This window comes from Rattus norvegicus, chromosome 6, assembly GCF_021556685.1.
Source record: "Rattus norvegicus strain SHRSP/BbbUtx chromosome 6, alternate assembly SHRSP_T2T, whole genome shotgun sequence".
Classification (NCBI taxonomy): domain Eukaryota; kingdom Metazoa; phylum Chordata; class Mammalia; order Rodentia; family Muridae; genus Rattus; species Rattus norvegicus.
In genome coordinates, this window is record NC_141539.1 from 104,057,901 (window position 1) to 104,118,848 (window position 60,948).

At 46.6% G+C, this 60,948-nt stretch overlaps 1 protein-coding gene and 1 long non-coding RNA gene across 3 annotated transcripts; one reads left to right on the forward strand and one right to left on the reverse strand.

Annotated features, from left to right (window-relative positions):
* Positions 1–2,833: 2,833 nt before the first annotated feature.
* Plek2 (pleckstrin 2) lies at positions 2,834–21,099 on the reverse strand. 2 transcript variants are annotated; one of them, XR_015621899.1, is made up of 9 exons: positions 20,998–21,099; positions 14,628–14,792; positions 11,008–11,189; positions 9,514–9,605; positions 9,041–9,228; positions 8,730–8,831; positions 6,399–6,482; positions 4,065–5,383; positions 2,834–3,440 (listed from the first exon to the last, which is right to left on the reverse strand). XR_015621899.1 is itself a non-coding variant. In NM_001114180.1 (9 exons), the coding sequence occupies exons 1-9, from the start codon at positions 21,037–21,039 to the stop codon at positions 3,313–3,315; spliced, it is 1,062 nt and encodes a 353-aa protein (NP_001107652.1). In that variant the 5' UTR covers positions 21,040–21,057; the 3' UTR covers positions 2,840–3,312. The 2 variants fall into 2 exon arrangements, 1 of the variants encoding a protein (NP_001107652.1); NM_001114180.1 differs by having other exon boundaries at positions 2,840–3,440; positions 4,065–4,143; positions 20,998–21,057.
* A 10,372-nt stretch (positions 21,100–31,471) lies between these two features.
* Positions 31,472–60,666, forward strand: LOC102547797 (uncharacterized). Its single transcript, XR_015622476.1, has 3 exons — positions 31,472–31,968; positions 56,664–56,767; positions 60,395–60,666. It is a non-coding gene; the product is annotated as an uncharacterized LOC102547797 (long non-coding RNA).
* The last annotated feature ends 282 nt before the right edge of the window (positions 60,667–60,948 follow it).

Consider the following 60,948-nt stretch of genomic DNA (forward strand, 5'->3'; position numbering starts at 1 on the left):
CAACCATTGCAAGACCCTGATCTCAAAAGGAATGGGAATTAGAATGTTGGGAAATGTTTTATGCTGTTCATGAAAGTTTGTCCTTTTGTTTAACATAGTCTTAGCTTTTTAGTCTAGTGGTCTAATCTCATGTGACCCATTTCCAAGGAACCATGCTTGCCAGTCAGCATACCATGTTACTAGGATTTAGGGAGTCTGAATGTACTCCAGATTGGCTGTCTACAACAGTGGTTCTCAACCATCCTAACACTGCAACCCTTCAATGCATTGTGATGATCCCTAACCATAAAGTTATTGTTTTTGCCACTTCATAACTGTAAGTTTGCTGTTATGAATCATGGTGTAAATATCTGTTTTTTGATGGTCTTGGGCAACCCCTTGTGAAAGGATCATTTGGCCACCTTGGGTTGTGATCCATAGATTAAAAATGCATCAAGAAACAAGTTTAGGGCCAGGTATGCATGCCTTTAATTCCATCATAGAGGTGACAGATGGATCTCTTGAGTTCAAAGCCTACCTGGTCTATATGTCAAGTTACAGGTCACCTAAGACCCTGTGAGACCCTGTCTCAACTAAAATTTTTTTCAAGAACATGAAGGTGTTACCAGAGCTGCAATACTAACTGTAATTCCAGCTAATTCAGAGACAGAATACAGAAATACTCTTCAAAGGAGTAGAAATGTAGCTGAGTTGGCCTGGTACATACCTAGCAAGTCAAGGCCCTGGGATCAATCCCCATTACCACAGAAGAAAAAAAAATGCACTATCAAGTATCAAGTAACCCTTTTCCTAGGGATTGTTTACTGAAAAGTTTTTTGGTTTTTTTTTTTTTTTTTTTTTTTTTTTGGAGCTGGGGACCGAACCCAGGGCCTTGTGCTTCCTAGGTAAGCGCTCTACCACTGAGCTAAATCCCCAGCCCCGAAAAGTTTTATATTTAAAAGAACTCGGGGTTGGGGATTTAGCTCAGTGGTAGAGCGCTTACCTTGGAAGCGCAAGGCCCTGGGTTCGGTCCCCAGCTCCGAAAAAAAGAACCAAAAAAAAAAAAAAAAAAGAACTCTTTAGTCAGGTTGGTGGCATATACCTTTAATTGTAGCTAGCACTTGGGAGGCAGGCAGATCTCTGAGTTCGAGGCTGCAAAGTAAGTTCCAGGGCTGTTAGAGAAACCCTATCTCAAAAAAAAAAAATTTAAGCCAGGCATGGTGGTACACGTCTTTAATCAGAGCAGCCTTAAGACCAAGTCTACAAAGCAAGTTCTAAAACAGGCTACACAGAGAAACCCTGTCTCAAAACAAAAATAGCTCAGGGCTCTGATAATTTTTATTCCATCTGAGCTTTTTTTGCTAGGTTCTACAGTTGTGTAAAATGGTGACTAGCCAGGGAGGTCAGTGCTGCAGTGATACCGTGATGATGAACAAACTCCTCACCCAGCCATGAAATGAGGGCTCAGAGTGTAAACACAACTTACATATCTTGGCTCTCCCACCAAAGCCTTCTCATTAAAAATGCTAACAGTTCTGTTTTCCCTCTTCTGCCTTTGATTACAATCATGGTCGTTAGTCTATACAACAAAGTGAATAATAATTTAAGACTCCCAATATTAGTGAATTGAAACTGCTTGTTTATAATCAGTTTTATAACCAGACAACCAATTCTCACAATATGTTCAAGTTTTGGAGGTTTTAGGGGGGTTTATTTTGGTTGATTGGCTGGGGGTTTTACTGGGGGGGGGGGGCATATTTCAAGATGTTCAAGTTCCTAACCAGAGCTATGGAGATGTGCTGCTCTTTCTGTCACTACTCCAACTGCTGTGCACCAGCCCATTTGCATCCTAGGTAATTTTTTTTTTTTTTTTTTTTTTTTTTTTTTTTTTTTTTTACATCAAGAACAAAGTGAGTAGGCATGAAAAAGAGTTGGGTCTAGTACCTTGCCAGCTTCACTGCTCTGTCTCAAGCCATTGCTCATCTGTTTTAGAACCCTAGAGAATCCTTGTCTCACCCGTAGCTGTCTATGGGAAGCATGGCTCTGGCAATTTGGAAGCAGGAAGCTATCAAGCCAAATGTAGTTTAATTCAGATAAGTAATTCTAGGTACATTAAACCTGGAAAGATGCCAAATGAAAAAACGGTGCTTGAAAAGGCAGTCTCTTACAAAGTAAGGAATAAAGGGAAAAAAAAAAAAAACATGTTCTTGGGATTTCTGACTATTCAGGGTCAGGTATTCCAGACATTAAGAGGATATCTATTTTAAGAGAAGTTTTTACTTAGGCACTTTAGAAATATCCACTCCCCTTAAATGTACGTTATGTATTTTATCTATTAAAGTCCAAGCCATTGTCCTTGGTGAAAATGCTGGCTGTAATGGGGCCAGATCACTGTATACATTTAATAAAAGTATTTATAAAAACACTGTATGATACAGACTTTTCACTTTAACTCCCAACTGGGGAAGTTCTTAACTTCAGCCAATGTTCATTTTTAGACAAAGTTTTATGCCTTAATTTAACTTTTGCCATTTGTATCTTTGTCTTGTAGAGAGCACATGCTCCGTGTCTTTCTAAATGTCCATTTTACATAGAAAAGCTGTATTTCTTAAAAATATGTGACAGATTTTGAGAGTATGACATCTGCAACTTGTGATACTTGCTGTCTTACAGTATAAGACAGACACTATCCCTCTGAACAGTCAGCAGTTTGCCAGCACCCCCACTTTAACGTGAGAAACATTATCCTGGTGACAGATCACCTGAGATTTCTTTCTCCACAACCAGCTTCTGTAATACATAGGGCCTTACAGGTTGGAAACCTGTGGGAACCATAGAACTACAAGAACCATAATAACCAGAGACAGATGTCAATCTTTATTAAGCCCAGAGATACTGAGTTGCTGAAATCAGTTAAGAGAGCTGTCTTGAGACTAGGGTATTTAATATAGCAAAACCAGAGTTAGTGTTCCAATTGAGAGGTGGTACTATGGTCCCCAAGGACGCAGATTTCTGTTCTGAAGAGCAAAGTCAAGATGCTGCTCACCTAAGAGCTGGTCCAGCTTTGAAAGTTGGTCATAAGAAGACAGGAAATCGAATCCCCACTGTCATGTGAGGAGCCAACTTGAGCAGTCTCCAAAGAGGTGCAAATGTACAATGGTAAAGGTTTTTTGGTTTTTTTGTTTTTTTAAACGGTACCAAGAATTGAACCTGGGGCCTCAAGATTGCCAGGCAGGTCCTCTAACACTGAGCCACATCCCCAGCCCCAAAAGTACTCCAGTTCTCCAGGTAGTCTCATCTGTATCCAATGAGGACCCTGGTCTGCTCCTTAGATCATGTTAGCTTCTTGATAGCTTCAATCCATTCTGCTCGCTCAGCCTTGTTGCTGGCCTGGATATAATAGTGTGTGTCATCCTTCGTAATCACTTTGAAGAGGTTTCCTTGGACATTACCTTTAACTCCTACACGGGGGAGGAAAAGTATTAAATATCCATGTCAACTTCCAGCTTGAAGCGAGCTGCTACTAAGACAAGAACACTGGAGTATTTCCACAAGGCCTGCCAGTAGTTATTCTGAAAGTTTGCAGCTTGCTTGCTTGCTTGCTTGCCCCTGTGCTACTCATAGACCTACAGTGTCTCATCAAAGAATCCCCTAAATTTTTGTTTAAAAGAAGCGTGTAATTTGATGTTTACTTTGGGCTGGTTTTGAACCTCAATTTCTATACCCACAAGTCAGAAATGATACTGCCTCCCTACCAGAGCTGCAGGTTGTAAAATCAGTACAGGTAGAAAATGAAAGCATTCTCTAACATGAAAACACTGTGACCCTTCACTGTAATGTAGATGGAAGCTTACAGGTCATCAGCACAGAAACAGAGTAAAGAAAATCAAAAGTAAGGATTATTCTGTTGATTCTTGAAACAGAACATCTACATAACCCTTTACCTTGTTTTTTAAATGGGCTTCAAAAATGACATTATTGTCTCATTGAGAAAAGGCCTGCTCAGGGTTTCCTCCCAGGAGCATCAAAAACATGCAGATGGTGGCCCCAGAGATCTTGAGGCCAGAGCAGAAGTTTTAGCTTACCAGTAGGAACACCATTATCCTCCAGTGCAGACACAAGGGAACCACGAAGAGAAAACCCACCTACTGGCCTGTTATCTTCCTGTGGAGGAAGAGATTAATCAGTAATTTCATGAACATAAAAAAAAAAAAAAGATCCTCTAATAACTGACCTGTAGGCCTTGTTAGGCCCACTTCAAATTATAAAGGAGGCTGAACTTGTGCTTCACTTGCCCAAGTAACTTATACCAGTGAGGCAGTTTGGGCCTCTTCAAGACCAGTAGCAGCAGTGCCATTAAGTTACCAGGCTGATCCAAAATTCTACCAGAAGCATGCACTGGCGTCCTTAACCTTTGTCCATAGGTAATGACAGGTGTTCCTGCACATTTGACATTGCTATGTAAGTCTAGTTATGTGCTTGGTATGAAACAAGACTGGGTTTATGGTATCCGGATGGTTAAAGAGCAACTTTACACACCAGGAGCCTCAGCCCTTGGCCCCTTCTGTTAATAATCAATACTAAATGGTGGCTTCAGCAAATAAAAGCTAAAGCAGTTAAGTAACAATGCAGAGGTGTTGACTTAGATACCAGAGGAGGGAGACAACCCAAAGAAGGGACCCAGCACTGTAGAAATCAAGGGCGGTCTCACGGGGAGACAGAATAGGCCTGGAGAAACACATCCTAGCTACAGGGGTGGATTTAGCCCAGCAGTAGGAAGCATGGGGGCAAATTAATAGCAAAAGGCCCTGGACTCATCAAGGGCACAAAGTAGTTGAGGTTAGACCTAAGATTTAAATGCAAAACCTGGTCTTATACATTGGTTATTTTCCTTGCTTCAAAGGGGACTCGAGTGGCTGGGAATGTAGCTCAGTCGTTAACATGCTTGATTAGCCTACTCAGAAATTTGCATTCAATCCAGGGTGGTGGCACACATCTATAATCCCAGCATTCAATACCATCCTTGGTGACATGACAAATGAGTTTGAGGCTACCCCGGGCTGCATGATATTCTGTCTTTAAAAAAAAATTAAAAAAGGGGTTGGGGATTTGGCTCAGTGGTAGAGTGCTTGCCTAGGAAGCACAAGGTCCTGGGTTCGATCCCCAGCCCCGGAAAAAAAAATTTAAAAAAAAAAAAAAGACAAGACAGCAACACTAGAACTGTTAGAGAGGTCAATAGGGGCCCTTCTGGAGACCCAAGGGTTTGTTTCCACAGTCAGCTCTCCTGCTCTCTCTCTTCTCAGGCCTTCATCTTCCTTGTGCTTGAGGTGTGGTGGTTTCAGTAAACTCAGCTCATGGGAAATTGCACTATTAGGAGGTGTGGTCTTGTTGGAATAGGTGTGGCCTTGTAAAAGAAAGAAAAAAGAAAGAAAAGAAAAGTTGTGGCCTTGTTGGAGGAAGTGTGCCACTGTGTAGACAAGCTTTGAAGTCCTATGCCCAGGCTCTGCTCTGTCTATCTCCTAGCTGCCCATGAGATAGTCTGCTCTTGCCTTCCTTTGCATGAAACTGGAGAACTCTCAGCTCTTCCTGCACCATGCCTGGCTGGATGCTGCCATGGTTCCACCTTGATGATAATGGACTGAACCTATGAGCCAGCCTCTGTTCAATATTGTCCTTTATAAGAGTTGATTTGGTCGGGGGCTGGAGAGATGGCTCAGTGGTTAAGAGCACTCAACTGCTCTTCCAGAGGTCATGAGTTCAATTCCCAGCAACCACATGGTGGCTCACAACCATCTGTAAAGAGATCCAGTGCCCTCTTCTGGTGTATCTGAAGACAGCTACAGTGTACTTATATATAATAAATGAATAAATCTTGTTAAAAAAAAAAGAGTTGCCTTGGTCATGGTGTCTCTTCACAGCAATGGAGACCCTAACTAAGACAGCAGGGATGAGAGGGTTCCTCCATGAGACTAAGAGAAGAGTCATTTTTCTTCCTTTGATTAGAATTAGATTAACTCAATGTGAGGTGGTATTTATCAGCAACTCAGAGCAGCAACTCCTGACACAAAATGTACTGTGTAAATTAAATACATTAAAATGTCTCCAAAGGTGAAAAGAAGCTGAGGGAGGCAGAACTTGTGGGCCAGTTGGATGAAAAGGTTGAAGAGGCTGGAGTCTCATGAGTAGCCCTCCCCTTGTCCACCAAGCAGGTTTTGGGGAAAGTAAAAGGTGCTTTTCCTCAAAATAATGACGGTCCTCTCGTGGGGAGTGGGCACAGAAGGCCAAACACTGGGCAGGCAACCGTATGACCATAGCATGGCCTGCACAGAACCATGCGGGATGTAGGAGAGGACACACACCAGCTCCCAGTCTACTTGGACTCAGAAGCAGTACAGCCCCAAGGAACTCGGGTCACTCACTTTGGAAGGGTCATAGTAATGCAGGAAAGCTGGGTCCTTCCTCAGAACAAATCGGCGTACCTTCCAGTTCTTCCTCTTGTGCCCCTGTAGGAAGAAAAGGGCTCAAGTCTCACCCATGACGGTTCTACATTTCCTTCCCTTTTCCATGCCTCCATCGATCACACAAAACCCCAACAAGCCAGCCTACACTGATGGGACAATGTTCCAGCGAGAGTTTACAATCCACTCAAGGATTACAGTGACACAATCCCCGTTTAGTGGCACCATAGCAAAAGAACCACATTTAGTGTACAGAGAAATAAGAGTTAGCACTAAAAGAAGGGGTGTGTTACTATCCCCACACTCAGGAATAAAAGAAGGACTAAGGGGCTGAGGCTATAGCTGAGCAGTAGGGGTGTGAGGCAAGCAAACACAAGACCCTGGGTTCAATCCCCACCACTGCTCAACAACAACAAAGAAGGTGAGGGGGCTGGAGAGATGGCTCAACAGTTAAGAGCATTTGCTGCTCTTGAAGGAGACTCAGGTTCAGTTCCAGAAGATCCAATTCCCTCTTCTGGTCTCTGTAGGCACCGCACACACATACGTGCAGACAAAACACCCATGAGCATAATTTTTTTTAAATAATAATATTAATGGGGCTGGAGAGATGGTTCAGCAGTTAAGAGCACTGACTATGCTTCGGTAAGTTCTGGGTTCAATTCCCAGTGACCACATGGTGGCTCACAACCATCTGTAATGGAATCTGATGCCCTCTTCTGGTGTGTCTGAAGACAGCTACAGTGTACTCATGTATAAAGTAAATAAATAAATCTTTAAAACAACAATAATAATAATAATAATGAATAATTTTTTATTTTAAAGGAGGAGGAGGACAGAGCAAGCGTCAACTGGACCAGAAGTTCACAGGCCACAGTGCACCCAAGGCCACTAACGTTTTCAGGATCAAGTGGTCCAACAAGAACCCTGTAGCTACAAGTGTATTTGTGCCCTTTCCATGTATACACGGAGGAAATCAATGAAACATTCTATATCAGAGAAAGGATCGATTATAGTCCACAATACAGTGTATGATAAAACGTAAATAGAAGGTATTAATTAATCTGTGTGTGTGACAGAGAGTGCGAAAGAAACTTCCTCTGAACTCACGCCCAAGAGCACAATACTTCCTAAGCACTTAGAGCCTCTCTCGGGCCCTGACCCACTCCTGCGGGGTCTCATGTCTTTCCTCTGTCGGTGTTGCTCTCAGTGGTCCAGCAGCAGCAGGACCTTTGTGGTGGTCCACAGCTTCTGTGGTAAATAATAATCTAAGAGCAGAGGGAAACCTATGCTCGTCAAAATCACATCACAAGGGGGTTGGAGAGATGGCTCAGCGGTTAAGAGCACCAAGTTCTTCCAGAGGTCCTGACTTCAATTCCCAGCAACCACATGGTGGCTCACAACCATCTGTAAAGAGATCCGATGCCCTCTTCTGGTGTATCTGAAGACAGCTACAGTGTACTTATATATATAATAAATGAATAAATCTTTTAAAAAAAATCACATCACAAATGTGAAATCAGACAATAATATAGAAGTTGCTTTTTAATGTGTATGGTGGTTTGAATAGGTATGACCTATTCATGTGCTTGAATGTTTGGCCCATAGGAAGTGGCATTATTAGGGAATGTGACCTTGGAGTGGGTGTGGCCACGTAGGAGGAAGTGTCCCTGTTGGGGCGGGCTTTAAGGTCTCCTGTGCTCAAGTGAGGCCTAGTGTGGCATAAAATCCCCTTCTGCTGCCTGCAGATCGGAATACAGAACCCTCAGCTCCTTCTCCGGCACCATGTCTGCCTGCGTGCTGCCATGCTCCCTGCCATGATGATAACAGACTAAACCTCTGAGACGGTTAAGTCAGTTCCAACCAAATGTTTTCATTTTAAGAGCTGCCATGGTCTGGATCTCTGAGTTGGAGGCCAGCCTCATCTACAGAGTGAGTTCCAGGACAGCCAGGACTACACAGAGAAACCCTGTCTCAAAAGCAAAAGCAAATACAAACAAAAGGAGTTGGTGTGGCCATGGTCATGCTGTCTCTTCCCAGAAACCAAACGCAAACAAAGACAATGTAACAATTACTTGTGTGTGTATTTTTTTTTTCAAAACAATTCTTGGGTCTGGTATATGTGAACATGCAGGTCTTTGGCTTGCTTCTTGTGGCTGAGAAGGGGAGGTCCTGTTTCTGTAGATCCCATTAATAAAGATTACCCCAGCATCCTCAGCCCCTGCCTCCCTGGGGTCCTTCCTGTCTCCTCCAAGTATAATTCATGCATCTCCTCCTGCTCAAAGGCAGTCATACCTGCTTGGATAGGTAGCCTTGTTTGACCACTATGCCACTTAACTCCATGGTGCTGAGACTGATTTCCTCCTTGGAGCTTACCTTCTTCTTGTAGCTTTCAGCCTAGTGGGAAGGGGAAAGCAAGCACTTGTTACAGAAGAACTCCAGACCCAGGACACCGGGTTTGCAAAGGCGGAAAATTTATCAACACAGAAGTCCCTCGTTCCCTCAGGAGAGCTGTTCTGCATACTCTGGGTCTTCCCTATAGCTCCTACTCTTACCACTTCCTCCTCTCTCCCCTAATGGCCAAAGGAACCCAACCATTAACTTACAAAAGTGTACAGGGCTGTGGAGTCATCCAGAAACTGCTCGGCCAGATCCCCAGAGCGAATAGCATCCATGCTCCGGACCCCTACTGGCCTGAGGAAGTTCTCTTCCATAAGCATGGAGGCCAGGGTCACTGCCTCCAGACGGCTGGCTGCAAAGTTGCTGGAGATGAGCCAGTCCACCAGGGAGGAGCCTGTGTGAGCACAAGGACAAACACCCATCCAAACACGGGCTAGCTTTACCCTGGCCTACTCAAGGGCTTACTGACATTGACTTCCCGAGAGACCTCAGGTTCCACCTAAGAGCGGCCAGATGGTTACATCCAATTTCCAGAGCTGTAGCCACACCCACAGGTGGTCCTCACAGGCCAGCCCATTTCCTAGCAGTCAGCTCCGTCCCCATTATAAGCCACTTGGATGAGCTTGGATGAGCTCCACGCCCCAGGCCTCCCACCCGGGCTTGTGACAGGCAGGCTCACCCAGGAAGGTCTTTTTGTAGGTGCTTCCCTGCTCCATGTTGGGGCTCGGCCGGAGTCCGCTGCTGGTGTCATGCATCTTGTCCACAATTCGACTACAGAGAAGGAAGGCAGAGAAAGGGGCCTGGTCACACGGTCAGTTACAGTTCATGATCTAAAGCAAGGGACAAATGGTATGACGCACACCAAGGAGACAGGCTTTTGTTACACGATCAATACCCAATACTCCGCTCTTCTTGGTCATCTAAATGTTCGAATAGTTCACACTAGGCAACTATTACTGTTGACATAAAACAACTGGGACGGTTTAAAGCATAGAGTCTGCAGTAACCTACGTTGTGGCTGCCTATGATTTGCTACATTTTGTCTGGACTCCTTCAGCTCCCCCTCCGTATTGTCCCTTTTGTGATCCGCCATATCAACTGCTCCTACGGGCTCACCCTGGCATAGCAGGGGTGCAGACCCGTAGACAGTGCACAGACGTGACTTCAGAGGCTGAGGTGGAGTTTGGAGTCCAGGAGTAGATTCACATCCCATCTGTGTGGGTCTAACAGTGAGGCTGTCTGCCTGCGAGGTTATATGGCATTTCCATGATGGAAACACCTTTTTTTTTTAATGTCTTGTAATTTTTTTCTTAAGGATTTACTTATTTTATGTATGTGAGTACACTGTAGCTGTCTTCAGACACACCAGAAGAGGGCATAGGATCCCTTTACAAATAGTTGGGAGCCACCATGTGGTTGCTGGGACTTGAACTCAGGACCTCTGGAAGAGCAGTCAGTGCTCTTAACCACTGAGCCATCTCTCCAGCCCAGGAAACAGCTTTCAGACATGTCTGTGGGACCAAATCATCACCTCCACCACTGACTGGCTTCCCTCTCCCTGGTGTGACAGTCGCTGCTGCCAAAGAAACACCTCTATGTATGTCTTGGGGTGCAAGGCCTTGAGACTTTATTCTCCTGTGCCTCTGAGGGGCACATGCCACAGTGCACGGCATCCAGCCAGCGCTCAGTAACTGTCCCTTTCCCCCCCTTTTAAAATTGATACACAATAATTGCACATACTGTAACTGTCCCTTTCCCCCCCTTTTAAAATTGATACACAATAATTGCACATACTGTGAGGGACTCGATGATTTCTTGGACGGTGGAATGAGGGATCCCACCAAACAGGTGACTGTTACCTGACACTAAGCTGTAAAAGAGACATGACAGTTCCAAGCACTCTGCCTAAAGTGGGTAGAACAGTGAGCGGTTTCTACCTCATTCACTTAGGTAGAAGCACTTGGTCCTGAGAAGCTACACAGAAGAGGAGCTACATAGAGCAAGTCCCAGGCAGTCAACACAGCATAACCAGAACAGAGAAAACAGCTCACTCTGAAGCACAACGGTTGGATAGCCAGAGCCGTGGTGTAGCACCAATAAACAGGCAGGAGAGGCAGCAGGGAGCCCAGGCAGAGTCGGGGACAGGCGGGGCGGGGGGGGGGGGGGGACTCACTGCAGGCTGATGTTCGGGGATAACTTGAAGGAGTTCTTTAGTATGTGGAGTTGTTGGATCTTTCCCGGCTGCCCTGCGTGGATAGCCCCTGTTATCTCAAAGGCCCAGGCATCTCTCTCCTCTCGAGAACAGGCCTCCAGGAAGTACTCAGTGGAAGTTCGGGTCTTCAGTTTAATGAGGAGCTGTGAGAAGAGACAACCAGACAGACCAATATTCGGGGAATGCTGACAGCAAGAATGACAGGGCCAGCGAGGACCCAGGAGGATGTGTCCGGGGATGCCTAGTGTCCAGCCCCTGCTCACACTCAGCAAGAGGGGCTGGACACATTGATTTGGGTACATCCAAGACAACGGGCTCATGGCCTCCTAAAGCAACCTTTCCCTTCTACACACATTAATGCAGAGTACATCCCAGCATTACAGCTCTGACTCCTCCTTCCAGAACCACAGCCTCATTTCCGATCACAGTTTAAATATCTCCACGTCTTTCACTCATTCTTCATGTGACATAGCTTCAGCTCCTTCCCAAAAGGTTTGTCCTCTGCTCCATGCTCTGCATCCTCAGAGGATGGATTCCCCACCCAAAATGGAAGATTCTGCCCCAGGACTAGGTTGAGACAGAGGTCCTGCATTGCCAACAACCTAGGAGTGCAAGGGCTGTGAGCCGCTACTGACACTGCGGACTCACGCTTGGTGGAATCGGTAGACAGACTTTGTACGAGGGGCCGCTTTTGTATCCTCTAACTGGACACCTGGGGGCTCTTAAACCAACTGTGGAAGAAGTAGACCAGGCCCACTGCCAGGAGTCTCTCTCAGACATGTCAAGCCTAACTGTGGTCACCAGCGCATTCACAACCAACTTGTTTTGCTTTCAAAGTTAATAGCCTTCATTTAAATTGATACAAAAATGAGGAATAAGGCATGACTGACTCAGTGACCCAAGGGATATTATGAAGACATTTCACTAAGTTAGCATTCGCTTGCCGGTGTCATGGAAGGTTGGTTTGAACTTGTTTCTGTAGAGACTAGAAAGGCCAAGCGAATTTCAAACACCTCAATAGCGCACACACACACACACACACACACGCGTGCATGCACGCACAAGCACATGCACAGTCATGCACGCGCACACACACTCATGCATGCATACGCACACATACACACACATGCACGCACGCACAAGCACACGCACACTCATGCACGCATACACGTGCACACACTTTATGACTTGTTCCTAAAGAAACTGTTGGTTGTGCTCAATCCTTTTCAATCCAGAACAACCAAATACTTCAAAATAATCATACAAGTCACAATTTCACGTAAAATTAACATGAAGAATGTAAGAATGTCCCCCATAGGCTTATAACAGGAAGTGTACAACTCCAGGAATTTAGCCTGTTTCCCATTTAAAATTTAAAACTAAAGTTTTCTCATTTCCACAGTACCCATGTTCCCCATGCACTCTAATAAGTATTAAGGGGCAACAGGTCTAAAACGCAGCCTATGAGTTCAGGCTTTGTTCAGTGACACCCAGAGTACCACTGAAGAAACCAGGATTTCCTCTTCGAAAGCATCTGACACATCTGTCCATCTTTTTCCTTGTTCTCGATTAACTCAACAAACACAAGCTATCTAAATGTGCTCAGATGCTGTATTCAGTCTTTTGGAAGGTGAAGTCCTTTACTTGTTTTTTTTTTTTTTTTAAGATTTATTTATTTATTTTATGTATCTGAGTACACTGTCACTGTCTTCAGACACACCAGAAGAGGGCGTCAGATCTCATTACAGATGGTTGTGAGCCACCATGTAGTTGCTGGGAATTGAACTCAGGACCTCTACAAGAGAAGTCAGTGCTCTTAACTGTTGAGCCATCTCTAGCCCTTGTTTGGATTTTTGAGGTAAGGCCTGTGTAGGTCTGGCCGTCCTAGAACTTGCTTTGTAAACCACACTGGCCTTGATCTGCCTGCCTCTGCCTCCGGAGCACTAGAATTAAAAGTATGCACCACCATGCCTGCTGTGCACGCAGGTTCTAGGGGAAGAGGATGCAAAGTCATCTCAGCACACACCACCCTTCAACGTTCTACTGACGCCTCACAGATCTTCATAAGTGGTGTGGCAGGTTGAATGAGAATGTCCCCCATAGGCTTACACAATCGAATATTCATTCAGTCACCAGGGAGTGGCACTTTTTGAAAGAAAAAGGAGATGTGGTCTTAAAGGAAGTGTGCCACTGGGGGTGGGCTTTGAGGTTTCAGAAGCCCGTGCTATCGTCTCTTTCTTCCTGCTGATGCAGATCCAGATATAGAACCTTCAGCTCGTTCTCCAGCACTATGTCTACCTGCACACTGCCATGCTCCCTACTGAGACGGTAATGGACTAAACTTCTGAAACTGTAATGTTGTCTAGGCTGCCCTTAAATTCCTGAGCTCCTCCTGCCTCAGCCTCCTGAGTGGTAGCATTACAGGTGTGAGGTACTATGCCCGACATCTAAAAGGACTTTCAGCAATCCATTTTCTCACTCAAAACCTTCTGTAGCTCCCCATTAGCTCCATCTGGTCCCAGATGATCTCCCATCACGACTTCAGTGAGCACTCCCTTCTAGCTACATTGGGAGTCCTCACTCCCAGAATCCCTGTTCCTGGGGCTGTACTTGAAGCAGACAACCCGTTGTGATGCCTTGCTCTGCAGCTCATATTCACACCATCATTTGGGGTCTCTCTCTCTCTCTCTCTCTCTCTCTCTCTCTCTCTCTCTCTCTCTCTTGTGTGTGTGTGTGTGTGTGTGTGTGTGTGTGTGTGTGTGTGTGTGTGTGTGTGTGGTGTGTACCACATACTTACAGGTGCTTATATATTTGTAGGGTATCAGATCCCCTGGACCTGGAGCTACAGCAGTTTGAGCTGCCTGATATGAGTGCTGGGAACCAAACTACCACAAGCAGGAAATGCTTTTAATAGCTAAGCTACCTGTTGGCCCCATTGATTTTGTTAAGGGTACACTAGCAGCCCTGGCTAGCCTGGAACTCATTCTATGGACAAGGCTGGTCGTGAACTCACAAGAGCCTGCCTCTCTGTCCTGCAACTGCTGGGATTAAGGGTGTGTGCCACCACACCACACCTGGACCCTGACATATCTTTTTTGATGATAGGGTGAAAGCTGGCCCTCACTTCTGAAACATATGCCCTTCAAGGGTTGTAAGCCATCACACTGACTCCCAAGACAGCACCGTTTCTCACTCTTTATGCCCCCCCCTCCAACTCCTGGTCATAAATCTTGAAGGAAACAGGAACATATAAAGAAAATCTCACCTGTACTTTGCTGCTAAGAGACAGCCATTGTTAACATCCACAGTCTCCTGAGTTTGTTTTGATTTGGCATCTGCCCCCTAGAACACCGGGTATTTTAACAGACCACTTTCTCAATCCCCATCACAACATGTGAAACATCTTCATATAATTATCTTATCACATTTTACAAATGACAGACAAGAGCTGGAAGAGGTTTAACTACTTGCCCTGGTTCACAGGACAGCCAAGATTTGAACCCAGATCATTCAGTGATAACGAAAGGGTGAGGTGGCTGGAACGGGGGACCAAGCATCTGGATGCTCACTCACTCACATACCGGCCGGTTTTCATACTCCAGGCAGGGACAGGTGATGGTGCAGCCATCGAGGACGATCCTCCCCTTGGGCGGGGTCACTCGCCGGCCGCCCTCCAGCTTGTAATACAGGAGTGTGTTCTGCCGGAGGATGAACCATCGTGCCTTCCAGTTGTGGACAATGTGGCCCTATGGATGGACAGACAGGAAATCCCAGCGGTGAGATGATGCAGGGGAGGATACGGCATAGAGAGAGGAAGCCCATGACTAAAGTAAGTGTGGGCTGAGAGTCAATGCACAGTGACGGAGGGAGCAGTAATTGTGTCAGGCTGTTCTGTGCTCGTCTCTTCTCGAGGCAAGAAGCCTTTGACCTTGGCCTTACTTCCTACTGGCTTTTATTCTGTCTATAAATACCCCCCACCCCAGTGATAGGGATCAAATCCAGGCCTCTAGTGTGAGGCAAGCGTTTTACCTCTGAGATATACATCCCAGGACCAAGCCATAAAGCTTGAGAGAAACTGCAAAATACAAAGAATAATCACTCAGCTGTAATTCTATTATACCAGGCAGACGTTAACATGTGGATTTTCCTTCGTGTCTTTTCCCTTTACCATGTCTATCTGTATGTCTGTATACATGTATACATGTATGTATTTAGACAGGGCGTATGTGTATGTATGCATTATGTATATATTAGATATGTATGTATCCAGCATGCATGAATGTGTATTTAGACAGGGTCTTACTATGAAACCCAGGCTAACCTGGAACTCGTGATTCTCCTGCCCTGAGGGAGGTACTATACACCTTTAATTCCTGAAGCAGAAACAGACAGATCTCTGTGAGTTCAAAACTAGTTATATCTACATAGAGGGTTCCAGGCTAGCCAGGTTCCTGTCTCCAAAACTAAATAAATAAGTAAATAACATTTTAAAAGAAAATCTTTGCATGTGAGTGTGTATGTAGCCAGAGACTGAAGCCAAGGCACCATGTATGCAAGGTGAGTACTCTGAACTTATATCCCAGGCCCCTAATATATAATTCTAAAAATATATCCTAAACAATTTTATGTGGGTGTGTGGTGGTAGAAATCGAACCAGGGCCTCAAAAATGCTTGGCAAGCAACTCCACCATTGAATTGAAAGCATTCAAACATTTCTTTTAAACACAGCAGGGTCTTACCCAGGCTGGATTTGAACCTATGACCCTCTGGCCTCAGACTTCTGAGTTCTAGATTTATAGACATAGATTTATAACACCCAGAAAAGAACATGCTGTTTTTATAGTTGTAAAATAAATCTTTTTTTTTTTTTAAAAAAAGATTTATTTATTTTATGTATATGAGTGCTCTGTCTGTATATACGCCAGAAGAGGGCTTTAGATCCTGGGATGGATGGTTGTGAGCCACCACGTGGTTGCTGGGAATTAAACATGATGAGTTATTTAGTCAGACGAGGAAGGCAGGCGAGAGTAGGGTGGGGATGTAGCCTGGTGACAGAGCCCTTGCCTAGTCTTTGTGTGGTCTTAGGTTTGATTCCCCAGTACTGACACCACAACAGTATTTCCTTTTTAGGAGCATCTGCATGGCTCTTCGTGACTTGGCCAGAGTACCATGGGGCAGGGATGGGGAAGTAATGGCTTCCTGGTAGGCAAAGGTTTCCCACTCTGTCACGGTTTGATCTTCATACCTTGAAGGACTCTAAGCAGAAGCAGAACAAGCTTAGGGTCTCAGGTTGGAAAGGCCACTCTGGAGTCGGGGATGTAACCTAGATGGTAGAGTGTTCACCTAACATGCATGATTTGTGTGTTAGATTGTCCTAGATTTGTCCCCAGCACCACATATACATACTGAGCCCGGTAGCACACGCCTGCTCAGGGGATGGAGGAAACCTGATCAGAAGTTAAGAACTGTGTCATTATCCTTAGTTACATTGTAAAAAAGCCAGCCTGGATTAAAATTAATCAATCGGTCGGTCACTCTGGTCAGGCTTAGTGGCCCTCTAATCTGTAATCATACCTGGGACAAGAGGATCACAAATTTGAAGCTATGCAGGGAGACCCCACCTCAACAAAACAATCATTCTGACCACAGTGTGTTGGAACAAGTGAGTGAAACAGTGAGACTGCAGTGGGGACCTCACCAGGAGGCCTGCGGGATACTCTCGTACCACACTCCATAGAGAAGCCACAGTTCACACGGGCAGAGTTAGTCTAGGTCCAGACAAACCCAGCTCCTACTCTACCTAGACACGAGTCCCCGTGCACGGAGAACCCTCCCATGTCAGGCCTCTTATCTGTAAGCCACGGATTGGGGCAGAGGCCAGCTCCTTTATGGGGCAGGAGGGGCCCCATGAGATGAGCTCGCACCCCATGGCTATACTAAAGAAGCATAAAACATTAGCCGGATACACTCTCATCGGAGGATACTCCACTCCTGCTTTAATGATGAGGAAACAGACAGCCAGGGTTTCCTCCAGGATATCCCAGCACTCAGAGACAGGGCAGGTAGACCTCCGTGAGTTCGGGGGCAGCCTGGTCTGTACAGTGAGACCTTGTTTCAAAATAAAGAAGTAAGTAAATAATTAAGACAAAGAAGCAGACCGTTGGTTATACCCTACAACCCCCAAAAGGAGAGCTGGTACTTATTAAGGGGTGGATTGTGTCTCCCAGAAGAAACATTGACATCCTAACTGCTGATACCCATGAATACGATCTTATTTGGAAATAAAGTCCTGTAGATGCTATCAAATTAGGATGAGGTCACATCACACTAAGGAAGGAGCTAATTCCATGTGAAATGTGACTGGTATCCTTACAGAAGCCAGGGGAGCAAGTGAAGGGTCCGCCTGGCAGGCAGGGAGCATAGCCCTACCAGTACCTTGAGTTTTGGACCTCCGGCCTCTAGAACTCCTGGAGTCTTTTTTTCTTTTTGGCATGTGTTTTTTTTTTTTCCACATGTACCTTATGTGATGGTTAACCTGCCTCTTCACCTTGGCTGGATTTGGAATCACCTAGGAGAGTACACATGGGTGTATCTGAAGGTTTTTTTTTTTTTAAGATTTATTATTATTTTTATTTACATGAGTAGAGTGAAGCTGTCCTCACACACACCAGAAGAGGGCATCAGATCCCATTACAGATGGTTGTGAGTCACCATGTGGTTGCTGGGATTTGAACTCGGGACCTCTGGAAGAGCAGTCTTAACTGCTGAGCCATCTCTCCAGCCCCCTGAAGGAGGCTAAACAGAGAAGGAGAGACCCACTCTGAACATGGGCAGCACTGGCCCATGAACTGGGATCCAAGACTGAACAGAAAGGGAAAAGATGCTCAGGCATAGCCGTGCTCCCTGTTTCCTGGTCTACCCGGATGTGAGGAATCCCCAGCTGCAAGCCCATGACCTCTGCCATGCCTTTCCCACCACGATGGACTCCTAAACCAGGAGCCAAGAAAACCTCTTTTTCCCTTAATTTGTTTTCTCTTGGTATTTGATCAACCCAACCAGGAAAGCAACTGCCACACTTCGTGTCTTTTCTCTCTTAAGATCTAACGCCATGAGTATTTTTAACATCTGTCTAACCATTATTTAATTGATCATTTGTTTATCTCAGGAGATATGTAGGTAGCTTCCGGGGTGTTTGGTGGATTGGTTGTGTTATCTGTTTATTTGAGACAGAGTCTCTATGTAGCTGAAGCACCAACTCAGGACCCTCCTCCCTCAGTCTCCCAAGTGAGGCACCAACTCAGGATCCTCCTCCCTCAGTCTCCCAAGTGAGGTCTGAGCCACTATACCAGTCGTCTGAATTTCTCATACATACTTTGTTGCACTGGATGCACTCAGTTGGTAGAGGGCTTGCTGAGCTGGACTGACTCCCCAGCACTGAGTACACTGGACGTGATGGTACATGCCTGTAAACCAGGACTTGGGAGGTGGAGGCTGACGGATCAAGGAGTTCAAGGTCATCCGTAAATACACGAAGCGTTTGAGGCTAGTGTTTTTACAAATGAGACTCTGTCTCAAAAAAACAAAACAACAACAAACAATACAACTTTCACTGTCTTTCCTTGAGATGGAGTCCTGGAGTCTACAGTGGACATCTCCAGGCCAGCATTCAAGCAAGATCCAAGCCTGGCAGCAACACCTGCTTTAACTCCCTTCACTGCAGAGTTGTATTACATACACACGCGCGCGCGCGCGCACACACACACACACACACACACACACACACACTCGCACACACGTGAGCACCCCTGCACCTCTCCCTGAAAGCCAGGCCTGGCAAGTGCCCTATGTTTTGTGTCAAGTTTGGTTTTCTTGTCTGGGCAGGATTAGGAGCCAAATCCATCATGCCCCTGCCTGCCTGCCTCCAGCTAAACCTTCCAGGAGATGGCTGTTCTACTCTCCGGCTTCCAGCTCAGGTCTTCGCCATCCTGGGGCTGGAACTCTCCTAAACCACCCAGTGCCATCGCGACCCTGTAACTTCCTCGGTGGCACAGGCTTTAAGAGGAAAGTGGATTTAGGTGGCAGTGGGAGCAGGTGTTGATCCCAGCAGGGGTCCTGAGCCAGCTCCTTCCCTGGGCAGGAACAAATGTGACTTCCACTTGCCTCAGATCAGGCTGGAAAGAGCCTGATTGTCCTTTCAATCTCTCACCCTGTGTGTCGATTCCTGTCACCCTGGATTCTAACCAGGGCCTCCTAGAAGAGAAGAGCAACCCTTCTCAGTGTGTCAGGGTCCCGATGAACCTCAATCCTCCTCTGTCTCCACATAGTAGTGGTGGCAGAGGAGAGTCGTGTAGGAACCCAAGGAATAGGCAGAGGCCCACAAAGCCCTATCTGAAGGGTTTGACCTGGAGGTAACCCCTCTCCTCCTCCACGGGCCTCTACCTCGGCCTAGCAATCACCAAGCAACCCCACATGACACCAGCACTTTACAGACTGCAGAATGGTGGGAGTCAGACGCTCCCCACAGGCTGTCACTGCGAGTTGGATGAACCAAATTATCGTTTATATGACAAAGACACAAAGTGAGCATGGAATTCTGGACAGATGGACACCACCAGTCCACTGATCCATTGGCTTCCCATCCTCCATGCTTAGAGCTTTGGAGAAACTCGTGCCTTGCCTCTCCCTCGCCTCCCATATCACGAACTGTGCAAAACAACACAGACATCTTGTAAACAGAAGCTGAAAGGGGCATGAGCCTTCAGGGCTAATGTGACCCAGTGAGCCAACGAGGAGGACAATTCTTACCCTTCATCACCAAGCTTCCTAAGACTGTCGGCCCAGAACAACAGCCAAAAGGCATATATATTATATGTAATATATGCACATATTTTATACTAATATAAATGGCCAGTGTTGACATCAATGTTAAAATAATTGTTTTAGGAGTTAGAGATTGAACCCGAGATTTTCTGCGTGCACTGAATGAACCATACAAGTTTCTCTTCTAGATTCTTTTGTTCGTTTTCTACCTTGATCCTAGGCATCCTGGGAGTCCCACATTCCCCGGTTGGATTCTTGCTTCTTCAACAAAGGGGCTGGGGAGGACTGAGGATGGAGTTCATATCCTACCTAACACTCACGCACTCTAGACAAGCTGTGTCCCCTTGCTCCCCATCTCTAACACAGAGCCATATCAGTCCTGGTGCCCATCATTAACCCTGAAGGACTGATGGAAGGATGAAATAAGAAAGCTAATGGTCACACACACACACACACACACACACACACACACACACACACACACACGAGGTCAGGCTGTATATTACACGGCATATCCATGGTGCCTTATATCTCAATACTGTACTGTTATGTTTAATCGACACCTGACTGTGCATGAAGTACACACAGTGGGATGTCAATCATGGGCACGGTCTGCAATGATCGCATCAGGGTAACTGGCACCTCCATCACCTCAAACATTTATTAATGTTTCCTGGTGTTGGAAACATTCGAACTCCCCTTAGCTACTTGAGAATATATCTGCCACAGTTAACTCTCTACCACAGAAGGTCATTCCTTCTTTCCAACTGTACCTTTTAACCATGCTCTCTCCACCCTGCACCCACACCACTTATGGTACTTTAATAAGGCGTGTGGTGTGCGGGGTGTGTGTGTGTGTGTGTGTGTGTGTGTGTTGCTGTGAACTGAACCCAGGGCCTTGAATATACTAACCATGGGTCCTGTCCCTGGCTTCGTCCTCAACTCCAGTAAATTGTTTTAAGAGATCCACCCGAGAGCCAGCCCTGAACCAAAGTAATCAAGCAGGATCAGCCTTTGCAAGCCGGGCCCCGCTGGCCAGTGGGAACACTTCGCCAGCTGCTCTGCGCATCCAGCACTTGCCTGCCCCGCTGTCCCCACGGCCACGCGGGCGCGAGGCCAGAGCACACTCACCCTCTTCACAAGGAAACCCTCCTTAAGCACGCCGTCCTCCATGTCGCCAGTCCAGGTGAGCTGTCCCCGCGCTCCGCTGTCGGTGCCGCCCGCGCCCAGGAAGCCGCTCCCGCCCGGAGACGCCCCCTGGCGCGCATCCAGTTCCAGAGACTCCCGCCCTGCGGGCAGGAAGTCTGGCCCAGTCCGGACTTTTGCGCCGACCTTCCCACGCCAGGTGCCCGGTGTGCCAGCCCTACCCGGCACGGTCCGCAGTGATCGCCCAAGAACAGGACCCTGGACGGGTGTCTATAGTTGTGAGCCATTCCTGAGCGCGGAGGAAACAGAGGCAGAGGAGTGTGTAGGGTACGAGAATCACAAATCCAAGGTAACCGGCACAGTCTACAGAGCCCTGTGAACAGAACACATTCTCACCTCAATGTGTGTATCATACCATCTTCATCTCAAAAGCAAACGACGGGGAAAAAATGAGAATGAAAGATTTTAGCAATTCGGGTGAGTTTAAAGAGAGTGTGAAATAATCCAGTTGTCCACATGAGTCATAATGTAATGCAATATTTTAAAGTAAAAATTAATGCCTGCGATGTAGAAAACATCTCAATAGAATCAACACAACGTCCTCCTACGCTATGCTGGCGCCTGAAAACGTCAGTAGTGCTGATCTGCATAGAATCCCTGATACTCCTTCTTTGCCCTGCAGAAGGAAGGGCCCCTATGCTGGGCTCTGCCCCACTGATGCCTCTGGTTCTGTAACAAACATACCTCTTCACCTTTAAAGCAAGAGACCTGGCAGGGGCCAGGTAAAAGCTTCCTAAATTTTTAATCCAAAGACAACAGAGCTTCCATTCTCTTCCCAATAGTAGCGCTAGGTTTTATTTGCAATACCCCAACTCCACGAGGCAAATACTATTATATTTCCCAGGAAACTGAAACTTGAAACTTGAAGTCACTCAGAGCCACACCGCCCCAGGGCACTGCAAGCGCACCTGCTTTTGAACTGGAGCAGGGTTCAAACCCAGGGTAGAAAAAGGGGGGAAAGCCTGATCCTACACCTCTGTCAACTCCTTTTGGGAGGCATAGGCAGAGCCTTTTCTTGGGAAAACAGGTTCCTAAGTGAGTTCACTGAAAGGAGGAAAGTTGGTCCTTTCTTCCGGTGGTGTCCCTCCCAACCCCACCCCAGCAGCTAAGGCTCTTCCTCTGAGGGAAACCCCTGTCCCAGACCACCCTGTCTGATTCACTGGACCTTCAGTGTGACTCACCTTCTCTGTTTTCCCCCGGACTGTCGTGACTGCACCACCAACCTACCAGGGAACCACGATGACATAAGCCCAGCTCCACCACAGGAAGAAGATGCAGGGAGGTAGAAGAATACAGACGCAAGGATAGCTTGGGTCTGGTGAGGAGGCAGGGTGAGGGAGGAACCAGACTCAAGCAGACACCTTTTTGTTACTAAGGGCCAGGTAATGCCTATCGTGTATCGATGTGCAGAGAAAGCTGTTAAATCAGTGTCTGTGCGATGACTCAGCCTGAGGTGAATTCTGCCATTACAGCGTCATTCCTCTGGCTTAGGCTAAGAAGCCTCTGCTCACATCCAGCAGATCCTTATTCACAATGAACACTATGTCTTAATGAGTTTGTCAGATTGACCATTCAGCCCTGGAGAATCAGAGCTGGAAGTGGACTGAGGCGAGACAAGTCTCAAAGCCTGCCCCCCCTGGACACTTCCTCCAGCAACATTTTACAAAATTGAGCCCTAACTTCCCTTTTACAACATTTTACAAAATTGAGCCCTTTTAACTTCCAATAGTTAACAAGTAACTTAACAAATCACTAAAATGATTCAAAAGGATGATTTCAATAGTTACATAAAACTCCATTACGACTGTGTCATAACATGTTCAATCATTTCCATATTGGTTGATTTAGCTGTCTTATATTTGGTACCAGTTTTGTTTTGTTTTGTTTGAGGCAGGGTCTTATTATATAACCCAGGCTGGTCTTGCACTTAAGATTCTCCTGTTTAGGGCTGGAGAGATGGCTCAGCCGGTAAGAGCACTGGCTGCTCTTCCAGAGGCCCTGAGTTCAATTCCCAGCAGCCACATGGCAGTTGAACAGCAACAATAGTAAAAACCAAAAGGTGCCTGTAATTCTGGATTCAGGGAATATGACACCCCCTACAGACATATGTAGGCAAAACACTAATGCAGATGAAATAAAATAAATAATTTAAAAAATATATTGACAAGATTCTCCTGCTTCAGCCTCCTGGTTGCTGGATTAGAGATGTGTGGTAAATCCTCAGTACTCATTACCAAGCCTCTCTCCCAGACATGGCCCCTGTGATCTCCTCACCAGCATCCCAGACTCCATGGAATACAGTAATTTTGGGAATCCGCTGATTTCCTCATGACAGAGGCATAGGCTGTGTCATCTGTCAGGATGAACCCTGTTTCCTGGAACAACTTCCTGTGGAAGTGACTGAGAACTGGAAGAAGCCTGGGTCACGGAAGGGGCAGTGGCCACAGGGAAAGGTGGGCGCTTGTCATCCTAGAGCCTACAGTGCACCTCAGAGCAGGTGAATAGGGTGTGTAGCTCAGGTCCAGGGTTTGGTCCCCAGCACTGTAATAATTATAACAACAATCACAACAGCCCACTGTAAATCAAGGAGCGCTCACGGTCTGTCGTCTGCCGTCGTCGCGTTCATTCACTAACAGCAGGAGACATGCATTGAGTGTGACAGGAGCCATTCATTGAGTGTGACAGAAGACATGCATTGAGTGTGACAGGAGACAGGCATTGAGTGTGTCAGAAGTGCAAAGGACAACGTGCAGTGAGCAGTCTGCAGATGTTCCCCTTGTCAGCCATCAGTGTAAACACAATGAATGTCACTGAGTGGCATAATAAGGACAATTGAGCCAGGCAGTGGTGGCGCACACCTTTAGTCCCGGCACCTGGGAGGCAAAGGCAGGTGGAACTTTGAGTTTGAGGCCAGCGTGGTCTATAGAGTGAGTTCCAGGACAGCCAGGGCTACACAGAGAAACCCTGCCTTGGAAAACAAAATGAACAAACAAGATAAATAAGTAAACAGACAGATAAGCAGGCAGAGGCAAAACAATTTGCCTAATTCCCGACTCTGCCCAAGCTCATCCACTAAACTGCCTTGCCACAGGAGGAACTCACTGGCTCTCAACCTGTTTGGATCCCGCTCTACGACGCTTCAAAAGCTGCTCGGCGTAGACACTTACTTATCTCAGAATTTTATACTTTTGTCTTTTCCCAGAAGAATGCTGCAATCCTCTCCGTTGTTTTGTTTTGGGTTTTAGATAAGATCTCACTGTGTAGTTCAAACTGATCTCAGACATGCTATGTAGCCCAGGCTGGCTCAAATTCAAGATCTCTCTGCCGCAAGACTTCCGTGCTGGTCTACAGGTGTACACCATCACCCCTGTGGCCCTCTTTCTGTTCAGAGCAATGAAGTGAGTGACGACACCCAGTCAGCCAGCCATCAGGACGGGAAGGGATGGTACATCCCACAGTACTGCTGAGCTGTGGCATTCCACAGGGTTGAACAGACTTTCTGTTTACAGTGGGTTTATGGAGCTGTAACCCCACTGTAAGTCAGGGAGCACTTATATTTCTCATTCACCCTTTCATTCATGCATTAACAGACTGTGTCAGAGGTGACAAGCATAAAGTGCTATGAGCAATTCAGACTTTGTTCTTGTCACTAATCACATAGACCCAACCAAGGTCACTTGGTGAAAGCTTTGCCACAGTCCCCTCTCCAGCCCGGCTGACCCTTTCTACCCTGGTGCTTCAGAAAACTCCATCTCTCTAGAATCTAGAGTCTAGATGCTCAGTAAGTCTTTTGCAAGGACCAGAGCCCAGATTCCCTGCTTCCTGCGGTGGTATCAGCACTGCCTGCCCTCTCGAGCACTTCAGAGAGCCATTCCTGTAGGGACTGTAAGGCTTCGGGTGGAGCAGGATGGTGTGACTCAGCCCTGTAAGCAGGCAGGACCCAACCTGTTGGAGAAAGATAAGGGCCCCTCTGCGCCTCTCTTTCATATTTCCCTCCCTTTTCTTAACTCCCTTCCCCAATTGTTATTCCGGGAAATTAGGTTTTCTTTCCTTTGTTTATTTTGTGTAGGGTAAGGGACAAAGGGAGCATAATCTTGGTTTGGGGATGTCTGAGAGACTGAAGAGCAGGAAAGAGTGGCTATGGTGTCCTGTGCCTAACACTGTGCACCGAAAGCTTCAGAAGTCACCTGCAGGGCTCTTAGGGCGATCACCTGGTCTCAGCGCTTAGAACAAAAGATAGTGCTGTACAAAAGAGACCCTGGCTGTGAGGTGAGAGTAAAGGACCAAGTGTCCTGGCACAGGGCCATCTCCTCCCAAGGAAGGAGGCTTCCTCTTCACTGAAAGGCGTGGCCGGCTCTCCAAGCCACATCCCAGCAGGACCGCAAGCAGGGATGTCCCCGCTTTTTATCAACTTTGTAGAAAAATAGCAGAAGCCCTGGAGTCTGTAGACTAGAATAGGTAAGTCTCATTCTAAGAAATCTCTTTACAACCTAGATGGAAACTATTCAGGAAAAAAAAAACAGTATAAAAAAAAAAATCCGGGCGTTTCTGAAGGTGAGCTGGCTCCCTGGACCCAGGAAATCCCCTAACTGCCCCAACCCTCCCCAGGCCAAGACTCTTAATCCCAATTGAAGGTCAGTCTCCTGAGAAGGACTGGGGGAAAGCACCGCAAGGAACCGCTGCGCCAGGGTCTAAGCCCCTCCCCATGCTCCGACGAGCTTGGAGGGGCCAGCAACGGGTCCAGCTTGGCCTTTCAGCCTGAGGCCCGCAGGTAAATGTCCTGAGGACGCTACTTTACACAGCCAGCCCCACCCTTGGGAGAGGTTGCCTGTTGCTAGGTGGAGCAGTTTGCCTGGGAAATTAAAAGCCGGGTGAAGAAAGCTACCGCCAACTTCAACAGCAGAGCTAAGAACTAAGGGGGTTCTGGGGCCGGGTGGGGGAGGGGACGTGCTGGGCACTGACTGCGGACCTCCTGAAGCTAAAAATCAGAAGAGAAGGCAAGGACATTGAAGTCTGATTCGCATCCATCACTCCGCTTTGGGTTTCCTTCCACCTGGCTGTTCGGACTAGAAATTCTCAGGGCGAACTTGATGCTTCTAATGCTGAGAACTACTAAGCAGCGTCCGCAGACGTCCTCCAGGCGAACAGAAGCGCCAGATAATAAACCCACAAGCGCCAACTCTGCCGCCACTGCAGAAAAGTAAACTAGTAGTTACAGACAAAAATTTAAGGCGGCACATGCCTCGGAGTCATGCAGGGGCAGGATCTGGCACCGAGAGTGCCTGTCTCCTTAAATGTTGCGCCCACTCGCTTGCTTGGCCGCCTCCACAGTTTTTGTCTTGACTTCAAAAGCAGGAACTTTCCATTCCTTGCAGGATGCTTGACTCCTCTGTATGGAAACTTGCGGGTCCTCTAGTTTCATGAAGGTAACAATAATCTCTTCTCATTTGAAGATCAGAAATTAAGATATATCGAAGGCAATTAAGGGTGTGTTTCTAGTAAATGCAAACATTTAATAAGCCAACGACCGCCTGCAGGCTCCAGATCTGATCTTGATAAAGTATATAACCGACTCCACTGAACCTGTGGCTTTTTTATTTTAAAAGATTGTTTATCTTATATGTATGTATCTTATACGTATGTATCCTGCATGCCCGGATGTGAACCGCATGCATGCCTAGCGCCTTGGGAGGCCAGAGAACCTCAGATTCGCTAGAACTGAAGTCATAGATGGCCGTGAGCATCTCTGAGGTGGACGCTGGGAACTAAACCTGGATTCTCCGTATGAGCAGCCAAGCGCTCTTAAACACCAAGCCACCAGTACATCTCCAACTTTGTATTTTTAAAAATTATGGGGACTGGAGAGATGGCTCAGTGATTAAGAGCACTGACTGCGGGGTTGGGGATTTAGCTCAGTGGTTAGAGCGCTTGCCTAGGAAGCGCAAGGCCCTGGGTTCGGTCCCCAGCTCCGAAAAAAAAAAAAAAAAAAAAAAAGAACCAAAAAAAGAGCACTGACTGCTTTTCCAGAGGTCCTGAGTTCAAATCCCAGCAACCACGTGGTGGATCACAACCATCTGTAATGGGATCTGATGCCCTCTTCTGGTGTGTCTGAAGACAGTGACGGTGTACTCACATATATTAAATAAATAATTAAAAATTAAAAATTAAAAATTATGAAAGAGCATTGAAGCTGAGGTTGAGTCATCTCTCTTTCTACACGACGACTTTTTTTTTTTCCACAAAGGGGTAGGGTAAAATTATAATGGCATTTTGAAGGTGCATAAAAGAGTCTATTTTCTTTTCTCTTTCTTTTGGTTTATCAAGACAGCCCTGGCTGTCCTGGAACTCGCTCTGTAGACTAGGCTGGCCTCGAACTCACAGAGACCCACCTGCCTCTGCCTCCTAAGTGCTAGTTTTAAAGGCGTGGGCCACCACTACTGCAACCACTACCACTGCACCCAGCCTACGGAGTTTGTGTCTAATGATGCCTGCTCCATCAAACTAACTGGGCTACTTGCTTATGTATTGTCTCTGGGTGCTTTGTCTTCTGTGTTGTCTTCTGAAAGGGGGTGGGAGGGAGAGGTGACAACAGCAAGCCTATAACTGCACACTTCGCATCTCCAAGGCGAGCCAGTGAGAAGCTGGGTGTGACCGTATAGGCCTGAGATTCCTACAGCTGAGAGGTGGAAGGGTCTGGATTTCAAGATCATCCTCAGCTCCATATAAACTTGAAGCCACTCTGGACTACATGAGAGACCCTGTTCTTGTAAAAAGAGCCCTTGCTTCATGTGCTAGCCAGTCAGTCAGTCAGTCAGTTTTCAACACTTTGACACAAGTTAGCATCATCTGAGAAAAGATGGCGCTCTGTTGAGAAAGTGCCTCCATCTCTGGCCTAGAGGCAAGTCTGTGTTTTTGCTGTTGTTTATAATAATTGATGTTAACCAATCTAGCCCACTATACCCCTGGGCAGAGGGTCTATATCAAGAAAGCAAGCCTGGAGAGCCAGCCGGTAAGTGTTCCTCCACAGAGCGCTTCCGCATTTCTACCTCCAGCTTCCCTCAGTGATGGGCTGTGTAAGATCAAATAGACCCTTTCTGCCCTGGGTTGTTGTTGGCCTGTGCTTTATCACAGCAATGAAAATCAAACTAGAGCGCTACATAGCCCTGGGACCCGTGTTAAAATCCCCAGTAACTCCATAGAAAGTTGCATACAAGCACCTGTAATCTCAGGGCCGTGGGAGGCAGACAGGGAGATTACTGGAGCCGCCAAGCTCCAGGTTTAGTAAGACCTTGTCTTAAGGGAATAAGGAAAAACAATTCAGGTAGAGCCCTCACAAGTCCCTCTCTGACCTCTGCATACCCAGATATGTGCATGTAAAACACACACGCGTGCACACATACACGCACACACACAGAAACACATACACACATGTACATACACACAGGCACACACACGCATGTACACACACGCACACACAGAAACACGCACATGTACACACACAGATACACACACACACGCACATGCACATATACACACGCTCACACACACAGACACACACATGTACACACACAGAAACACACACACATGCACATGCACACACAGACACACACGCAGACACAGACACACACACACACACACACACACACACACACACACGGGCACAAAGATGTGGAACAGTTCCTGGCCTACTGTGCCCTGTAGAGACATTTGTGACCACTGAGTGACTCACCTGGCTGAGGCACCAAAGTCTAAAGGCACAGTCTGAGTCTTCAGGAAGAGCGCAAAATTACACCACAGCTGCAGCGGTGTCCTTACGCATGTGACCTCTGAACTCGACAGCCCGTTGTGCTTTGTAGGTTTCTAGACTGTGTCTGACACCCTCTTCTGGTCTCCATGGGCACTGCACTCACCAGCACTAACCCACACAGAGATATACACATACACGCATAATGAATAAAAAAAAGTTTTGAGACAGAATCTCACTATGGACCACCCCAAAATCTTAAAGCCCTTTATGGCTAGCTGGATGAGAACTTGATGTGCAGACCAGGCTGGCCTTGAACTTATAGAGATCTGCCTGTCTTATTTTATGTACGAATGTTTTCCTGCTTCTGTATCTGTGTTCCACATGTATGCCTGATGCCTGTGGAGGCCAGAAGAGGCTGTCTGATCCCCTGGACCTGGTGCCCTGTTTCACACGCAGGCATATATGCAGGCAGAACTATACATCATTTCTTCAACCTGTCCCCTGTCCTGGGTGTTCCTTCTGTTTGATTCACTCTCTTGGTGACACTTTCCATTGTTTTCTTTGCTATTACTGTTTGCTTTCTCAAGACGGGGTCTCACAATGAAGACTGGGCTGGCATAGAACTCACGTGTAGAGCAAGGTGGCTTCAAACTTTTGGCCAATTTCCTGCCTTTCTGGAGGGTTAGCACTCAGGCTGAGTGTTTTCCACTGTGCTGTTCGTTTGCTTTATTTGGCTTTTTTTATTTTTTAAAATTGTCTTAGCTTAGTTATTTTCTGGTGGGGAGGGCACAGGTCACAGTATACTTGTGCTTCTTGAGTTCAGAAGGTGAGAAAGGATCTGGCAGAAACCAGTCCTCTCCTTCTGCCCTGTGGGTCCCATGGATCAGACTCAGGTCATGAGGCCTGGCAGCTACTGGCTTTACCCACAGTCGTTTCACTAGCCCATCATGGAGTTTTTCACTTACAAAATTACAGATTGTATTTTTTTCTTCAAAATCTGTGCTTCTTGCTGAGTTTCTCATCCATATGGTGGCCTTTCCCATACACTGACATCTTATTGTACCCATACACTGACACCTTACTGTGTCCACACACTGACACCTCACTGTGTCCACACACTGACATCTGTGTCCACACACTGACACCTCACTGTGTCCACACACTGACACCTCACTGTGTCCACACACTGACATCTGTGTCCACACACTGACACCTCACTGTGTCCACACACTGACACCTCACTGTGTCCACACGCTGACACCTCACTGTGTCCACACGCTGACACCTCACTGTGTCCACACACTGACATCTGTGTCCATACACTGACACCTCACTGTGTCCACACACTGACATCTGTGTCCACACACTGACACCTCACTGTGTCCACACACTGACACCTCACTGTGTCCACACACTGACACCTCACTGTGTCCACACACTGACACCTCACTGTGTCCACACACTGACACCTCACTGTGTCCACACACTGACACCTCACTGTGTCCACACACTGACACCTCACTGTGTCCACACACTGACACCTCACTGTGTCCACACGCTGACACCTCACTGTGTCCACACGCTGACACCTCACTGTGTCCACACGCTGACACCTCACTGTGTCCACACACTGACACCTCACTGTGTCCACACACTGACACCTCACTGTGTCCACACACTGACATCTGTGTCCATACACTGACACCTCACTGTGTCCACACACTGACACCTCACTGTGTCCACACACTGACACCTCACTGTGTCCACACACTGACATCTGTGTCCATACACTGACACCTTACTGTGTCCATACACTGACACCTCACTGTGTCCCCTCTATAACCTTTTTCCATGCTGGTGTTGGTTTTCTGAGACAGGTTTCTCTGTGTAACCCTGACTGTCCTGGAACTTTTTTAGTAGTCCAGACTGGCCCCAAACTCAGAAATCCCTCTGCCTCTGCCTCTGCATCTGCCTCTGCCTCTGCCTCTGCCTCCTGAGTGCTGGGATTAAGGGCATGTGCCACCACGCTTAGGTTTTTTAAAATTATTCATTTGTATGTATGTATGTATGTATGTATGTATGTATGTATGTATGTATGTATGTATTTACATTTTTGAGACAGAGTTTCATGTAGCCCTAGCCGGCCTGGAACTTGCTATGTAGACCAGGGTGGCTTCAAATTGACAGAGATCGATGTGCCCCTGCCTCCTAAGTGTGTCACACCACTCCCAGCTCTAAAATGTTATTTAAAAGAAATATCTTAAAGTTTATTACCACCAATGACCATAGGAGGAAAATGGCAAAAATGTAAAGTATGAAGCTAAAAATTGAAAGTTACAATAATAAGTAAAGGATGGGGCCAGAGAAAGGAGAAAGAAAAAATGGAAAGAAAAGACCAGGGAAAGGGAGGGGAGGGGAGAGGAGGAGGGAAGGGAAGGGGAGGAGAGAGGAAGGAAGAGGAGAGGACAGAAAAGGAGGGGAGTGGGAGGAGAGGGGAGGAGAGGAACAACAAAGGAGAGAGGCAAGTACTGTATCGCTTCCAGTTTTGAGTGAATTTCATCGGAATTGCCACTAGAGGGCAGGCAAACCCCGCTTAGTTGAAATGGTCGTTGGCAGGTAAGGTCCTTGGCTGCCAAGAGTTGTGGAAGCTGTGAAAGTAAAAGTGTTTCCTGCAGCCGATTCAGGGGATCCAAGCTGAAGTCAAATCCTCCGTCCTGTGCGCCCTCCTTTCAGGTTCCGCACTAAATCCAAGACGCAACCGGAGTGTTTTAGGTGCTTATAAGGGCTTAGGAATGTCCTCTCGGCCTCCACTCGCCCAGACGGGGTACCTCTGCTGCTTCTAGAACATTTGAGGAGCTCTCTACCCACATACGCAAGGTGTCCTCAGTGGACCAAACCCAAAGCAGCACCTTGATCACAGTAAAATACACAGCAGTAGCCGGGGGAGATGGCTTAGTGATTAAACACTGGCCATGCAAAGACCAAAGTCCAGGTCCAGAGCCTCATTACTAATGCTGGTTGAACACGGTGGCCCATTTTAAACCCAGCCTCAGAAGATGAAGACAAGGACCTCCAGAGCACCACGGCAGGAGACTATCCATATCAGTTAGCTCTGGGTTTTGGCTGAGAGACCCTGCCTCGTGAATAAGGTAGGAGAGAAATCAAGAATGATTTCCAAAATCAACTCGGAACTTCCAAATGAAAACCATACACATTTGCAGCCTAACATACAAATGAAAAAGAAAAAAAAAAACCCATAACTTAAGATGTATAGTCTGTTGTGCGGTTTCAAACAGAGAAACAGGACAAGAGTTTTCTGCCAGGAAGTACCATTTATCTGTGCTGGCACTGGATCAGCAGATTTACATCCAAAGACGGAGCCCCAAGTGTAGCGAGATGTGGTAGCTTTTATACTTTTGTTAGTTCCCCATACATTTTAGCCCCTTTATCTCCCATTCTGATTATGTGGTCTGTTACAGGCTCGAGACATAGCCATGCATGCACACAAAGGACACTGGTGATGCCATGCTGCCTTCCCTTTGTTTTGAGAGGACCCTTACCGCAAGCCCCCACACGTTCCATATGTGCCCGGTAGTGCTTACACATATGTAATCTTCCAACCATCCACTAGGGGTGCTATTGCCCCCACTGTTTCATAACCAAGAATGGAGTACCGTGACTAAGGTCACACGGGTGTTGAATGGAAGGGGCAAGGTTCAAACTAAGGCAGCCTGCCTGACGCCTCAGTGTGGCTTCAAAGCAGTATATACTCTTCCTTTGCAGAGAACTGCATTTTTAATCTACCTCGAGATCCCCTTCCACCTTTGGACTCAGTCAGGGATAGAGACACAGTTTACTCATCTCAGTCCTGCCTTTTCACCCTGGGGCTTGAGGCCTGCCCTGTCCTTCCTTAAGTGTTGGGTACTTGTCATTCTGTGTCTGTGGATGAGTTTCTGCATCCCCTCCCTCTGCTACCTGCCATGTGGGCCAGCGATCTCATGTTCTTTGGGCAGCCAGTCTCCTCATATAAGGATCTAAAAATCAAAACAACAAAATCCTTTTAGAAAGATGTTTATCTTATTATTTTATGTAAATACATATTGCCTGGGCTGGAGAGATGGCTCAGTGGTTGAGAGCACTGACTGCTCTTCCAGAGGTCCTGAGTCCAATTCCCAGCAACCACATGGTGGCTCACAGCCATCTGTAATGGGAACCGATGCCCTCTTCTGGTGTGTCTGAAGACAGCTACAGTGTACTTATACATGAAATAAATAAATAAATCTTTAAAAAAATTTATATTGCCCGAATGTCTGTATAGCATATAGTGCCTAGTGCCTAGAGTTACAGAGGGTTGCGAGCCACCACATGGGTGCTGGGAATTGAACCCAGGTATTCAGCAAGACCAATAATTGCTTTTAACCATTGAGCCAACTCTCCATCCCTCATCTGGTGATGTTAATGTTGGTTTTCATGGCAAGTGGAATTACCTCCTGGGAGTCAAAGGGATGCTAGGATCACAGCATTGGAAAAAATGTTAAGGTTTAAGACATATTTCATTTAATATACACTAGAGCCCGCAGGGATAAAATAACTAGTTCCAACGCCATCAGGCTGAAGCTGAACTAGAAGCAAAGTTTTCCATTAACAACACTCTCAGCGATGGTTACAGCTAACGCCTGCTGCTGTGCCAGCCACCAACAGGAGGCCCTTTGGTCGTCTTATCACTCAGTTTACCTGTAACTTGGAATGAGGGCAGAGAATTTTATTGGCTTTCGCTTCTTGGGTGAATGTTTTTGAAAACCATTTCTTAAAAGACAGGGTTTTATGTCGATCCTCCTGCCTCCACCTCCTCGGTGCTGGCTAGGATTACAGGCATGTACCACCATGCCCTGTCGGTACGGTGCTGGGATAAACTGTGTGCGTTCTAAGTCAGCACTCTACCAACTGAACTAAATCCCTAGCCCCTAAAATATTTTCAGGGAGCAGAGAGATGACTCAGTGTGTAAGAGCTTTGCTTGCTCTTCTCCAGATGACCCACACGAGGCAGCAAACGACCCCCGGGAAATCCAGTTCTAGGGTATCCGACCACCTCTTTTTGCTTCTGTTGGTCACACACAAATACACACACACACATACAAACACATAACACACACACATACACACACACGTGACATACTCCCATAGCACACTCTTTTCATTTAAAAACAAATCTTTAAAAGTATTTTCGACATTTTACTTCATTGAGGACATGGAGCTGGACTGGGATATGGTTTAGTAGCAGGATATGTCTCTATTACATGGAAAGCCCTGAATTTGATTCCCAGAACTCAAAAAATAAGCATAAGAGACCAGTGTCTGGAGTGTGGAGTTGTAACTGTTTTATACAGGACCTGAGTTCAGTTCCCAGTACCCAAGTTGGACAGCTCACAGCTCCCCATAACTCCAGCTCCAGGGGAGCCAATGCATTCTCCAGCCTTTGAGGCCACCTGAAGTCATGTGTGCCTACCACCCCCATATACATAGTGAAAATAATAAAATACATCTTAAACGCACAAAAGACGCAGAGCTGATACACAAAACAAGAAGTATAAAAGTAAGAAGTATGAGACCTTCCAATCCTTCACCCCGTCCCTCCTGCTCTATGGGCAACCACCAGTAATTGGTAAATCTACCCAGAGGTTCATGGTTTAAATAATGTTTTTCCACAAATCATCTCACGGATCCTAGCATCAGCTCTGTAAGACACACTGGGAGTAAATGATTGTTGTCTCCATTTACAGATGGCTTCAAAATATCTAGGTACTTGTCCAGAATTAGTCTCTAAAAGATCGTAGAACCAAGATTGAAAGCCTGGTGGTCAGAAACTTTCAAATTATGCTCCACTGAATCCCTTGATGACAGATCCTTGGGTGCTTAAAACCAGAATGTCCCATAAATAGTCCTGCTACAAAGACAGATTTGCAGTTGGTCAGGAAACAGGAGAAATTTTGTCCTTCCGTGATGTTTGCATTCCAGAGGGGACTGCTCATGTTCTGCTCTGGGCAGGATTTCAACAACACCCCCTCTTCTGTCTCAGCTGGGACAGGCTTAAAGTAACACCCCTCCTCTGTCTCAGTGGATCTAAGGGTGAAACACCAGTAGTGGAGAGGCCCAGGAAGATGGGAGTTCAGGGTGGACTGGAGCCATTCAGCTGCCCTAACAAGTGAGCAAAGTGTATACTCTCACACTTAGGGAGCCGAAAGTCTGAACTCAGGGTGTCCTCAGGACTAGGACCTTTGGAGGGTGGGAGGGAACCTGTTCCGAGACTCTCTCCTAGCTTTTGGGGGATGTTGGCAAGGTCCAATTATCTTGGTTTGCAGACACATTCCTCCACTCTCTGCCTCATTCACGACGTGGCTTCTCTATGTGTTTTCTTTTTTTTTTTAAACATTTATTTATTTATTATACATAAGTACACTGTAGCTGTCTTCAGACACACCAGAAGAGGACATCAGATCTCATTATAGATGGTTGTGAGCCACCATGTGGTTGCTGGAATTTGAACTCAGAACCTCTGGAAGAGCAGTCAGTGCTCTTAACTGCTGAGCCATCTCTCTAGCCCTATGTGTTTTCTTTTATAAAGACACCAGGCATGGACGTAGTCATCCTGACCCAAGTGTGACCTCATTTTAACTGACTCTGCTTGCAAAGGCCCCATTTGAAATTAGTCACATTCTGGACGGCATGCATGTTAAGGAGACACCATTCAACTCAGTACACTGTCTCCTCCTGTTTCATACATTAAATAGGGATGGCACTTCTGGAATATTGAGTCTTTTTTCAATGAGTAAATGTTTTAATCCAGGAAGACAGTGCAAAGATAAGTCTGCCCGTTTACAGGAAGGGAAAAGGAAAGAGAGAAAGGCAGTGTGTAAGTGTCCTCAGAACAATCCAGACAGCTGCTGGCTGATGCCAAGAAGTGACATCTGTTGGGTCAGGAGGGTGGTGGTAGCGTATCATTTTAGCTGTGTGGCTTTTGGATCAAAATGCTTTTATTTTAGTAACCACAAGAATAAGAGTGGTATAGGGGGAAGGGAACAGAAAGGGAGAGAGCTAGCTTGTTCAAAACAACAACTCAGAAAATGAAGTATGCAGTTGGGAGTGAGTTTGCTTTGGAGCAAAATATATTTAGTCAAAGAAAAATAATTAAATAGGAAGAGTAAAGAAAACCCTGATTGACCAAGGGATGGATCTTCACTCTGGTTTTTGTTTTGTTTTGGAGACACTTTCTCTGTGTAGCTCTGACTGGCCTAGAACTATCTCTGTAGACCAGGCTTGCCTAGACCTATTTCTGTAGGCCAGGCTGGCCTCGAACTCATAGCGATCCACTTGCCTCTGCCACCTGAGTGCTGGGATTCTGTGCCGCCACCACCAGTGTTTCTGATTTTTAAAAATCTCTTTTTTAAAATTTACATGTATGTTGAGCATGTGCACATGAGTTCAGATGCCCTTGAAGGCCATAGCTGTGGGGTTCGCTGTACCTGAGAGTTGCCTGTAGTTGTGAGCTGCCTGGTGTAGGTACTGGGAAACAAACTGTTCCTGTGTAAGAGTTACCCACTTTAAACTACTGAGCCATCCCTCCAGCTCCTTTAATCCTGATTGTGAAGTTGAACAATAAGACTAAAATGGGGAGAAAAAGACAAAACGAGACACCTTATATAACTTATATAATTGTTACAATTCATTTGGAGTCTGAAGGGGCAAAGCTTTTTATAAAAAGTTGTTGTTGTTTGCCTGTTTGCTTGAGACAGAGCCTCACAGTGTAACCCATCTTGGTAGAACTTATGGAGCCTCCCATCAGGCTTGTCAGTGCAAGTCACAGGCAAGTGTCACCATGTCCAGCTCAAAACACACCAGGACAAAAATAGGAGAAGATAGTCAACTGTAGTGACACACACCTCTAATCCCAGCACTCCGTAGGCAGAGACAGATGGAGTTGTGAGTTTGAGGCCAGCCGCGGATACACAGTGAGGCCTCGATGCAAAAACAAAGAAAGGAAAGTTAGGAACCAGGGCGGACTCTGTTAAGACAGATACATTATTTAAAGACTTGGCTGAGGGCAAAGACGCATTCACAACGCTCAGGAAAGAGCCACTCTGCAGGAAGACTGTGGGACGTCAGCACGCTTTAGGGTCAGCTTCCACCCATGTTTTTTATATCATGCATCACCGTATACTCCAAATGGGCCATAAGAGAGCCAGAGAAAGAAATGGAAATGCAGATGACTTTCAGCTGTGACGGGAGAAAACATTTTAGCTATCCCTGCAACAGACATCCGAGACAGGACGGATGGCTCTAAATCTGTTCTTAAAAGCCGTTTGTGCCACCAAATGCAATAAAGCAAACAGGGAAGTGAAAGCCACAGAAGGGGGAGAGACTTGTGGAGCAGATAAAGCTCTTTGCCCAAAATAACTGAAGAACTGCCCCAAGCTTAAAAAAAAAAGCCAGACTCCTGATCCTTTCTGATAAGAATCAAATGAAGAGTCCACACTCACAAGTAAATAGAGCAGCCTCACTGTGAATCTTGAAGTCTAAACATCTCTTCTATGGTTTTCTTTTTCGTGTGTGTGTGTGTGTGTGTGTGTGTGTGTGTGTGTGTGTGTGTATGCGTGTCTGTCTGTCTGTCTCTCTCTCTCTCTGCGTGAGTGTGTGTATCTGTGTGAGTGTGTGTCTGTGTGTCTCTGTGTATGTATCTGTGTGTCTGTGTGTGTGTCTGTGAATGTGTGTGTATCTGTGTGTGTGTGTCTGTGTCTCTGTGTGAGTGTGGGTCTGTGTGTGTGTGTCTGTGGTTCTGTGTGAGTGTGGGTCTGTGTGTATCTGTGTGTGAGAGTGTGTGTGTCTCTGTGTGAGTGTGTGTATATCTGTGTGTGTATGTGAGTGTGTGTCTATGTGTATATCTGTGTGTGTGTATCTCTGTGTGAGTGTGTGTCTGTGTGTATAGGTATGTGTATCTGTGTGTGTATGTGAGTGTATGTGTGAGAGTGTGTGTGTGTGTGAGTGTGTGTGTCTCTGTGTGAGTGTGTGTATCTGTATGTGTATGTGAGTGAGTGTGTGTGTATCTGTGTGTATCTGTGTGTCTGTGTGTCTGTGTGTCTCTGTGTGAGTGTGTGTCTGTACGTGAATGTGTGTGTAGGTGTGTGAGTGTGCATGTATCTGTGTGTATCTGTGTGTCTGTGTGTCTGTGTATGTCTCTGTGTGTAGGTGTGTGAGTGTGTGTGTATCTGTGTGTCTGTATGTCTGTGTATGTCTGTGTGTGTAGGTGTGTGAGTGTGTGTGTATCTGTGTGTCTGTGTGTCTCTGTGTGTGTCTGTATGTATAGGGGTGTGAGTGTGTGTATCTGTGTGTGTATGTGAGTGAGTGTGTGAGTGTCTGTGTCTCTGTGTGAGTGTGTCTGTGTGTGTAGGTGTGTGAGTGTGAGTATATCTGTGTGTGTATGTGACTGTGTGTGTATGTAGGTGTGTGGGTGTGCATGTATCTGTGTGCCTGTGTGTCTTTGTGTGAGTGTGTGTGTATCTGTGTGTCTGTATGTCTGTGTATGTCTGTGTGTGTAGGTGTGTGAGTGTGTGTGTGTATCTGTGTGTCTGTGTGTCTCTGTGTGTATAGGGGTGTGAGTGTGTATATCTGTGTGTGTATGTGAGTGAGAGTGTGTGTGTCTGTGTCTCTGTGTGAGTATGTGTCTGTGTGTGTAGGGGTGTGAGTGTGTGTGTGTACCTGTGTGTGTATGTGAGTGTGTGTGTGTAGGTGTGATGCATTTGGAGGCAAAATGTTGATATGGGGGATCATCTTCAATTATTTCTCCATTTATTCTCTTCCAGTATGACTAATCTTTTGAGCTAATATATTCTGGGGGAACCTGCCTCTCAATTCTGAGACTAGAATTAAAGTTGGGACACCAGGGTTTCTGAACCATCTCCCCAATTTCATCCCCAACCCTCTATCTTTGAGACAGCTTCGCTGTGCACCCAGGCTAGCCTGCAACTCTTCATTCTCCTGTTTTAATTAACTTATTATGTTGTTATAAAAATCAATTTAAGGCCAGTCTGGTATAGAACATCCTTAATCCCAGCACTTGGGAGGCAGAGGGATATAAATCTCTGTGAGTTTGAGACCAACTTGGTCTACATAACGAGATGTTGTCTCAAGGAAACAACCCCTGGAAAAAAGCAATTTAAGGTACAGTGTGTGGTGTGCGACTGTTATCTCAGTACTTGGTGGGCAGAAGCAGGGTGATCGGGAAGGTAAGTCCAAAGCCAGGCTGCAATACATGAGAAGCTGTCTCAAGAAAAGAAAACAGAAATCAATTTTAGCCGAGCATAGAGTTGTGTGTCTGTAATCCCAGCAGTCAAGATGAGGAGGCAGAAGGATCAGGAGTTCAGGGCCAGCGTGTATTACTCAAGATCCTGTTTGAAAACAAAGCAAAATCCATTTAAGTGATACAATTTTATGTTTGGTAGTATAGACTTCCTGATGCTAATATGACAAAAGCTTAAAAAACTGCTTCTATCTTTTGATCCCACAATCTTACCTCCACAGATATAACTAATGTGTGGTCCGTGGAGTCATTTCTACAGTGCTCATTATAATACTTAAGTTAAAAAAAAACTCAGAAGCTAGCTGTTTGTACAATGATTCCCTGTGGTGGAGTTTGAGGCAGGAGGATGAAGAGTTGTAGGCCAGCCTTGGAACTCTGTCTCAAAAACAAAGGGGACGGGACTGGGTAGAGCTCAGAATCACCAAGATACTCTTGGAATAAAGTCACAGAGCCTACGAGACTCACTGATCAGAATCTTGAAAGAGGGCCCGGGAACATTCATTTTATAAAATCAGACCAGACTCAACTCTATACAAACCACAGACAAGAGAACCTTTGGAGGACGGAAGAGAAGGATTCAAGCAACAGGTCAGGGACATCCACAGAAATAAAAGGATGGATAGTAGGAATTTGAGGAAATTCCAGATCCTGAGGCAGCGGCAACCCCTCTGAGAGATGCCCTCAGTCACCTATAGTCATAATGCTGTGTTTAGTTCTACAAGCCCCCTCAAAACTCAGAATGGACATACAAGGGATATTTTTATATTATAGTATAATTAAACATTTCCCCCTTCCCTTTCTTCCCTCCAAATTTCCCTATACCCTTCCTTGTTCTCTTTGAAATTCATGGCCTCTTTTCTCAATAATTGTTGACACATGTGTATATGTACACACACGCACCATACACACACACACTCACACACACACTACACGTACACACACACACCACACACACACACACACCACACACACACCACACATACACACTCACCACACATACACACACACACCACACATACACACACACCACACATACACACACACCACACATACACACACACACACACCACACATACACACACACACACCACACACCACATACACCACACACACACACTCCTATAGACTTCTCAGTCTGTATAGTGTTATGTGTTTTCAAGATCGGCTATTTGATAGGAAATAACCAGTTGCTGCGCTCCTCCCCGGGGAAGGCTATTTCTCCCAGTCTGAGTGTTCCTCAGTTGTCTGCAGTTCTTTTGTAGGGCTGAGGGCTCACAGCCTTCCTGTCTACTTTGGCGTGTCTATGGGTGTTGGTCTTGTTCAGCTCTTGCTCCTCAGGAAGCCTGGCTGGTGAGACTGTGTGGGTGTAGCTTCTGATAGTCCCAGGAGACACAGTCTCACAGCAAACTCCCTGACCCTGGCTCTTACAGCCCTCTGCCCCTCTTCCTCAATGGTCCCTGAGCCTTAGGTAAGGAAGTCGTAAAAGATTGTTCTTTGGTTGTTTGGTTGTTTTTGTCAAAAGCCCGGGAAGGTCATTTGAATAATTAAACGAACACCTGCAAAGCCTCCGAGAGATTCTTACTTCAAGGCGTTTCTACTTGCAAGTCACCCTTTCCTTTTATCTCCTGGGGACCCCAGGCTTCAAGTGGCTAGAAGTCATATTGCTGTTCAAGGTCTGGATGGCACAACCATAGACTGACTGCAACCCTAACCGTGTCAGAGGAGGCACCACAAAGGGGGCTGTCTTTTCTTTCTTTCTTTTTTTTTTCCTTTTCTTTTTTTCCAGAGCTGGGGACCAAACCCAGGGCCTTGCGCTTGCTAGGCAAGCGCTCTACCACTGTGCTAAATCCCCAACCCCGGGGCTGTCTTTTCTTTAAGTAAGTTTGTTGGTTGCACATTTTGCACAGTATATGGGGTAACCAACAAATTATTTAAAAAGTCTTAGCAGGTTGCCTATTAAGGAGGCTGCTGAGTCTTGAGGGAGACAGAGCTGACGGCTTGTTCCTAGTGCTCTTCCGAGGCTCTCGGCTCCCAGGGGCTTCCTTTCCGGCACACGGATCCCTGAGGCCCAGAGGTGCCACCACAGCTGCTTCCCACAGGAGGTTTCTTCCTGGAACTTATAGATCTATCCTTGCCCAGAGTCTTGGGGCTTCTTGCCAGGACCTGGGGATGTCACATGACACTACTTTCCAGCCAAGGGTGGTCAACCTCTCCCAAGAAGGCTGGGCCAATGCCCAGAAAGCCAGGCCGATTACTTTTCACCAGGCATCAGTTAGGGGCATTGTGGAAGCCAGGCCTAACTCAGCAATATGTCCAGAGTTTCATTCTTGCTGCTCTGTGGCCCTGAGCCAGTCAAGCAGGCTTCTTTTGAAACAATGATTCCTGTCTATTCCCCGTCTTTCTTGGTGGTCCTCACAGCAGCTCCCTCTGGGTACACAATCTTGGCAACCTTCCAAGGCTCATCAAAGGGAGTCCCACTTCTATAAGGGAGATCAGGCTAAGGGAAATGCCTCTGGGGACACCAGAGTGGGTACTTGGGAGTTGTCATTGTTCCCAATATCCACTCAGCAGCAGACAGTCACTATCCAGTTGCCACCTTCAGTTCTCCCACAAGGCAGAGATAGAAACCAGCAAACTCAACACCTTCCCAGCTCCCCTTCAGTGACCAGCCTTCTGGAGACAGAGAGCAACGGGGAGCAGTGCGGTGCAGAGAAGACTCCTAACCCGGAGGCCTATGGGGACTTGCATCTTTCATTCCGAATTATTTCTTGAGTGCCAATTGTGTGTGTGTGTGTGTGTGTGTGTGTGTGTGTGTGTGTGTGTGTGTGTATGTGAAAGAGAGAGAGAGAGAGAGAGAGAGAGAGAGAGAGAGAGAAAGAGAGAGAGAGAGAGAAAGAGAGAGACTGACTGCTGTGAACAGATCAACACTTGTAATGGGTGCTCAGAAAGAAGGAACCAGGTGGTGTTGAGGGGAAGCCAGTGGGATTTGGCTTTAGGTGTCGGCCAGTGAAGGCGTCTGGGGCAGAGTCTGAGTGTCTGTTAGGTTGAAAACCAAGAGATAAAAAGACCCGGAGTAGGGGTTGGGGATTTAGCTCAGCGGTAGAGCGCTTGCCTAGTAAACGCAAGGCCCTGGGTTCGGTCCCCAGCTCTGGAAAGAAAAAAAAAAAAAAGACCCGGAGTAGAAAGAGATGTATTCAGGGGCCTTGAACTCTTTAGGATTACAGCTCAGGGAGTACGGTGCAAGGCCTGTGGTATGAGGTAGATGGAGGCTGGTCAGGGCACAGAGCATGTGACCAGGTTACAGCCCTCCTCTCCTCTCTTCTCCTCTCTTCTCCTCTCCTTACCCTCCCCTCCCCTCTCCCCCCTCCTCTCCCCTCCCCCCTCTCCTCTCTTCTCTTCTCTTGTCCTCTCCTCTCTTCTCCTCTCCTCTCCGCTCTCCTTTTCTTTTTAGGACAGGATCACTGAAGGCTAGCCTGGACAGCCCACCACTACCTCCAATTGCTGGAATTACAGGTACATGTGTATCACCATGTATAGTGTGATTTTTTTTTTTATTATTTTCGTCCATGTCAAGTGGAAAGTTATTGGAGGGTTTAAGCAAATGACATGATCAGTTTTGAATTGTCCCTGTGGCTTCAGGTCTGAGAACAGATTATGAGGAGCAGACTCAGAGGCAAGCAGCCCATGGGAAAGGACACAGTGCCTCGTACTTGCTGGTGGAGGAGGAAGAGGGGGAGACTTGAGACAAACTCAGAAATTCACCTAAGGACTTCTCCACAGGTGGGGGTGAGGGGAGGGGAGGCAGTGCTATGTCCAAGGTGGGAAGGATTGGTGGGAGGGGGTTACAGAGAAATGGGCACAGGAACAGAGTAGCTTGTCTTCAGGGTCCTTCTGATTCCAAAGTCAAGGGATTTGTTATCTTGCTGTCCTTACCAGCCAGCCCCTAACACCTGATTTTATAGACTGAGGAAACAGTATGATTAAGCCTGGGGAGTCCAGAGTCAAGTCTGAGAGATAATACCAAGAAGCTGGTTTCCCACTTAGGGCCTTCAGTTCTCAGAGTCCAGGATTCCAGCCCACCAGCTCTCAACTCTCTCCTGAGCACCTTACCAAAGACCTCTTTGAGCCATCCTGGCACTGGGATTTGGGGCAGAATGCTCTGGTCAGGAGACACATGTTTTGTCTCCTTCATTCCTAATTTGCCCTGGCCTCCCTCCTTTCCCAATGCTTGTTAGTGGGTCAGCTTCTAGAATGAAAGATGATGACAGAATGGGCTGGGCAGCAGAAGCCCGGAAGCTGTGAGTTAGGGCTGGAAGCAGGTTTCAGCTTCTGGATGGTTTGAGCTCATGACTTCCTTCTCTGAGAAGGATGGTCCCAAACTCACAACCCTCCTAACTCAGCAGGCATCAAAAGGGAAGTCCCTTCTTTCTTTACAGGGTGAAGATTAGGGCTTAAGAGTCAGAGAGACCTCACTTGGGATGTCAGCCATTTGACCCTGAGCAGGTCAAGGTATTCTGTCCTTTCTTCAGAAATAGTAATCGGTTCTCTGGAAGCTTTGGGAGAGTCACAGAGAGTTGAAGCACGAGAGATGAAGTGCCTCCCCCCCTTTACAGGTCATCAGGGAACGTGGGGGCTTCTGTTGTTCTGCTATCACGAACCCCACCCCCATTTTGCCTTGTTTTTCACAACAGGGTTTTTCTGTGTTTTGCTGACTGGCTTGAAACTCAGTCTATAGACCAGGCCCCAAATTCACAGAGATCTGCCTGCCTCTGCCTCCGGAGAGCTGGGATTAAAGACACGTGCCACCACTGCCCAGCTGCTAGATTCTTTCTTTCTTTCTTTCTTTTTTCTTTTTTTTTTTTTTGGTTCTTTTTTTCGGAGCTGGGGACCGAACTCAGGGCCTTGCGCTTCCTAGGCAAGCGCTCTACCACTGAGCTAAATCCCCAACCCCTTAGCTGCTAGATTCTTAAGACCACAAGAGACAGGAGTCAAGTATCAGTCCCAAAGCTGGCTGGAAGTCACAGGATCTGGGGTGAGAAGGCTTGATCTGTCGGCCCCAACCTAAGCTCACACTTGTATTTTTCTCTGGCATCTTCAGAGCGTGGAACATCCAGGGCAGACTGGATGGGTCCAGGCTGGGCTGATGACATTCAGAGGCTGACAGTTTCAGATAAAGAGGCTGTTGGTAGTCTGTCTAAGCTTCACGTCCACAGCTACCTGGCAACAGCCAGCTATGCCTGACTATAGAAGGGGCTGCTTGGCCCCTCCTCACTCTCTTGCTCTTTCTCTCTCTTCTCTTCTCTGCTCTCTTGCCCTCTTCCCTCTGTCCCTCCTCTCCCCATTCCCCCCCCCCACCCTTCCCTCCACATGCTCATGGCCTTTACTTCTCCCCTCTGCTACTCTTCTTCTCTCACTAAACCTCTCCAAGTGGAGCCATGCTGGCTTGGTGTGTTCTGTCTGGACACGAGCCGAGATTTAAACCCCAACGGAGGCAAAGCGGAACAATTAAGTGGACCGCAGTTGAGCGTGAACACAGACCTGGGCGTTCCTGAGGTGCATGTTTCTAAGCGCCAGACATCAGAGCAGGGTCAGTCTGTGGTGGCATTCCTCCAGGCTGGGCAAAGAGAAAAGAATGTAATGTCATTGAATTGTTTTCTTTTAAAATATTTTTGCCCGGTGCCTTTTGTTTTTAATAGGTTTTGTGTGTGTGTGTGTGTGTGTGTGTGTGTGTGTGTGTGTGTGTGTGTGTTAGTCTGAGTGTGTGTATATGTGTGTATAAGTGTGTATGTAAGAGTGTGAACCTGAGTGACAACAGATAGGTATATAAAAGTCAGAGAAGTCATTAGGTTCTCTCTCTCTCTCTCTCTCCCTCTCTCTCTCTCTCTCTGTCTCCTATATTCGGGTCCCTCACAGAATCTGGAGCTAGACTGGCATCGATAAAGGCCCAGCGGATCTTGTCTCTAGATTCCCTCAATGTTGGGTTTATAGGTACAAGTGACTGACTGCACTTGGTTTTTGTGTGGGCTCTGCAGACTTGAACTCAGGAGCTCATACATGTGCAACACACACTCCGGCCCACCGAGCCCTCTCCCTACTCTTTGTTCTGCCACAGTATCTTACTCTATAGCTCAGACTGGCTTTGCTGTGACCAGGCAAAGCAAGAATTGTCTGAAACTTGGGTTCTTCTGGCTTCAGTCTCCCAGGTGCTGTGATCATGAGTCAAGGCACCATGTCTGGTTCTGTGGTCATTGTTTTGAAACAGAATGTAGTTCTAGGGAGCCTCAAATTCAAAATTCTTCTGCCTTTGGAGTTGTAGGGATTATAAATGTGTACCACCATTTCTTAAGTATAAATTTATCCCATCATTCAGTTTTAAAATCTTGTTCTTTATATTTTTGGTGTTAAAACATCCTCTCTTTTGCTTGGTCCAGTAGCATGTGCCTATAATTTCAGCTATTCAGGAGGCTGATGCATGACAATAGCTTGAGCTTCAAGAGTTCAAGACCAGTCTGGGCGACATAGTAATACTTGCTTTAAAACCAATAGAACATATAGCCTCTCTTTTTGTAAAATATGGGTGAGAATTTTTGGTGCTCTGGATATTCGTGATGATTCATGATTACTTAACTAGATCTATGAAAGGTAAAACTCTGTCTATAAATGGTGAACTGAGCCCAGATACAGCTTTCCCAAAGTCAAAAGCGTAGGTTTTGCAGAGTATGGACTACTAGGCCTCCTGACTTCAAGCCCAGGTCCTTCTACTAGAGCCATCTGTAGCTCCTTTGGGCCTCTTTCAGTAGCAAGTGACTGAAATCCAACTCACACGGGCTTAAGCAAGGGGAAAATTCAAGTCTTTCAACTAAAAAAAGAAGTAGATTCTTGGCATAAATAAAACAAAACACTGGATTCTCATGAGTTTTCTAGAAGCAAATGCTCTCAGGACCAAACTCTCTCTTCTGGTTCAAAACTCCCACCTAACTTGAGAGACTGAGGCAGGTAGATCTCTGTGAGTTTGAGGCCAACTTAATTCACCTGATGAGTTCTAGGTCAGCTGACCTGTCATTGAGACTCTCTCAAACTAACCAGCCAAGCGACCAACAATGCAAACAGTGATGTAATTAGAAACCAGACATACATTAACATACATTGGTAATCCTAGCCCTTGAAAGGACGAGGCAGGAGGATTGTGTGTCTGAGGTCAGCCTTAGTTATATAGGGAGGGAGCTCATCTCTCAAAACCAACCAACCAGCCAACCAAACAACCAAACAATCTGCCAACCTGCCAACCAACCAACCAGCCAACTAACCAACTAACCAACCAACCAACCAACCAAACAAACAAACAACCAGCCAGCCAACCAACCAGCCAACCAACCAGCCAACCAACCAGCCAACCAACCAACCAGCCAACCAACCAACCAACCAGCCAACTAACCAACCAACCAACCAACCAACCAACCAGCCAGCCAGCCAGCCAACCAACCAACCAAACAAACAAACAAACAACCAGCCAGCCAAACAAACAAACAAACAAACAAACAAACAAACAAACAAATAACCAACCAAACAAACAAACAAAACAGCAACAACAAAACTCCATGACTGGACTCCACATCATTTTTATATAACACACACATGCGCACACATTTTGTTGCTAATGATCAGCACATACCCAAAGAACTAAAAATAAGTGATGGGAGATCAGATTTGTTTGAGGCTGAGTACATGTGTATGTTCTCAAAGGTAAAACTTCCTGGATGTGGATGAAAGGCTGCCTGGAATATGCCTTAGGCTCACAGACTAGTGTGTGATTCAAATACTCAGGTGGGCAAAACACTATAAGTCCGCTTTGAAATTCTGTCCACTCGCTTTGCCCTGAGATTCAATAACGCTAGGGTAATGGAAGCACTATTGGCTCTGTTTGCTTTTAGCTGGCACACTGAGCAAATAGGTTCCTCTCATACCCATCTGTCTGGCTGATGGACAGGAGGAAACAAAAAGACAGCAGACATCCTAACACTTGAGGTGTCATTAGCTCCTCACAAAGAACCTTAGAACTCGCCTTGTTTCAAATCCATTTTCCCAGAATATTGAAGCCACAGGATGAAGGAGAAGCATCAATTTTGAGGAAAACAAATCTGAATATAATATGAATTATAATGTAAAACAAATGTAACACAAAGTCTCATTATGTTGCTCAGACTGGAACCAAACTCTTGAACATAAGTGATTCTATTGTCAGTCTTGAGCCATTGAGCCTACAGATATGTGCACCTCAAGGTGGTCAATTTTATATCTATTGGTTTAGTGTGTGAGTGTACATGTGTGTGTTCTTGCACACATGTGCCATCTACTTGTATGGAGGTCAGAGATCAGCTTTCAGAAACCTGTTCTTACCTTCTACCTTATCAAAGCAAGGGATTTCTTTTTCTGCTGTTGTGATATGTACTACAGATTAGCTGGTCCACAAGCTTTTGGACAATTCTCCTATCTCCACCTCCTATCTCACCACAGGAGTGCTGAGGTGACAGATGCAAGTTACAACATCTGGCCCTTTAAATTTTATTTTTATATGGTTGGCAGTGATGGCACACAGCCTTTAATCACAGCACTCAGGAGGCAGAGGTGGGTGTATGTCTGTGAGTTTGAGGCCAGCCTGGTCTATAGATCAAGTTCCAGCACAGCCAAGGCTACACAGAGAAACCCTATCTCAAATGTGACGACAACACCAACACCAACACCAACTGTGTATGTATGTGTGTGTGTGTGTGTTTTGCCTGCATGTATATGTATGTGCACCATGTGTATACAAGCAAAGGTTTATCTGGGTGTGGTAGCATATGCCAGAAATCCTTGCATTAGATAAGGTGAGGATTGAGGATTGCCATAACTTTGGGCTACATAATGAGTTTCAGATCAGCCAGAGCTACAGGCTAAGAACTGTCACCAAAAAAACCAAATGGATGAGTTGGCTCAGTAGGTAAGGATGCTTGGCCAAACTCAGGCACACTTGAGTTGATCCCAGGATCCACGTGGAACAAGAGAACTGATTCTCAAAAGTTGTGTACACACACACACACACACACACACACACACACAGACACTGACTGCCACTTTCTCTCTCTCTCTCCCTCTCTCTCTCTCTCTCTCTCTCTCTCACACACACACACACACACAGACACTGACTGCCACTTTCTCTCTCTCTCTCTCTCCCTCTCTCTCTCTCTCTCTCTCTCTCTCTCTCTCTCTCTCTCACACACACACACACACACACACACACACACACAGACACTGACTGCCACTTGCTTTCTCTCTCTCTCTCTCTCTCTCTCACACACACACACACACACACACACACACACACACACACACACACACAGGCACAGCCTGTGATCCATCAGCTCCCAGGGTTTTGGGCCCTGCTGAGTCAATGCAGTGCGGCCAGAAGGCAGAAGTGCACGTAACACCAAGTAGGTTCCCATGACTGAAGGAAAGACAAAAGGGAAGAAGAGGAGTCCCTTCCCTTGTGTCCTAAAGACATCTCTGTAGGTACTGGCACTACCTTACAGTGCCATCCTGACGACCTAGCCTTGACTTCATGAGCTGTTGGAGAACAGTCAAGATCCAAACTGCAGAAACAGGTGACCACTGTGTGTCAGCCATGTCTTCTGTGGGTCCCACTTATACAAGGAGGTGACTCTGCAGAAAGGACCTATGTCCTTTCTACTTTCACACACCCAGGGACAACTTCTCCAACAGGCTCAGGACAGACAGTGTCCAGAGCTCTGTGATGATCCAATGAGGCCCTCACTTAGCTATCCAGATGCTTTGTCAGGCATCATTCAGGATATCTTTGAGAGTGTTTACCAATAAGATTAATCTATGAATCCGTACACTGACAAAGTGAATTGTGGGTAGGTCTTGTCAAATCTGTTAGCAGCCTGAAAAAAAGAATAAGGTAGAATAAGGATGTGCAGTCTCCCCTGAGACATTTGTCTTCTGCTTTTGACTTTAGTCTCTGATTGGAATTTACAAAATGATTCTCCAGAGTCCCTGGCTTGCCAAAGGCAGACCCCAGAATTTCTGAGTCTCCATATACTCATGAGATATATGTATCTTCATCTTGTTAATTCTGTTTCTTTGATGAACATAGGCAAGTTTTGAAAATACTTTATCTATGAAAATATTTTTTGAGACAGGTTTTCTCTGTGTAGCCCTGGCTGTCCTAAAACTCACGTGTAGATCAGGCTGGTCTTGAACTCAGAGATCTGCCTGCCTCTGCCCCCAAAGTGCTGGGATTAAAAGCATGTACCACCACCTCCCAGCTCTATGAAAATATTTTATTTGTAATATTTTTAAAAATTATTGGGAAAGGGTTGGAGAGATGGTTCGGTGAATGAACTCCAAAAATAAAGAACTAAAACCGTATCTCCAGAGTGAAGCGCTTTAGCAGGCCAGAGGATGGCAAACGCGGGCCCAAACATGGCAAACTTGGCCCTGACAGTTTTGCCTTTTACACCTTTCCCCTTCCTTTGCTAAAAACCATTAGGTTACATTCCTAAAGACCCAAGGTCTATTCCCTTATTTGACCACTTCCTCTCCTCACCACCAAGGTATAGTGAGAGTTTGGTTCCTTTAAAAACCATACATGAAGGCTTGGATTCAACCATCACCACCAATGAGCCCAGCGGGTGGCACACGCCTGCAGTCTCAACACTCAGGATGGCGGAGGCATGAGTATCAGGAGTTCAAGGCTAGTCTGAGCAATTTGAGCCTCTTTCCTGGGGGGGAAAAACCCCAAAAAAACCTAAAACCAGGGTTTGAGGCTGCCTCAGCAGGTAAAGGGCTTGCTGTGTGTGAGGAACTGCGTTCAGTCTCCAGCCCCCACAGACAGAGGGCTCTCAGGGAGTGTATCCAGCCAGTCTTACAAAAGCAGCTTCAGGGTCAGGCAGAGACCTTGCCTCAAAAACAAAACATAAAATAAAAGGTGTCTAGCAACAGAGTAGCACACCTGAAGTGACCTCTGGTCTCCATGCTTCATGCAAAGGTTCTGTGTCTGTGCGAGCATGTGCTACACGACACACACGTGTACCACACATACACACACAAACACTAAAGTCAAGAGCTTATAACAATAACGATCATAGAAAAAGGAATAAAATCTGGAGCATTCGCCTTTATAACAATAAAAATATAAAACTTAAAAATATTTTATAGGAGCCAGCAGGGTGACAGTGTCTAAAACCCACAGCAGTCACAGGAGGACCTGCTAACATTTTTAGCATACCCCTCTTTGAGCCAACGTCTACCTTCCGGTTCTGGAGATACCGGGGATGGGGTTCCCATGACCTTCCGATCACCTTGAAGACTGAGTTATTTTTGGAGTCATTGTTTTGAGTTTTGTCTACAAATAGAATTGTGTGTGTGTGTGTGTGTGTGTGTGTAGTGGAGGATGGTCTGGTCACACAGAGGCCAGCAGGTAGGCAAAAGGTGTGAAATAGCTTTTTCTGGCAAGGGTGGCTGTCCAGAGGCTGCCTGCCTCCCCTCCCCTCTTCCTCTGCGTCTTGTTCTGTTTTCTGTCTAATTAGGTTGACCTCTGCCTCCTGTAGGACTCAAATATTTACTGCTCATGATAGGCCAGCGACCCTGTCACGAGGTGAAGAAAAACTATTCACTACCCGGAGTCCTCAGGGAAACATTCCTGTACACAAGCTGTTCTCGCTATCCACACATTGGGGTTCTCACAGAACTCAGTGTCCCAGCTCTGTCTGCATCACGGAGCAAGGCCCCGTAGATGGAGGGGCATTTGAGCAGGTCTTGGAGGCATGAATGTGGTTTGACCATCAGGGTGGCCTCAGGGGAGAGGGGAGGAGGGCAGAGCCTTCCACAGGGAAGAGTTTGTGATGGTCTGAAATGAGACGAATCATTCACTAAGCCTTTGTTACACCTCTGTGAAGTGCAAAGCTATTTCTTTCAACTAAAAACTAGAAACAATATCTGAGACGACTCCCAATGAGGATAGAGTGGCAGAAGCCAAAGGCCTCCCAACAGACCAACAACTCATTGCAATGAACATTTGCAAGCAAAGAAGTGTGGACAAAAGGGTAAACTGTGGGACACACTGGGACACACTACAGCTTCCACAAGGAGATTTTTTTTCTGTTGGAAGGAAGGTTACAAGGGTAAAGGGCCTCTATGATGGGAGGGGGAGACGAGTGGGATTGGGGTGCATGATGTGACATTCACAAAGAACTAATAAAAAGTAAAAAAAAATTAAAAAGGAAAGAAAAGAAACAAAGGGCTAGAGAGATAGTTCAGTGGTTAAGAGTCTCTCCCTCTTTCCCTCCCTCTCCCCCACCTGACAGGGTTTCTCTGTGTACCCCTGGCTGTCCTAGAACTTGCTCTGCAGAACAGGCAAGCCTGGAACTCACAGAGATCTGCCTGCCTCAGCTTTCCGAGTGTTGGGATGAAAAGCTTGCGCCACCACTGCCTGAGTTCCTTGCCATTTTGGGGGAAGAACAGATTTCTGTTTCTAGAACCTAAGGTTACAACCACCTATAACTCCAGCTTCGGAGGATCCGATGTCTTCTTCCAGAATCCACGGACACCTGCATGCATACACACATACACATAAATAAAAATTTAGAAACAGAAGTAAATGTAGAGTGTACCATGTCATAGAAGACCAAGAATTCTGTGTCCCTTGTTTTTAATCACCCTCGGCTTTGACAGGAAAAGAAAGAGGATACACACAGCTCCTCTGAGGCTGGTCTTACCACCCCTCTCAGCCCCTTTGCCGTTCTACTTCCTCCAGATCCTATAGCTGACAAGAAGACCCAACTACTTGGGTAAGGAACTGACAAATATCTCTTAGCATCTCAGAACTCAAACCATCTGATGCGCTTCCTTAGTAACTAGCAAGGTCCCGTAGAGAAAGGAGCATTTGAGCAGGGCTTGGAGTGGCCTCAAGGCCATTGTACCGTCTAACTAGGGAAAAAGAAGAAAGCGGGCCCCTGGAGAAGTCCCCACTCAGCGTGCAGCTGCCTTTCCCTTCTCTCCTACAAAAGCCCTCTCACCCCTGAGCCCCGCCCCACCTTCCATGAAGGTGGAGCTTTGAGGAGCTGGTCCCCTGTCTCCAGGGGCAGCTTTGAATCATTGATTCCAATCTTCCAGCTCTCATCTTCCTCCTTTTGATCACTTGAGGAGGTAGACAGTAAGCCGTTTGATTGCAATAACAGAAAGTGGTCGTTCCAAGCAGATGGTGCGCACGGCACAGGCAGAGAGGAGAAGCCCAGGGTGCTGTGAGTGGCAGGAAGACCCGCACAGTCAGAAAGAGAGATGAGGACAGTTGAGACTGTCCCCACTGGTACAGTTGAGACTGTTATCTGGAAACTAGGAAAAACAGCTCACCTCGATGGCGAGCTGACTGTCCCTGGCCCTTGGAGGCTGTCTCCGCTGAAAGCAGGGGTTTCCACTCGGGCCCAACGATGTCTAATGTAAAAGAGCAGGTGTGAGCCTGGCTTCGCTGCCTTTATTTTACATCTGTTTCCTTTGATACGTTAAACTTTGGGTCGAATACCTGCACAACTCTGCACTTAGGCCTGTCAATCACTTAAGGAACATTCATTTAAAACTGGTGCTCCCAGCTGGCCTGTAGTGTTACATGCCTTTAATCCCAATATTTAATCCCGGCACTCAAGAAAGGCAGACAGATCTCTGTGAGTTCAAGGCCAACCTGGTCTCTGTAGTAAGACCTTGTTTCAAAAAAGAAGAAGAAAGAAGAAAGGAAAGAAAAAATTAATTAATTTAAACAAACTGGTCATTCCTCCCACATCAAGGCTGACGTCATAATTACCACATTTTACAGCAGCCTGTTCCAGATCACCAGTGTAGCGCCTAGTAGACTCCAGCCATTATGCTAACCATGAAGAAAGGCCCAATTGTTGACCTCCATTAACCTTGGCTCCCTTTACCTTCCTTTCTTCTCTTCCTCCTTCTCCTGTATCATCCCCCCACCCATTTTGCTTTAATGTTTCCTCATATGTATGTGGAAGTGCGATGTGTGCATAGGAGCCCAGGTGCTGAGGCGGTCAGAGCCATCAGGTCCCTCAGGACTGGAGTTACAGGAAACACGATGGGAACCAAGCTCCTGCCCTCTGGCAACTGCTCTTATCTGTTGAGCCGTCTCACTGTGTAACCTAGCTGGACTCAAACTTGCAACTCTTCCTCAGCTCCATCTTACCTTGTCTCTCTAACTTGGCCTTCCTCAGAGTCCTCTCATGCAGTCACCTCGGATTCCAGGAACAAGTCTGGTCAATATACATCCGTGGCAACAATTGAAACTACCCACCTCTGGGCAGCAGGGATTTTCTCATCTATTGCAAGACTCCTAAGGTGAACCTCGGCATACTGGAACCAAGTCTTTGCCTATTCACCACCAACTTTTCCCACTTGGTATTTTGGAGCAAATGTCCCAGCCTGGTCTGCTGAGACCCTCCCCTGAGCTGGGCTTCCAGCCTAGGACTCTAGTGGAATGTGGCTTAGGATTCTAATCTATAAGGCCCTAGCCGCTTGGAAAATCACACAGCTTAGCCTACTCCAGCACAAATAGCTGTTTGCCCTTTGACTCTGCTTCCTTGCACGTAGCTCACAGCCCGGTGGGACTGCCTGAGAGATAACAAGCTCCTTTCGAAACATGCTGGAGTTCACGATAATGAGGTGAAATCCTAAGGTAGGGGTTGGTTGCCAGAAAAACCAACACATAATTAAAGGGTGGGGAGGTTCAGCCTCACCTCGTGACCTCCAGGGAGGGGAGAGGCACCAGAGGGTGAACTGTAAAGACTCGTGAATTATGAAATCCAAGGCTGTTCCCTGTTGGTGAAGAAACACCTCTCCTGACACATCTGTTTGACTGTTCTGACGCATGCCCCCAGTCATAAAGCCACTGCCATGAACTTCCCTGCATTTTGTCCTCATGGGTAATCATTCTGAGAAGGATGCCATCAGAATCCCCTATTTTGTAGTCAACCAGATAGAAGCGCAGGTCATCTGGGGGCGCCACCTTTGTGGGGGTTACGTTGCACAGAAATAAACCTTTTAATTTCTGAAATCTAATGCAACTCCAGGAAGAGAGAGTCAGAATTGGGTACCAGTTTATATGGGAGAAATGGTGTGGAAAAATGGCACGTATTTGGTATCGCCTTCCCCTCCCCTGTCCCTTGCACACACATCTAGTTCAGAAGTGATGTCAGAAAGAATCACACACACACACACACAAAGGTTATTCACAAGGAAACGTTAACCCGGCTTGAGGGAAGTGAGTCACAGAGCAGCCTATGCAGTTCAGTTTGCTTATGGCTGATGTAAAGTCCTTTTAGCCTTGGAACTAAGCCTCTGAAAAATAACACACACTCACTACACACTACACTACGCTACACTACACTATACTACACTACACACACATACCTTACACACACACACACACACACACACACACACACACACACACACAAAACCACCAAGCAGCCAGGTGTCTTAGTCTGGTCTGTGCTGTGGTAAAGGACTACTGAAGGACTGGAGAGAGGGCTCCAGCAGTCTAGAGCACAGTTGCTCTTGCAGAGAGCTTGAGTCCCAACACCCACATCATGGCTCACAACCATCTGTGACTCCAGTTCCAGATACAGAGTACCTATGCCCTCTGGGAATGAGACAGGGGCGTGGTACATAGATACACATGTAGGCAAAACGCCAATACACTTAAAATAAAAATAAATCTTAAAAAAGATGGGGTTGGGGATTTAGCTCAGTGGTAGAGCGCTTGCCTAGGAAGCGCAAGGCCCTGGGTTCGGTCCCCAGCTCCGGAAAAAAAAAAAAAAAAAAAAAAAGAAAGACTACCTGGGCCTGGAGAATGTACGCAACCAGAGTCGGTTTATACCTCACAGTTTTGGAGGCCGGGAAGGCCAAGATCAAGGCACCAGGGTCTGCTGTGTGAGGAGAGCCTGGTGCCCGTTTTTAACGTATCACCTTGAACACGTCATCTTCAGGAGTGACACTGCTCTCCATGTGGAGGAAGAGTGAGGGAATAAAAAGGAATTTGCTCTGAAATCTTAAAAGCCTTTGAAATCCGTCCACATTAGAGGAGCCCTCGTGGCCGAACCACCTTAGAGGTCCTATCTTTTAGTATTGTTATATCGGGAATTAAATTGCAACATGGATTTCCAAGAGCCAAATATTCAGTAAAGCAAAAATGTTACCTCTTTGGTTCCCTTTAAGGACAAGCTGGGTGGTTCTGATGAGGTGAGTGGCTCCTGGGGCTTTATGACGTGGATGGTCTTTCTCTGGGAAGATGTGGAGGAGAAAAGGCAGAATTCAAGTTTCAGCCTAGCTCTTCCACAGATGCTTTCTTGGGCTTCTCTTTTTCCAGTTTGTAAAATGGGGGGACCCTGAGCTTACTAACTGCTAAGACCCAGGCCTAAAAGTAGGATTCTCTGAGTCTAAACTCAGAGCCCCTACATCCTGACACGCATACCCCAGAGATTGCTGGAGTTAACTGTAAAATAGCTGGACCACAGGCTCACGTTGAACAAGGAAACTCTCGTGACAGCCAACAGCCTCCACTGTACCTCTGTCCCACCTCTAAACCAAGCATTCTCTATGACACTGACACCAGAGAGTTAAGGACCAAGCCAACAGAGGCTGTGTGCTCCAGGCCACTTAGAGGGGCGTCTTGCCAAGCACCACATCCACTGCTGTCCTGGCTACTTACTAGTGTGACCTCTCTCAGGAGGCGTAGAGTGGGTCACCTCTTGTCACATCTTCAGGGGTCTGTGTACCTTTAAGACACAGAATCTTCTGGGTATGGTGATACAGCATGAGCTGGGGGGCTAGCCTGGGATACATAGCAAGACCCTATCTCAGGAAGAAAGAAAGAAAGAAAGAAAGAGAGAGAGAGAGAGAGAGAGAGAGAGAGAGAGAGAGGAAGGAAGGAAGAAAGAAAGAAAGGAAGGAAGAAAGAAAGGCTATAAAAATTCAATTAATAAGCATACAACTCAGATGCTATTCCAAGTGATCAAAGTCAGGATTTAAAATACATCACTGAGAGGCAGAGCTTTGTGAGTTTGAGGCCAGCCTGGTCTACAATACATACTGAGTTCGGGGACAGGCAGAACTACAAACAAACAGCAACAAAAACCAATCAAGCAAAAATGTCGCCACGTTGAAAGATGGGCTGAAGCTAGCAAGAGTATATTTAATTACTGAGAAATGAGGATCCAAACTCAGACCCAAAAAGAGCTCTTGGACTGATAGTTGCAAGCCACAGCATGTGTGCCAGATCTAGTCTCTGCCTGATTTCACTTGCTTTTTTTTACTTTGCTTTGCTTTGGGTTTGGGTTTTAAACACAGACCTTGCATACATTAAACCTGGTCAGCCCCTTCTGCCTGTTACTACATGAAGTCCTACTGAAGCCCGGCCGTGTTCGTTTGTCTCCACAGCCTCTTCTGGGCTGTGGCAGCAGAGCTGACCAGTGGGACAGCGTCTACACAGTCTACAACACCCGCTATCCGGCTAACTGATCTGGACAAGAAGGACTAGAGAAGTGAGTTTATCATAGTCCCCTCAGGCTGCTACACAAAATACCACAGACTGAGTGGCTTACACATGCAATCGAAATTTATTTCTCACATTCTGGGAAGCTGGGCTGTTCAAGGTACTAGCAGGCTCCTTATCTGGTGGGGCAACTTCCTGAGTCAAAAACCACCCTCTGACTGTGTCTTTGCTTGGTACCAGGGGGAGGAGTCCTCTCTCAGATCTCTTTTATTTTATAGCTGTTAATCCCAGCACCAGAGTTCCATGGTAATCATGACCTCATCCTAGAAAATGTTTGCCTCCTGACATCACCACTTTAAGGAGTCTCTCAGAATGTTCACATTCGGGCAGGCAGCTGTGGCACGTGTACTCTGGAGGCAGAGGTGGGCGGGTCTGTGTGAGCTGGAGGCTAGTTTGGTCTACAGAGCCTTCTGAGACAGCCACAGCTACACAGAGAAACCCTGTCTTGAAGTATTTACACATTTGAAGGGTCATGTACTTAGCAGGGAGGTTTGAGTTCATAGCAATTAATGTGAAGATGGGGATCTAGCTGTTTAGTCTGTATTAATTAGTAGCATTATGACATTAAGACACTGTATTAGACAGACCAAATGTGATACAAAATTGGCTCAACACAAGGAGGCCTTGGGAAGATGCCCTAGAGACAGCAGGTCTTCCTTGGGAGTAGTCTCCCTAATACCTTTCTCTGCCTCTCTGGCTGCTGTTTCTGACTGCCCTCTCTGTATAAAGACTAGTTATCTATGCATCGAAAGAAGCAAGTGACCACAAAAACCAAATAAAAACTCAAACACACACATCCCCCACCGCATACATGTATCTACGGCAAGCTTCTACTTACTAGCTTGCTAGTTTTCACTAATTTTTGTAATTTCTCATCTGCCCTGAGACATAGAAAGATGAGATTCCCTCAACCTACCCTGCAGTTCAGGAAGACTAGGGATTGACACCTGACTGGTGAGCATGGGAGAAAGCAGCCAGAATCCCTTTCAGAAAGAGGCTACTCAAAATTAGTGGGCCTTCTCCATGTCTGCCCATCTCCACCTTCTTCCCTGCAGTTGGAAATGGAAGGTTTAAGATGATGGAGCCTCAGAATGGCAAGGTCTTGGGTCCCTGAATCTCCTCAGGAGAACTGCACAGCTGTAATTGGTGCACTGAGACGCTAACATTTCCAGATTGGTTCACTTTCAAGCATCTGTTATTTTATTTTGATTCACATAATTGGACATAGATTTTGACTAGTTTGTCTGTTGTAAAGATTAATTTGATTTTACATTAATTTTTTAAAAATATATTTGTGTGTGTACATGTGTGGGGGTGCCCGAGGTTAGAAGAGGACATCGAATCTCTCTAGAGATGGAGTTAACAAGCAGTGGTTGTAATACTCCTGACCTGGGTGCTGAGAACTGAACTCAGGTTCTCCAGACGTATTCCTAACCACCAAGTTGTCTCTCCTAATTTATTTCATTTTTAAGTGTGTGTGTGTGTGTGTGCATTTTTGCACATGTGTGTGCACATGTTAGTGAGTAGAGGTGCCTGCAGAGGCCATGAGAGGGCGTCCGATCCCCTGGAGCTTGAGTTACAGCTGTTTTTTGAGCCACTCGATGTGCATGCTGGGAACTGAACCCTGGCCTTCTACAAGAGCAGTCGCCATTCTTAACTGTTAAACTGTTTCTCCAACACCTTGTTTGGTTGGTTTCAAAAAGTTTCCCTTGCCTTAGGCTTCCAAGCTCTGGGATTCCAGCATGTCCCACACTGAGAGGCACAGGGGTTCACAAATTCCATAAAATGAATTAGGTTGACCAGGTTAAATTGAGGGCCAACCTCTCAGCTAATTAACTGGGCCTGGGAGCAGAATCATGGTGAATCTGGAAACCTCTACTGTCACCACAAGAATACACTTTGGTGAGAAAGGTTTCATTTCTGGGAAAAGCCTGGAGAGTTGGGGAACAGCAGGTTGAGGACAAACAGAGCCCCCCCACCCCACCCCCACCCCCCACCCCCGCCATGACAAGAATGCTGGCCCCTGAGCAGGGGCATTGATGTGTTTGCTCCAGGAGTGGGAAAAGGATCCTGAGTCAGGGCTCCTGACAGATCCATTAGAATATGCTGGGAATAGAGGGAGCGCTGTGGTGACCTGAGAGAGTGCAAGGCAAGGGGAATATTTAATCTCCAAATAGAAGAATTGGCAGAGCCATTGTGAGCTCCTCAAGAATGGGAAAGACTGTCCAGGAGGCCTTGCAGGATGGTCACGACAGGGTAGTCAGATGGCAGCCTGGCTTCAAGAAGAATGTCAACCAGAAGGGCTTTAGGTGCTGTTTGCTGAGGACAGGAGGCTGCACTTGGTCTTTGCCCCTGCTGCACATTCCTCTCCAATACTGGGTCACAGAATTACCTTAGTTACCTATCAGGCCAAGAGAGTTCAGGAGAAGTTAGTTCTAGTCCAGATCAAATAAACACAATCCCACCTGCAGTGGACACGATTCATATTTTCCAGGAACAACTCTCTCAGAGCCTTGGAGCTGCAGAAGTGGGGAACAGATCCTCTTCTCCTGTCCTGTCCTGTCCTGTCCTGTCCTGTCCTCCTCTCCCCTTTCCTCCCACCTTCTCCCTTTCCCTTCCCTCCTTTCTCCTCTCCTCTCCTCTCCTCTCCTCTCCTCTCCTCTATTCTCCTCTCCTCCTGTCCCTTATCCTCCCCTTCCCTCCTCTCCCCTTGTCTTTTGTCCTTTCTCTTCTTTCTTTTCTCCTTCCTCCCTTCTTTCCCATCTCAGGTAGCCGAGGCTGGCCTGGACTTATCCATGTGGATGAGGATAGTCTTGAACTTCTGTTCATCTTGCTTTGTCTCCCAAGTGCTGAGGTCACAAGCATGCCCCACCACACCTAGTTTATTTGGTACCAGAGCTTTCTGTGTGCTAAACAAGCACTCTATCATTCCCACCTACAAGCTACATTCCCACCTATTTTTCATTTAAACTTTTCTCTGCTCCATTTCTTGACTCTAAGTTGGGACTAAGGTGCTGCTTACCTCAAAGGGATTATTTTGAAGATTGGATTGCTTCGTTTTCACAAGGCTCTGAAATGGTAATTTGTCCCTTCCTGTTATCACCTCAGACAGGGCTTCCTTAGTCTAAACACAAGAAACTTCAGGCCTCACGCGTGGGGAAACTGAGGCACAATGCAGTCATTGTGGCATATTACTTCCAGAAAAGAGGACCTGGTGGCTGAAGAAGGTAGCGGATGTCCTTTAAGTCATGATCTGGTGATGGAAGTGATTGGAGAGTGAGCCAGAGATCCACCTGCCTGGGTTGCTCCAAGGGGATCCGCTTGGTGCTGCTACACTGGGTCGAGAGTGGGTTGACATATCGACCTATCTCTTTGTGTGAGAGGAGGCGGCCTGCCTGTCGTCCCAGCACTCAGGAGGCCAAGATGGCAACATCACTTGTCCCTAGCTTGAACAACACAATGAGACTTACCTCAAAACAACAACAACAACAACAAGCCAAAAAAACCCAAACAAACAAACAAACAAACAAACAAGCAAACAAACAAAAAACACGGAACCCAAACAAGTAACTAAAGACAAATGAAACAGTGAAAAGTTCCCATTGTTTTGTTTCAGGCTTTCTGAACCTGTCAGCTCTTGTGCCCTGGAGATGAAGCAAAAGAGAAGAATGGGTCAGAACCAGGAACAACATCCTCTGGTAAATGGACGCAGGGTCTACTTGAAGCTGCTGTCCTGGCCATCTGGACGTCTTGCATCAGCCCACTCAGATACTCAGGATGCTGACTTGCTGAGACCTTGAATGGCCTTCCCTCTGTTGTCTGCCTCTGTCCTCCCCACCTGGGACATATAAATAGATTCTAGCTGTACTTATTTTTCCTCCCAAAGTCGCTGATGCTCTGTGTTGTTCCTTCTCCTGGGCCAGGTCAAGGTGGCGTCCCTGTCTTCATCATGGTAGGTCAGAGGCTTAGAGCCGGGGGCCCAAGAGCTAGCTGCTGAGTCAGAAGTGTGCATGGGACATGGCCATCTGCTGGTCCTTATGGAGGCTCCCAAGCTGCAGAGAGTGACAGACAGAGGTGACCTGGGCCTACAGTTCAGTCTTGAGCATCTGGAAGGCGCAAGAGGCAGTGGAGTGGCTGAAACTGGAGACCTTGGATTTGCAGTTTATCGGC

What these genes read in the sequence shown, in the direction of transcription:
- Plek2 (NM_001114180.1), bottom strand. Translation starts at nt 21,039, where the DNA reads ATGGAGGACGGCGTGCTTAAGGAGGGTTTCCTTGTGAAGAGG. An exon ending in CTACAAAAAGACCTTCCTGG is followed by an intron (nt 9,229 to 9,513) that starts GTGAGCCTGCCT and finishes GTGCTCACACAG; the next exon opens with GCTCCTCCCTGGTGGACTGG. An exon ending in ATTACTATGACCCTTCCAAA is followed by an intron (nt 4,144 to 6,398) that starts GTGAGTGACCCG and finishes CTTCCTCCACAG; the next exon opens with GAAGATAACAGGCCAGTAGG.